The sequence below is a fragment of the Arvicanthis niloticus genome, chromosome 16, assembly GCF_011762505.2.
Source record: "Arvicanthis niloticus isolate mArvNil1 chromosome 16, mArvNil1.pat.X, whole genome shotgun sequence".
NCBI classification, from domain to species: Eukaryota; Metazoa; Chordata; class Mammalia; order Rodentia; family Muridae; genus Arvicanthis; species Arvicanthis niloticus.
Window position 1 is genome coordinate 62180959 of NC_047673.1, and position 61014 is coordinate 62241972.

The 61014-nt window shown below is 40.7% G+C and overlaps 1 protein-coding gene across 2 annotated transcripts; it reads left to right on the top strand.

Moving 5' to 3' along the window:
- The first annotated feature begins 18135 nt into the window (after positions 1-18135).
- LOC117721954 (SLAM family member 5-like) lies at positions 18136-45817 on the top strand. Of its 2 annotated transcripts, none has more exons than XM_076914489.1 (6): positions 18136-18254; positions 28428-28763; positions 36843-37094; positions 37461-37577; positions 42119-42201; positions 43501-45817. In XM_076914489.1, exons 1-6 carry the CDS (start codon positions 18209-18211, stop codon positions 43528-43530), a joined length of 864 nt encoding a protein of 287 aa, XP_076770604.1. In that variant the 5' UTR covers positions 18136-18208; the 3' UTR covers positions 43531-45817. The 2 variants fall into 2 exon arrangements, with proteins under 2 accessions (XP_076770604.1, XP_076770603.1); XM_076914488.1 differs by having other exon boundaries at positions 43708-45817.
- Positions 45818-61014: the final 15197 nt, after the last annotated feature.

A 61014-nucleotide genomic window follows, 5' to 3' on the forward strand; every position in this document is an offset into this window, starting at 1 on the left:
CTCTGGATTTTGAATGCACTAGACTATCTAATTGGGCAATGGTTCCTCTGGAGCTGTTTTCACATGAGAGGTGTGGATCCAGGCCAATATTCTATCAACTTTCACAGCAGTGGAAGTGGTCAACAACACCAGGAATGGTCCCTTTCAGCTGGACATAGACTACACCTCCAACCTGGAAACTATGGGATGTTTCCAGGGTCCCTGATTCATAGGCCTGGGCCAACAGGGTCCACACTTTTTTGTGCACCACCTGAAGTCCTTTTAACCTGGCACACAAATCACTGTTACTATGACAAGTAGGTTCAATAACCTCTCCTAAGGTGGTCAAAGGAGCAAATGCTCTATACAGAATTAAGTTAAATCTGAAAGGGCATTTCTAACTCTAAAAAGAGCCAGAGAAAGGAACACCACCCAGTCTGTACCACCAGTCTCCATGGACAATTTTGTCAAGGTCTCTTTTAGGCTTCTATTTATTTTTTCTATCTGACCTGAGCTTTTGGGGGTCTATAAATGTAATGAAGTTTCTAATCAAACCCCAGGTACTTGGCCAATCTCTGACTTACCTGGGCAACAAAGACAGGCTCATTATTCAAGCCAATTACCTTAGGCACCCCGAACCGTGGAAAGATTTCTTCTAGGATCTTTTTCGCCACCACCATTGCCGTCTTTTTTCCTTTGTTGGAAAAGCCTCTACTGAGCTGGAGAAGATGTTCACAAATACTATACCTGGCAGGCTTGATCTCTGTGAAATCTACCTCTCAATAGACTCTCTGTCTGTCACCTCGGAGGCGTTTGCTAGGTTCAGCCATGGTTCAGCAGGCATTTGTCTTTTGACAGGATATACATGTATGTATGATATCTTCAACCATCAATGTGAGTCCAAGTATGTGGAACTTGGTGCTCAACATGGTGGCCACAAGTTTCTTGACTCCTAGGTGGGTCTACTGGTGCATTTGTTCCACCATCTCCTCTGCCTCTTTCTGGGGCAGAATTAGATAATTCTAGCTGGGGTTTCTCACACCTTCAAGTCTTTATCAAACTCCTTTTTGACTTGAATCATTAAGGCCAGATCCTGGGCTGTATATAGGAATGGAGTGTGGGTTCCACCAACCGACAAAACCCTGCTGTCTCCAGGAATTCCCTTACTTGTTTGGCATTGGAGGGAGGGGGAATGTGAAACACGGTCTCTTTTCTAGCCTCTGATAGCCATTGCTTTCCATCTCTGAGCAGATACCCCAAGTAACTGACCTGTTTTCTGCAGATCTGGGCCTTCTTAGCAGAGGTCCTGTAACCTAGTTTTTCCAGTTCAGCTAGTAACCGGTGGGTTCCATCTAGGCATGTGTCTCTGTTAAGGCCAACCAGGAGAATTTCATCTACGAATTGAAGAAGGGTTACCTGGGAGTTTTCTGCTCTGAACGGGGCAAGATCCTGGTGTAGAGCTTCATCAAAGATGGTAGGGGAGTTCTTGAACTCCTGTGGAAGTCAAGTCCATGTTAGTTGTCTAGATATTTCTGATCCCGGGTTCTTCCATTCAAAAGCAAAGATTGGTTGGCTTCTCGGGCTCCATCAGAGGCAGAAGGCATAAGATTGAGTACAGTATACCAAGTCCTTTCTGGGGGAAGAGAGCTCAACAAATTACCTGCTTGCTTACCTCACATAGGTCTTTCACTGGTCAGTAGTCGTTGGTACCTGGCTTCTGTACTGGGAGCAGGGGTGTGTTCCATTCTGTGTGAAACCTTTTAAGTATTCCTAGATCTAGCAATCTGAGGATATAAGGTCTAATTTCATCTCGGGCTTCTTTACTCATTGGATACTGATGGACTGTTACTGGGGTGGCTGAGGCTTTCAGTTCTACATGGACCGCCAGTTGGTTCTTAGCCTCACACAAGCCTGCAGTTTCCGCCCATGCCTGAGGGAACTGGTTCAGCCACCAGTTCATATCTCCGGGGTTTTCTTTTGGGTGGTCAAAGAGGCGATATTTATCCTCAAGTTTTACAGTCAACACATGTAATGCATTTCCTTTTCTGTCTTTTACTTGTGGGCCCTCTGGAAGAAAGTGAATCTGGGCTCCAATTGTAAGGCCCCCAGGAATGGAGGACCTCACCCAAACCTCGGGAATTCTAGGCCACCCCAATAACTGCGAGACACCGAACTTGATGTAATCAGCAAGAGGCATATTTTAATCAGTATACTGAGGTCAAGACCCATGACCCATGCAGGGGCAGTGGGGTCTGACCCCCCCCCCCAGGCTTTGGAGACAGAGAGAATTTAAAGCCCAAAACCACAACTGGGGGCGGGGGATCACAACCCAGGGGGAGTAAGGGAGGGCTATTGGAGAGCACCTGTGGAAAGTCCCAGCCCATTATTCAGTTTGTGACAGGGTACAAGGAACAGGCTATTCTCTAAGAGCCTATACATAATCAGCCAAGTTCCTGGTATCCAAGGTGTATGGGCATGAGACCCTATCTGTTCCTGGTCTCCAGGGTGCACGGGCATGCTAACTTGAACTCTCAGTTCAAACCCTATTCAATCTATCTTATGGTCAGTTTTTAGTTCCTGGTACCCATAGTGCTTGGTCACGCTGTCCTGAACTCCCAGCTCTGAACTCTATTCAATCTATCATCTATTTTGTCTTGTGGATAGCTAGTTTCCTAGGACCCAGAGTGCAGAATAAGCTGATCTATACTCTTGACTCCATCTGGGGAAGGTTTAAAAATTTTTTAACTCTTTCACAATCTTTGCAAGCAGGTTCCTGCCTAGGAGAGGGTAGGGGCATTCTGGAATGACTAAGAATGAGTGGAACACCTGGCCCACCCTGAGGTCCACTGTCCTTCGGGTGGTCCATGAATATTGTTTATTACCAATAGCTCTCTGGACCCACAACCTCTTGCCAGACAATGGGCCCATGGTTTGTCAAAGAACTGAATGTTGGGCCCCAGGATCCACCAGGAGCTGGGTGGGCTTCCCCTCTGTTCTCAGGGTTACCCTGGACTCGGAAAGGGTGCCCAAGCCCTGTCCTCTCTAGTCACTGTCTTTACCCAGGGCCAGCATTTTGTGGCCTGGGGCTTCCTCTCAGGCTCAGCAGGGTCCCTCCCCCCTTTTCTTCAGGCATTCTCATGTCCAGTGTCCTTTTTTTGTAATAGGTGCACTGATCTTTATCTAAAGACCTCCTTCGGTTGCCCGGTACTCTCTTGCCTGGCCCTCAACTCTAACTACTGTGGCCAAGATTCTAGTCAAGTTTTCCTGTCTTTTTTTTCTTCAGTTCCTTAGCTTCCTGCTCTTTCTGCTTTCTCTCTTCTTTTTCTTTCTCAGTCTCTCTGTTATAGAACACCTTTTCAGCTACCTGCACCAGATCTCTTAAAGGCTTGTCCTGTAATCTATTTAACTTCTGCAGCTTTTTCTTAATATCACTGGCAGATTGGTCAATAAAGGCTATCATCACTGTTGCTTTATGCTTATCAGACATAGGGTCATAGGGCATGAACCAGCGAAATGCCTCCATCAGCCATTCTAGGAAGGCTGAAGGGGATTTGGTAGGCCCTTGGACCGTTTCTCTTACCTTAGCCAAATTAATGGGGCACCATGTAGCGTTCCGGAGACTTGCCATTAGAGTCTAGTGGTAGACCTTCAGGTGCTCCCTATTGTCAGGCGTGTTGAAGTCCCAATCGGGTCTGGTCTGTGGGAACCCAGTGTCTACTTCAATGGTGAGGTTAGAAACAGGGGGAGGCCTGCCCTGCCACGTGGTGGCTGGGTGTTCCAGCAGAGATGCCCCCTGTATTCTCTGTTTCTTCTTCTTCTTCTTCTTCTTCTTCTTCTTCTTTTTCTTCTTCTCCTTCTTATTATTCTTCTTCTTCTTCTTATTCTTCTTCTTCTTCTTCTTCTTCTTCTCATCTCCTCCTCCTGGTCCTCCTCCTCCTCCTCCTCCTCCTCCTCCTCCTCCTCCTCCTCCTTCTTTTTGCCAGTAAATCTTAAATGTAGAGAAGGAGAGGAAAGGCCAACTTAGAAGAAAAGCTTAGAGGAAGAAACATAGAGGCTTGATAGGAGAGTCAGAGTCAGAAGGAGTGAGATTTTGAGTCATGAGATAGAGACACAGACACATGGAGGCTGGCTTGGAGCCCGGCAGCTCTAGGGAGCAGTTTTTCCAGGCCCAGCTTGGAGTTCTCAGCCATGAGAAAGAAAACTGTCTAAGGAACACAGGGGCGACAGTAGCAAACAGGGTCTGAGACCCACTGCTTCAAGCAAGTGGCTGGGCTGTAGCCGGCCTAAATGACTAAGGAGGCAAAGGGGGAAGGGAGCAAGCAGGGTGCTTCAGGCAAGATGGCTGGGCTGTAGCTGGCAGCAAATGACCAAGGAGGAGAGGAAGAAGCCTATGCTAGCAGGCAGCACTCGAAAGACTGACCCCTGGGGGAGATACACTAGAACACAGTAGATTCAGTCTAAAATAACGTCAAAGTCCAAGAACACAAAGAACAACCAACACAAACAGTTTGCCAAGAAAACAGAGAAAAACAACACAAACAGCTCACCCCTGTCACGGGTTCATAAGCCAGGTTATACAGACAATCAAGACAGAAAAAAATGCCAGTGGAAGAATCTAGTAACCAGAGGACTTGGCCAGCCTACATTGGACCAAATCTAACAGATTCAGACGACTTGGACAGCCTATGCTGGACCAAATCTAACAGATTTTTAACACCACCAGCAATGAACAACACATGGACATCCGACACAGGAGACTGCCACAAGAGAGCAACAGACACCACCTCAGGCGGCTGTGGCTGCGAAACCACCTTAAGACAGAGAAGGGGTCGTTTCCAACTCTATCTCCTAGACAGACTCTGGGGGCATCCCCCAAAGTCTTGTGGCCTTCGACATGCCGGTGGGTACATCTACCCATCCCGGTCACTTCCACTCCCACGAATTCCCTTCCAGAACTCGTAACCTGACCCTATCCCAGGGTCACAAACTGCCCTCCGAGGCTTGCTGGGTTCTTGCCCCTGCTATGAGCACAGACGCCAGGCTACACAGACAGTTGCCCCTGCTACGGGAGCAGACACTTCACAGACAGTTGCCCTTGCCACGGGCACAGACACTCCACAGACACAAAAACAAAGAACAGACAGACAGCACACAGACTTGCTCGAGCGAGTATGGACCTCTGATCCCTGGAGCCGTGGGGTTCTGGAAGAGCGTATCTTGGTGGGACCTCCAAAATGTTGGACTGTAAAATCCAAAACCAAGGGACGCACTTCCCCAGAAACTCACATGGAGGGAATTCGCTGCAATAACATGAGGTTTAATGATAACATTAATAATCCAGTGCACTGGGATTCTCCTGCATGCAAGCAATAAGAATCTGCTTTCAAGATTCTTATGTTTCAAGATCTTACAGATCAGCAAACTGAGATCTCAATATTACTCAATGTTATTTCAAGCCCAAAGTTACAAAGACCTTCCATAATCCTCCTCCAAAACATGGTCAGGTCTGTCACAGAAATATCCCACTATCTTGGTATCAATTTCTGTCCTCATTAGGGTTTCTATTGCTGTGACAAAACATTATGACCAAAAGCAAGTTGGAGAGGAAAGAGTTTATTTGACTTACACTTCCACACTGTAGTCTGTCACTGAAGTAAATTAAGACAGTATCTCTAACAGAGCAGGAACTTGGAGGCAGGAGCTAACCCAGAGGCCATGGAATGGTGCTACTTACTAGCTTGCTCATCATGGCTTGCTCAGCCTGCTTTCTTATAGAACCTAGAACAACCAGCCCATTAGTGGCCTCACCTACAATGGGCTGAAAATGCCTTACAGATGTGTCTTCTTCTAGAGACATTTCCTCAGTTATAGTACCCTCCTTTCAGATAACACTAGCTTGCATCAAGTTGACATGAAAACTAGCCAGCACACAATGTTTATTGGCTGTGTGAATGAAAATTTTTAAAAAGAACAAAAATTCCTGGATGGTTTTGACACCTTCAACAAAGATCAAGTGAGCTGTGTGGACTTAGCTCTGAGTCCTTTTCCACCTTCCACCAGTCTTCCTGTCAGGACCTTAGTCTTTGTTACCATAACAATGTAATAGTTTGAGGTCAGGTAATGTGATAATTCAGGCTCTCTTCTTTCTGTTTCAATTATGTTGACTGATATTTTATGTTTCCAAGTTTCATCCAACTGTTGCCTTTGCTATATACAAAGTTTTTAATTTCATGAAGTCCCATTTGCCAATTGTTGGTCATTTTTCCTGAGCAACAGGTTCTATCCAGAAAGCCCTGGCCTACACCTATTTCTCGTAGTTTTTTTCCTACCTTCTTTTCTGCCAGGACCAGAGTTTAAGGTCCCACATGTAAACTTCAACTCATATAGAGCTGATCTCTGCACAGGGTGAGCTGCAGGTATGCTTTCATCCTTCTCTGTGTAGGTGAAGGGTTTTCCCAGCTCTCTTAGTAGGAGGCTGTTTTTTCTCCAATAATTTTTGGCATCTTTATCAAAAATAGGGTGAGCCTAATTGTGAGGGCATGATCTTAAGTTTAATCCCATAGATCTGTGTCAGTGTTTGTCTACAGGTTTTACTACTATGACTCTGCAGTGTGACTTGAAATTAGATATGATGAGACCTCCAATATTATTCTTCTTTTAAAATTTATTCTTTGAAAATGTTCTACATGTATATAATATATAATGATTATATCTACCCACTCCATTTCTCCCTTCCAACTCTCTGAACCACTGTCCCAAAAACCTCAACACACTATCTTACCTATAAATTTCATGTGTATGTAATGTATATGTATGTAATGTATATGTATGTACATATACATTATATACATACTCATATATACACACACCATATAATACACATACATAATGATTATGTGCAGTATCTATTGAATTCACTTAGTGCTGCCCAAATAAGCATGAATATAAGGCCAGATATGCACGAATATGGGACTATCTGGAGCACTGACAACTTACCAGTGGCCACATCCCCAAAGAAACAGAGCTGTCCCTCCTGTAGCAGTCAGAAACTGTCAATGGCTCCTCAGAAGTGAGGGCTCAAGAGCCCCTCCCCCATCTACCTTCCATCCATTATTTTTTTATCCAAATGTTGCTTCACCTGTCTAGAGTCTTCTGTGTTTCTGTGTAAATTTTAAGATTGCTTTTTCTGTTACTGTGAAAAACGGTAGTGGGGTTTTGATGGGGATTGCACTGAAAATCTATTGATCGATTTAAGGGAAATGGCTGTTTTCACAAGATTAACTCTTTCAATTTAAGAATATGAGAGCTTTTGCTTTCTCCTGGTGTCTTCCTCGATTTCTTCAGTGCACTGCAGGCTTCAATACACCTTCTTCAGTATGTATTCAGTGTTTTAACTGGGATATAACATGGAGGAGACATTTTTTCTATTCATGACTATTTGGTGTTCTATGGACCTTTTTACATAGATAAATCACTATTTTCCTAAATATGGAAATATTTTTACTATGATTATGTGGAAAATATATTCTGCACCTTTGTCATTCAATTCAACTTCTTCTACACCATAATTCATAAATTTGGTCTTTTCATGGTGTCCTAAGTCTATCACACATTTTACACACTTATTTATTAAACCAGTCATTACCTTTGACCTAATAGTCCTTCCTATGTCTTCAATCATTGTCCCTTTCTCTTCCCCATAACACATGTAGCTGCAGACAGTTTATGCTGCATATTGATTTTACTCAAGCATTTCACTTTTAGCAACAATTCAGGTGCATTTTTCCTTTATATTTCCTTTTTTTGCATTTTCTTTTTTTATTAGATATTTTATTTACACTTCAGATGCCATCCCCTTTCCCCATTCTCCCCCCTTAGAAAACTCCTATCCCATGTCCCCTTTTCTTTTTGCATTTATACATTTTTTTAAAAAATGTTAATCATAGGCTTTATAAGTTTGGTATTGTTCAATCAGAGGTGTAACCCACTACCCAACCTAGATATATCAACTATCTTTGAGTGGTGGAGATACATGAACATCTGCCTCCCTGTCTCCCCCCTCTTTCTCTCTTTCATCACCTAGCTTCTCCTCTCCTTCTCCTCCTCTTCTTACTCCTTCTCTTCCTCTCAGTACTCCTCCCACCTTAGCTCCTCCTACATATCACCCTTCCTGTTAAAATGAAACTTTTCTCGCAAAATACAATTAGAGCATAATTATGCCGATTTGTACCAGTGAGGTACAGGATAGTCCTAATACCCAGTCCATCATTTTGTTGACTAACCAGCACCTCTGTCGTCTATCCTAACTAAAACATTTAGTTCTGAACCTGGCTTTAGGATGAATGTCAGCTGACGACCATCCATTCAAATCTTTTCTCTCAAGGTAAATAGCCAGGATTGTCTATGAGGCTATAAGTTTTCAACCCCTTCAGAAATCCAGAATGACTGAGTTAACTATAATTGTGGGAAGCACAAAGCATAGCTTCTAAAACTTAGCCAATTTATAGAGACCTCTGAACACCTGGACACTCGCTCTACTTCAAGACGTTGGAGCATCTGTTCTGCCTTCTGGCCCAGGGTCATCTGACAGACCTCAGTGCTGCAGAATTATTAAGGGCTGATTACTCTGTCTAGGCAGATATAATCAGTTGACTATTCTGCAAGTGTGTCCTTTTCTGGGCAGTAATTTTTCTGTAGAAGGAAAGAGGCAATTCTTGCCTCGTGGCTTTCTCACCACAATTGGAGTAACTCCAAAGATGCTCAATTTCTTCTTAGAATTCAATATACGAAGCTGTCCGGAGCAGACAGGTCTCTAATCAAAATGAACATTAATACAGAAATGTTTGTCATGTCAATTCTATGGATTTCTGATGTTTTGAAAACCAATTATCTATGTAAGGTAATCTGGACTGTTGCCTGTTAACTCCACTCAGCTATTTCTAAATAAAACATAGAAAACACCCTAACAATAAGCTCCAAGCCATGAATTTGCTATAGTCCCTTAACTCACAGGCTGACCATCTCAAATCAGTTAAAAAAGTTAAAGAAGGACTGGGTCTAAGCCTTGTATTCCTAAATGTGTTATACTGGTACAATGCCCATGAGAGTAACAATATTCATCTCACTTTTATATCAATAAGAAGCTTGTACCAATGAAAACCTTAAAATTTGTAATCAAAGTAAATTGGTGCCATTTAAGAATTTATATCTTCATCTTGATAATAATTATACAGATTTCTACTAATAGGTCATGGCTATGCAATAAACCCTAGCTAATCCTCTCTATTCCCACAAAACCACTACTTTTCCCTAGAAAAGACAGCCCAACATTTACCACCTTAGTCCCCAAGCCCAGGGAATAGGGGTGCTGACTCTTTATTAGCTTCTTCAAGCTGATTATGGGCATTGAGATATTAGAAGAGGAGTGGGGGGAAGAGCACATTGACAAGCCTCTGATGCTGTGTCTTCACTGCCTCCAGATGGAATTCCCGGACCTCAGAGATTTGAGCAGGTCTGCCCAGCTTGCTTGTTGAGTAGATACACCAAGGCTGATCATTATGCAATATACAAGTCTCAAAACAAATTTTAGTATCAAGATGGTTTTTTTTTTAAAGAGGGCTGACATTTTATTAAGGATGTTGGTTCTAACCGCTTTTCTTTTTTTCCCTCTTTTATTGAATATAATATTTACATTTCAAATTTTATCCCCTTACCGCATTCCCCCCACCACCCAAGAACCCCTTATCCCATCCCCCCTCCTCCTGCTTTTATGAGGGTGTGCACCCACCTACCCCCCAGTCCCCCTCCCCACTCACCCCCCCCACTCAGTGCTCAGCCTTCAAGGTACCAATGACCTTGTCTCCCACCTATGCCCAACAAGGCCATTCTCACCTACATATATAGCTGGAGTCATGTGTCTCTTCACATGTGCTCCTAGGCTGGTGGTTTAGACCCTGGGGAGCTCTGGCTGGTTGGTATTGTTGCTCTCTTCGTGGGGCCACCAACCCTTAAGGCTCCTTCAGTTTACTCTCTAACTTCTCCATTGGGAACCTTTGATCAGATTAATGGTTAGCTGTGAGTATCTGTTTCTGGGTATGTCAGACTCTGGGGGACCTCTAAGGAGACAGCCTTATCAGGCTGCTGTCAGCTTTCCCTTCCTGACATCCATATCAGAGTCTATTTTTGGTGACTGCACATGGAATGAATACCCGGGTGGAATGGTCTCCATACCACCTCCCCTTCAGTTTTTGACCCACACTTTGTCTCCATATTTGCTCCCTTGGGTATTTAGTTACTCCTTCTAAGAAAGACCTAGGCATCTTCACTTATTCTTTCTTCTTCATGAACTTCATGTCGCCTGGTAGTTGAATCTTTGTTGTTTCAAATTTTTGGGCTAATCTCCGCTTATCAGTGAGTAAATACCATGTGTGTTCTTTTATGATTGGGTTACCTCACTCAGGATGATATTTTCTAGTTCCATCCATTTACCCAAGAATTTCTCGAATTCATTATTTTTAATAGCTGAGTAATGTTCCATTGTCTAAATGTACCACATTTTTTGTATCCATTCCTCTGTTGAAGGGCATCTGGGTTCTTTCCAGCTTTTGGCTATTATAAATAAGGCTGCTATGAACATAGTGGAGCATGTCTTTGTTATATGTTGGGGCATTTTCTGGGTATATGCCCAGGGGTGGTATAGCTGGGTCCTCAGGTAGTGCTATATCCAATTTTCTGAGGAACCGCCAGACTGACTTCCAGAGTGGTTGTACCAGCTTGCAACCCCACCAACAATGAAGGAGTGTTCCTCTTTCTTCACATCCTCGACAGCATCTACTATCACCTGAGTTTTTGATCTTAGCCATTCTGACTGGTGTGAGGTGGTATCTCAGTGTTGTTTTGATTTGCATTTCCCTGATGACTACGGATGCTGAGCATTTCTTAAGGTGCTTCTCCGCCATTCGTGTTTCCTCAGTTGAGAGTTCTTTGTTTAGCTCTGTACCCCATTTTAAATGGGGTTATTTTGTTGTTTGGCGTCTAATTTCTTGAGTTCTTTGTATATACTCGATATTAGCCTTCTATTGATGTAGGATTGGTAATGATCTTTTCCCAATCTGTTGGTTGCAGTTTTATTTTGTTGACAGTGTCCTTTGCCTTACAGAAGCTTTGCAATTGGATGAGGTCCCATTTGTCGATTCTTGATCTTAGAGCATAAGCCATTGGTGTTCTGTTCAGGAACTTTCCCCCTGTGCCTAGGTATTCGAGGGTCTTCCCCAACTTTTCTTCTATTAGTTTCAGTGTATCTGGCTTTATGTGAAGGTCCTTTATCCACTTGGAGTTGAGCTTTGTACAAGGAGATAAGAATGGATTAATTTGCATTCTTCTACATGTTGACCTCCAGTTGAGCCAGCACCACTTGTTGAAAATGCTGTCCTTTTTCCACTGGATGGTTTTAGCTCCCTTGTCAAAGATCAAGTGACCATAGATATGTGGGTTCATTTCTGGGTCTTCAATTCTATTCCATTGATCATCCTGTCTGTCTCTGTACCAGTACCATGCAGTTTTTATCACTACTGCTCTGTAGTACAGTATGAGGTCTGGGATGGTGATTCCCCCAGAAGTTCTTTTATTGTTGAGAATAGTTCTCGCTATCCTAGGTTTTTTGTTATTCCAAATGAATTTGTAAATTGCTTTTTCTATTTATATAAAGAATTGATTTGGAATTTTGATGGGGATTGCATTGAATCTGTAGATTGCTTTTGGCAGGATGGCCATTTTTACTAAGTTAATCCTGCCAATCCAGGAGCATAGGAGATCTTTCCATCTTCTGAGGTCTTCTTCAATTTCTTTCTTCAGAGACTTGAAGTTCTTGTCATATAGATCTTTCACTTGCTTGGTTAGATTCACCCCAAGATATTTTATTTTATCTGTGGCTATTGTGAAGGGTGTCATTTCCCTAATTTCTTTCTTAGCCTGTTTATCCTTTGAATAGAGGAAAGCTACTAATTTGTTTGAGTTGATTTTATATCTAGCCATGTTGCTAAAGTTGTTTATCAGGTTTAGGAGTTCTCTTGAGGAAGTTTTAGGGTCACTTAAGTATACTATCATATCATCTGCAAATAGTGAAATTTTGACTTCTTCCTTTCCTATCTGTATCCCTTTGACTTCCTTTTGTTGTCTAATTGCTCTAGCTAGGACTTCTAGTACTATATTGAGTAGGTAAGGTGAGAGTGGGCAGCCTTGTCTAGTCCCTGATCTTAGTGGGATTGCTTCAAGTTTCTCTCCATTTAGTTTGATGTTGGCTACTGGCTTGCTGTATATTGCTTTTACTATGTTTAGGTATGGGCCTTGAATTCCTGATATTTCCAAGACTTTTAACATGAAGGGATGTTGAATTTTGTCAAATGCTTTCTCAGCGTCTAGTGAGATGACCATGTGGTTTTTTTCCTTTGAGTTTATTTATGTAGTGGATTACATTGATGGATTTCCGAATATTGAACCATCCCTGCATTCCTGGGATAAATCCTAATTGATCTTGATGGATAATTGTTTTGATGTGTTGTTGGATTCAGTTTGCGAGAAATTTCTTGAGTATTTTTGCATCAATATTCATAAGAGAGTTTGGTCTGTAGTTCTCTTTCTTTGTTGGGTCTTTCTGTGGTTTAGGTATGAGTGTAATGGTAGCTTCATAGAACGAATTGGGTAGTGTTCCTTCTGTTTCTATTCGATGGAATAGCTTGAAGAGGATTGGTATTAGGTCTTCCTTGAAGGTCTGAAAGAATTCTGCACTCAAGCCATCTGGCCCCAGACATTTTTTGGAGGGAAGATTTTTAATGACTGTTTCTATTTCTTTAGGGGTTATGCGACTGTTTAGATAGTTTATCTGTTCCTCGTTTAACTTTGGTACCTGGTATCTGTCTAGAAAACTGTCCATTTCATCCAGATTTTCCAATTTTGTTGAGTATAGGCCTTTGTAGTAGGATCTGATGATTTTTTTAATTTCCTCTGTTTCTGTTGTTATGTCTCCCTTTTCAGTACTGATTTTATTAATTTGAATACTCTCTCTGCACCCTTTGGTTAGTCTGGCTAAGGGTTTGTCTATCTTGTTGATTTTCTCAAAGAACCAGCTCCTGGTTTTGTTGATATTTTGTACAGTTCTTTTTGTTTCAACTTGGTTGATTTCAGCCCTGAGTTTGATTATTTCCTGCCATCTACTCCTCTTGGGTATATTAGCTTTTTTTTGTTCTAACGCTTTCAGGTTTGCTGTCAAGTTGTTAATGTATGCTCTTTCCAATTTCTTTTTGTGAGCACTTAGAGCTATGATTTTTCCTCTTAGTACTGCTTTCAGTGAGTCCCACAAGTTTTGATACAATGTGTCCTCATTTTCATTTAATTCTAAAAAGACTTTAATTTCTTTCTTTATTTCTTCCTTGACCATGTTATCATTGAGTAGAGCATTGTTCAGTTTCCAAGTGTATGTGGGCTTTCTGTTGTTTTTGTCCATGTCAAAGACAAGTCTTAGTCCATGATGGTCTGATAAGGTACTAGGGATTATTTCAATCTTTTTGTATCTGTTGAGGCCCATTTTGTGACCAATTATATGGTCTATTTTGGAGAAGGTACCATGAGGTGCTGAGAAGAAGGTATATTCTTTTGTTTTAGGATGAAATGTTCTATAGATGTCAGTTAAGTCCAATTGGTTCATAACTGCTGTTAGTTTCATTGTGTCTCGGTTTAGTTTCTGTTTCCATGATCTGTCCATAGCTGAGAGTGGGGTGTTGAAATCTCCCACTATTATTGTGTAGGGTGCAATGTATGCTTTAAGCTTTAGTAAAGTTTCTTTTATGTATGTGGGTGCTCTTGCATTTGGGGCATAGATGTTGAGAATTGCGAGTTCCTCTTGCTACATTTTTCCTTTGATGAGTATGAAGTGTCCTTCTTTATCTTTTTTGATTACTTCTGGTTGAAAATTGATTTTATTTGATATTAGAATCGCTATTCCCACTTGTTTCTTGGGACCATTTGCTTGGAAGATTGTTTTCCAACCTTTTACTCTGAGGTGGTGTCTGTCTTTTCCACAAAGGTGCGTTTCCTGAATGCAGCAAAATGTTGGGTCCTGTTTACATATCCAGTCTGATAGTCTATGTCTTTTTATTGGAGAATTGAGTCCATTGATATTAAGAGATATTAAGGAAAAATGAGTGTTGTTTCCTGTTATTTTTGTTATTGTCAGTGGAGATATGTTTGTGTAGCTACCTTCTTTTATGGGTTTTGGAAGATTACTTTCTTGCTTTTTCTAGGTTGTAGTTTCCCTCCTTGTGTTGGAGTTTTTCACCAATTATTCTTTGAAGTGCTGGATTTGTGTTGAGATACTGTGTAAATTTGGATTTGTCATGGAATATTTTGGTTTCTCCATCAATAATGATTGACAGTTTTGCTGGGTATAGTAGTCTGGGCTGGCATTTGTGTTCTCTTAGGGTCTGTATGATATCGGTCCAGGATCTTCTGGCTTTTATGGTCTCTGGTGAGAAGTCTGGTGTAATTCTTTTTTTTTTTTTTTTTTTTTTTTTTTTTTTTTTTTGAGACAGAGTTTCTCTGTGTAGCCCTGGCTGTCCTGGAACTCACTCTGTAGACCAGGCTGGCCTTGAACTCAGAAATCCACCTGCCTCTGCCTCCCAAGCGCTGGGATTAAAGGCGTGCGCCACCACTGCCCGGCGTCTGGTGTAATTCTTATAGGTCTGCCTTTATATGTTACTTTACCTTTTTCCCTTACTGCTTTTAGTATTTTTTATTTGTTTTGTACATTTGATGTTTTGACTATTATATGGCAGGAAGTATTTCTTTTCTGGTCTAAACTATTTGGAGTTCTGTAGGCTTCTTGTATATTTATGGACATCTCTTTCTTTAGGTTAGGGAAGTTTTCCTCTATAATTTCATTGAGGATATTTACTGGTCCTTTAAGTTGGGAGTCTTTCCCCTCATCTATACCTATTATCCTTAGGTTTGGCCTTCTCATTGTTTCTTGGATTTCTCGTATATTTTGGGTTAGTAGCTTTTTGTATTTTGCATTTTCTTTGACAGTTGTGTCAACGTTTTCCATGGTATCTTCTGCATATGAGATTCTCTCTTCCATCTCTTGTATTCTGTTGGTGATACTTGTGTCTATGACTCCTGATCTTTTTTTTAGGTTTTCTATCTCCAGGGTATTGTCCCTTTGTGATTTCTTTATTGTTTCTACTTCCATTTTTAGATCCTGCATGGTTTTGTTTAATTCCTTCTCCCGTTTGGTTGCATTTTCTTGCAATTCCTTAAGGGATTTTTGTGTTTCCTCTTTAAGGGTTTCTATCTTTCTACCAGTGCTCTCCTTAAGTTATTTGAGAGTGTTATTTATGTCTTTTTTAAAGTCCTCTATCATCATCATGAGAAGTGATTTTAATTCTGAATCCTGCTTTTCTGGTGTGATGGGGTGTTCAGGGCTTGCTCTGATGGGGGAGCTGGGTTCTGATGATGCCATGTAACTATGGATTCTGTTGCTTACGTTCTTGCGCTTGCCTTTTGCCATCTGGTTAACTCTAGTGCTGCTTGTACTTGCTGTCTCTGACTGAAGCTTGCCTTTCCAGTTATCTTGCTTGTGTCTGATCTCCTAGGGGTCCAGATGTCTCTGTGATCTTTTCCAGCTGCACTGATTACAGTGGTACCTCTAGGATGCCTCAGGATATGGTGCCTCAAAGGTAGCAGTCCAGCTATGTGTCTGCTGTTCTGGGTGCAGTGTCTCTTCTAGAATATCTCAGGATATGTTGTCTGATGCTCTGAGTTCAGTTGTTCCTCTGTGGCTCTGGGTTGAGTGGACCTTCCAGTATGTCTCAGGCAGAATTTGAGGTCCACACAACAGCAGACCTGGCAGAGGACTGATCCAGGCCTCAGATCCGGGAGAGGGGTGGAAGGGGAGTGCCAGCCCACAGGGGCAGGGAGGGGGGTATCTGCTGGAGTCTGAGTGCTCACAGCACCCAGCTATGGGCTCAGGGCAGTATGTGGTTCTTCCTACCTAATGCTGGCTGTGGGATCCGTGGAGCCTTCAGAATGTCTTGGGCGGGATCCAGGGTCCACACACCAGCAGACCAGAGGTCTGGTCCAGGCCTCAGATCCGAGAACTAGGTTCTAAGACACTGCCCAAGTTAGAGCGCCTGGGATCCCCGCTTCCTCTGGGTTCTTGGAGGTTGGGGGCAGAGCTGCCACCCAAGATCTGCTCAGTGCTCTGGCCCAGACTGGAAGGAACCAGTGTTCCGGGCTGGGAGTGACTTCCTGGGTCCTTGTGGGTCCCAGTTACTCCCTGTTTAGGGCGGGCCTTGCTGTCTGCTTACCTAAGATACTGCCTGAGTTAGAGCGCCTGGGTTCCCTGCTTCCTCTGGGTTCTTGGAGGTTGGGGGCAGAGCTGCCACCCAGGATTTGCTCAGTGCTCTGGCCCAGACCAGAAGGCTTTCCTTTATATTTCCATCTCTTTATTTAATTTCACTTTCATATCTAACAATCTCCTATCTCATTAAGCTATTTATTCTTGTCTACCTTCATTTCTTTAAGTGAGCCTTTGTTTCTTTGAACATGTCAAGAACATGAGAATATACTCATAATCACTCTACTGAAATTTATTTCTAAGTCACTTCAATTAAGGTTCACTACTTTGGGGTGTGTATTTTAAGAAAGAGACAGGTTTTGTTTATTTCTATTTTGTAGGTATGATTGTTTGCATGTATGTCTGCGCACCACATGTGTGCAGTGCCTTCTGAGGTCAGAAGACAGTGTTTGATCCCTGAAAATGGGAGTTGCAGACAGATGTGGGTGCTGGGAATCCAGTTCCTCTGGATGAGCAGACAGTGCTAACCACTGAGCCATCTCACCAACACAAGAAAAGTAAGTTTAATTTTTGTGCATATGTGTTATATGTGATTTCACAGTGGAGCTCTAAGCTCAGGTGTCAAGCTTAATTTCTCTCAGGTCAATTTTCTTGTTTCAGTGAGTATTTGCAATGTTGCAGAGAGACTAGGTTATATGTAGTACAGTTGAGGTGTCATTTCCCTCTGGGCTTAGGGTACTAAGCTCTGTCTCTCTAATCCTCCTCTGAGAGTAGGGTACCATCTTCAGTAACAGTCACTACCAGGAATAGGCTCATTTATCTCTGGATGTTATGTGGCATCTCTCATGTTCCTTTTCTGGTTCCTCCAAACCTGCCTTGAGTTCCTCTGTGACTGGCCAGTCTTTCCTGTTCTCTCTAATGGTGAACACCTTCCTGGACCAGCTCTGGGTTTGAATCTGATTTATACTCTGGCAAGGTCTTCTACTCTGGATCTAGTTTGGCTCTGGCTCTGACTTCAGATTCATCTTTGGCTTGCCATTTTTGGCTTGCTATCTGGGAATGTGTGTCTGCCTTTTGGAATTTGACACACCTGCACTGAGAGTTCAGAGTGGGTCTTGGTGTTCTCTGAGCTTAGCTCATCCTGTCTCAGTAAGGGCTACTATGCAGTCCAGTTGTTGAGACAATTGGTGCTGATTCATGAGCGGGGAGCAGTTAAATTAAGTAGGTGATGGTGGGTCAGTGGGAGGGATATAGCAAGCTCTGGCATCACAGGTGCTGACTTTATGGGGCCAGTGGGAAGGAGACAATAGATGCAGACATGGAGACACTGAACTCAAAGAATATGGCTTATTCTTGTGATTCAAAATACAATTGATACTTTGCCTAAAAATGCTAATGCATTCTGTATATTTGTCTCAGCTAAACTGTCAATTCCTTTCAGAAATCTCCCCAACTTACCCCAGCCTATAGTAGATGCCTCTACCCTCAGAGGTCCCTGCATTTCTTCCTGCTGCTACATATTACTATTTCCTGAAATTTCCTCTTTTTATCAATTTATATATCAATATATATATATAAATTTATATAGAGGAATTTATCAATTCCTCTATAGAGGATATTAACTCCACAAAGGGAACTCAGCCCCTTACTTTATAGCTACTGATATTATCAACATCCATGATATGTCTGCCACACAGTAAGCACTTAATAAATGTTTGTTGGAGAATTAATTATTATTGTATAATGGAAAACACTAGTAAGGAGGCTAAGAAGTAACGCCTCTTAATCAGCTCACACTTCCTCTCTCCAGTCTCCGGAAACACCAAACTGAAGTGAAAGCAGCTACCAGATTTTCCCCTGAAGACTGGAGTCTGACTGGAGATGGATCAGCACCCTCTGTGGATCTGGTTCCTTTGCCTGCAAATCTGTGAGTTCTGACCGTTGCTAGGATTCAACTCCTACTATTTCATAACTTTTTAGAAATTATGCTCTGGAGAACAGGGACATCTGCCTTTGATCTAGTGTCAGCAGAACTTCCTGGGCTTCTGTTCATATTATACTCAAACTACTGAACTAGAGGAAGAACTTGAGACCCAAGCAATGTGCCTTACTGCATTAAACCAGTCTTCTTTCACTTGTCCCAGTTCCTGGCTATGCCTTCAACTCCTGTTCTCTCCTCTTCCTAAAGGCCTTTGAGCTGCTGCACTATTTCTTTGGGTTAAGTTTTTCATTTCCAGCATCATTTCAGCTTGATTTTTCCTCTTGTATTTTCATCTGTTTATTTAATTCTCTCGTCTTAACTGGTGACTGGTGTTATCTGCATAGGTCTGGGACATAGTAGGCACTTAATAAAAATTTGTTGGGTAGTTAATTAATTACTTAATTAATGCTCGTCACTGGAGTCACATAATGGAAAACACTAGCAAGTAGGCTAAGAACCCATGGGTTTTTTTTTTTTCTTTTCTTTTTTCCCCATTTGTTGAAAATAGAAACTTTTTCATACTATATGTCCTGGTTACAGCCCCCTCCCAACTCCTCCCAGTTCCTCTCCACCTTCCCTCCCCTCTAGATCAACTTCCTTTCTGTCCCTCATTAGAAAAGAACAGGCTTCTAAATAACAAACATGTAAAAACAAAATATAATATGATGAAACAAAAACCATCACACTGAGGCTGGACAATACAGTTCAATTAGAAGAAAAAGAGCCCAAGGGCAGACACAAGACCCATTCATTCACACACTCAGGAATTTCACAAAAATACTGCCCTAAAACATGGTACAGAGCCATGTCGGTGCTGTTTGCTGTTTCAGCCTGAGGTCATATGAGCCCTGATTATTTGACTCAGAGGGCCTTGTTACCTTGGTGTCCTCCACCATTCTGGCTCTTATACTCTTTCTGCCTCCTATTCCATGGGGCTCCCTAAGCTCTGAGAGGAACGATTTGATGGAGACATCTCATTTAGAGCTCTGTGTTCCTGGGACTCTCTCTCCACATAATGTCTGGCTGTGGATTTCTGTGTCTGTTCCCATCTGCTGCAGGAGAAAGCATCTCTGAGTATAGCGGAATATCATTAGGAGTCAGTTTGTTAATACTTTTTTTTTAAAGACCAGTAGTGTTGGGTTTTACCCCGGGTCTATGGACTATCTATTTAGTTGCTGGATCACCCCAGCAGTGTCAGGTATAGTCTCCATCTCATAAAGCAGGCCTTAAGTCAAGTGAGACATTGGTTGGTTACAGCCACAAGTTCTGTGCCACTGTTGCCCTGGCATATCTTGCATGCAGGACAGATTACAGATCAAAGGTTTTGTGGCCGGATTGGTGTTTACTTTCTCTTTTGGTAGTTTACAGAGTAAGCGTCCCACACCAGAGACACGAGAACATGTGGGTAAAGGCTCCATGAAGACACCAGCTCACCCTCTCTTTGGTTAATGAGTTGTGTGGGCGCTGTCCTTGGCAGTGGGGTCCCACTGTCCGTTTGCTGAGAGCAGCCCATTGTCTTAGCAACAGCCTGTGTCATTGGTGGATTTCCATGAGACTTTCTTGGCCAACAATTCAATGAAGTGCTACCCAGCCTTGCTACTGGAAACTTCTTTTAGTGACAAGAGATGGACAGTTGGGGCTCTATCTCCCCAATTATTAAGGGACCTCATTAGAATTTTCTTCATGTATTTTAGGAAATTTTCCACTGCATGGGCTTCCCTGTCATCCACACATGCCCCTCAATCCCAGGTTTCTCTCCCTACATTCTCTCCTTCAGCCCTATCTCCCCGCCTGTCCTTTCCCTCATGTTCCTGCTTCTTCCTGCCCTCAGTCCACCCATAAAATTTATTCTATCACCCCTTCCAGGGAGATCCAAGTGTCTCCCTTTTCCCTTCCTCTATACCTAACCTCTCTGGGTCTATGGAATGTAGGTTGGGAAACCTTTATTTAATGGCTAATGTCCACATACAAGTGAATACGTATCATATTTACCTTTCTGGGTTTGTGTTATTTCGGTCGGGATGATTACATTTTCTAGTTCCATCCATGTGCCTGAAAGTTTCATTCTTGGATATTGTGAGCTTTTGGGCTAATATCCACTTAACAGTGAGTGCATACCATGTGTGTTCTTCTGTGATTCGGCTACCTCACTCAGGATGATATTTTCTAGTTCCATCCATTTGCCTACGAATTTCATGAATTCATTGTTTTTAATAGGTGAGTAATACTCTACTGTGTAAATGTGCCACATTTTCTGTATCCATTCCTCTGTTGAAGGACATCTGGGTTCTTTCCAGCTTATGGCTATGATGAATAAGGTTGCTATGAACATAGTGGAGCATGTGTCCTTGTTCTATGTTGGAGTACCTTCTGGATATGTGCCCAGAAGTGGTATAGCTGAGTCCTCGGGTAATGCTATACACAATTTTCTGAGGAACAGCCAGATTGATTTCCAGTGTGGTTGTGTCAGTTCGCTCTCAAAACGCTCTTGCCTTATTTTGACTAATTATAAGTCTTCTTTCAGTGTTGCATACTCAAGCTATCTCTGTTAATCTTCCTGGGATCCCAGATATGGAGGGAGCTTCTAGCCACACTGTTAACTGTTGGATGGAGAACCAGAAAAAAAGATCGTTTGGCTGCTGTCCCACTCCCTCAAGAAAAAAAAACAAGAATAAGAAATACTTATTTAAAGACTCATGAAAAACAAAGTGTAGCAGTGATTGTTAAGCAACAATTCAACCCTCCTTGCTTCCTCTCTCTGTTACATCCTCCCCGGCCACTGCCCCTGACCACACCCCCAACCCCTCCCTCCTCACTCCAATGTCCCAATCATTTTTTTTTTCCTTCAGAGTGGTCTATGGTACTCCTTTAGTCCCTTCAACAATGTTTGTTTTTTGGGGGGTATTTATAAGTAAGTGTGTGCCATGCATAAGAGAGGTTGTGTGCATTGGGGGAGGGGTATATGCCTATGTGCATGCAGGTGCATATGCGTGCCTCTGCATTACGAGGTCAGAGGTCCATATACACTATCTTCCTTAATTGCTCTCCATCTTATTTTTTAAGACAGGTTCTCTAATTGAACCTGGAGTACACTCATTCAGCTAGGTTGGCTGGCCAATGAGCTTTCAGGAATCTGCCTGTCTCTTTGTCATCCCAAGCCTCTCATGATGCTGGAGATACTGATGTGTGCTAGAGATCTGAATTCAGGTCATCATGCTTACAAAGCAATTACTTGGCAGACTGGGTCATCCTGCAGCCTGTTACTCACTTTGTATTTAAGAAACAATACAGTGGTCAGGAAATGCCAGCCCACAGATGCTGGCTTAGTTATGAGGTCAGCGTAATCACCAGAGTTATTATAAAGCTGAGGGACCTGAGGCATGAAGGGGTTGCTAACTTCTCCCAGGACTGACAGCTAGTGTCCCATAAAAGCAGGAGTCACAGCCAGGAAGTCATGTTCTTTTTCTTTTCTTTTCTTTTCTTTTCTTTTCTTTTCTTTTCTTTTCTTTTCTTTTCTTTTCCTTTCTTTCTTTCTTTCTTTCTTCTTCTTTCTTTCTTTTTTTCTTTTTTTTTTTTTTTGAGACAGGGTTTCTCTGTGTAGCCGTGACTGTCCTGGAACTCACTTTGTAGACCAGGCTGGCCTCGAACTCAGAAATCCACCTGCCTCTGCCTCCCAAGTGCTGGGATTAAAGGCATGCACCACCACCACCTGGCCGGGAAGTCATGTTCTTAATCAAAAGGTCATGGTGACTTACAAAAAGACAGGCCAAGGATGACCTTCAATGCAAGACATCTTGAGGGTCTCTAATTTCTTTCCATTTAGTACATAAACTATGGAGATCTGTCACCTCATTTAATCCTCACAGTCTCTCAAAATGACAGGTCTGCTTAGTTTCCTTTGCTAGCTGGGACTGTGAGTCTTAGCTGGTTCAGGACATTCTTAGACACTTAACTAGAAGGCAATAGAGCCTTGCATGGAATGTTTCTTGGTCTGCAGTTTGAGGCACTGTTGCTAAATGAGAGTCCTATATGGATTTTCTTTTCAAACAGAGCAGATACTATGGTAGAATGAAGGTATAATTTGCTGACTGCTCCTTCTTATTAATCAATTTAAACTCTGAGCAAGACCCAGAGACCAATGAAAGGTTCTCTTCGGCCCCTCATTCTTAGTTTTGCAATTGGATTTTCTACCTTGTTTGTTCTGTTTCATTTTTCTATTTATAGAGTTGTTGTACCCATAGCAAGAGAAAATATTTGTGTTTATTCTATGGCCTAGCCCTAAGAAACACTTAAAAAAACCATCCGTGGGTTGTAGGAGAAACATCAGTGATAGAAACAAAGACTGCATTAAGTGGGGTGCATTCAGGGAGGGAGTCATGATAATAAATTAATATACATACTTAGAACTTTAGTAGTTGTGTCTGGCACAGAAAAGAAAAAGTAATGAGTGGGCTTCTTAGCACTGGTAGTCAGGTGTCAGAACACAGTCTGTGGATGAAGCTGTGTGAGGAGAGTTCTTAGTATTTGTGAGAAAACACCAAGAAAAAAGAGTCTTGTGACCTCAGCCCTCCAAAGCACAGGATTGTTCTTAGGATGTGCTTGTGTGCACCTCACAGGTGTTTGTACTCACAGTAGGTCTACTTCAGGTGTCCCATTGCCTTTGCTGTAGCCATTCAGCCATGCACAGGCATGAAGTTAGCTATTGTGTGAGACTTTAGTCTGCCTCATTTTTAGGCTCTGTTCTCCCGGGGCCCACTGGCTCTAGAGTAGTGACAGTCAGGATAACTCTTTTGATGGGACGATGTTGGTGACTATACCAACATAAGGTAAAGGAGTGTGGAGAATCTGGTGAGGAAAGAAAAGAGAGCACACAGATGCTCTGAGGTGAAGTGCCCATGGTCTATATAACCATCAGAGGAAGAGAAATAATGGGAAGAGAGTGACTGAGGTCTAATCTGGCAGGGCATGGATGATGGTGGTATGTGTGACAGGAGACTGTAGCTTCACAAGCCCCACGGAAATGGTATATGTTCTTCATAGACTCTAAGAAGATCCACAAGACATTTTCTTCTATCCAGTTAGAGACCTCCTAGCCCATCAAGTTCTCAAACTCAGATGATTTCCTGACACTTTTTTATTTGTTTATCCTTTTAAATTCTCTTTTCTAACCATCTCTGTCATCTGCTTCCAATAGCAGCTTTTGGAAACTACTTATTCATGGAATGTGTGTTTGTAAAGTCTACTTATAGACATGAAATATATCATCCAATGAAACACAGGTCACCATCTGATACATGGAATGACCTGTTGCTCCACAAGTACTCCAGCCTAAAGAAAAAAAGTTGGAAGGCTGCCTCTTACAGAGACTCTCTCCACTGTGCTCCGTCCATACTGATGTCATCCTGTGATCTCTGCTTCAGATTCCCTCTTCCTCAGAGCTTCCAAAAGATCACTGCAAACAGACACTTACCACATGTTGTAGTTTTAATGTGGCATATCTGACCAACCCATGAATTTCATATGATAAAGGCTTAGTTTTGACCTAATTGGCTTTGGGAAGTGATCCATTACAAGGGTTCTAACTTCACCAGTGGGTTAATCCTCTGATATATACAAAACCGGATGACCATATTAGGAAGTGATGGAAACTAGGAGATGTGGGTATAATCAGGAGACACAGATTAGTGACAGTTATGTCACAGAAAGGGAGACCTTGTTCCCAGACTTTGCTGTTCTTTCTCTGGTTACTGGGTACCATGAGGAGAAAAGCTAGCCTCTGTCACATGCTCCTTGCCATGGTGTTCCACCTTGCCACAGGCTTACAGCTGTGAAGCCAAGTGGCTATGAACAAAACTGGTCCTCCTTTGATTTGTGCTATAGCTTCTGCCACAGCAATGGAATCTAAACACACATCATTCAAACCTGCATCAGTGGTAGCCTTTTCTAGACTTTGTTTCTCCTTTAGAAGCATGGCCTGGTCTTCCTCTTCCCACTTATGGTCTGCTATATGGAAGTTGGGAAATAATGCTAGTCAGCTGATATAGTAGCTGTGAGACACTTCTCCTTACTTGCATCCTCAGGTTTCTGCAACTATTTTATCTGCTTTATCAATTACTTGTTAGTTTATAAGTCCGTGCCTCAATATTTTTTACATCAAAACGACTGAAACCACCATTTATATGTACCTCCACACATTGATAAGTGCTATTTTATCACACATTACTTGTTATCTATGTTTACAAATGAGGAATTAAGGATAATGAGATTTCAATAACTTTTTTCAAGACTATGCTGGTAGGTTCAAATACACTTGAATCTAACATATATACACATCATTGGGTTACATTCTATCAAGTTTGATCCTGGGCTTCTTATTCTTCAAAGATAGTCTCACCTTCTACATGACTGAAGTTATGAAGGCCATCAAGAATGATTATCTTTCACTTTATGTTTCCCTACACAACTTGTTTACTATGTTTTATGCACCTTCTATGTGCTCTGATAACAGTTCTATTGAACAGATATTTTCATGCTCCATATTGTAGGAAACTTAAAGGCTCATTAAATGAAATTAAAGTTAATTAATTAATTTAATTAAATCCAACTGGCTCAAATCCATTTCCCTTGCCCTGCCCCATTCAGAATAATCTGGATTCTGGTAGGATTGTCTCACAACTTCTCCAATCTCAAATATCATCAATATCATTCCCAAACACATATACGTTAGAGCTATTTCCAGCCTTTGACTCACTTGAGACTTCTGAATCATTATATCACAGATATTTTCTTCTTGAGACCATAGTAGGTTCCCTGTTGATAATGCTTATGACACTTGGTATTTGACACTTTGCTTTGTATGTTGTTTTGCTCATTCTTTTATTACCATGGACACTGCTCACAGGCTCAGCTCTGGACCTAAGCCTTACAGTTTCTGACTTGAATCTTTCTACATCACCAACCTCTCAGTACTTGGATTTCTCATCATAATTCCTAACACAGGAATTATAGCTAGCAGGTTCTGTTGCCACTCTCTACCATGTGACAATACCCCTAGACCATACTTTCTCCTTGGAAGGAAGGATGCTTACTTAGGTGGACCAATGTCATCTCAGATTCAATAGTTCTAGTACTAATCTTGTCTTTTCCCTTTGACATCTTTCTTGCATATCTATTTTGTACTATAATTTTCTACAGATACAGAGCGGAAACTAAAATCAAATAGCAACATGAATGAAGGTTATTAGGTGCCTATTTCCTCACTGTCCCTCCTTGCACTAGCTCTCAAACTAAGCCTTTCTTTCCTATTCCTATCATATCCTGCTTGGCTCATACCCTGATGACAACATTAGAGTCTTTAAGTTCTCTCTTTCTTCTTTACGACATATCTACTTTCTCTATTACCAAAGCTTCTTTTTCTTTCTATACAGGATTACTATATTAAAATTACCACCAACACATTGTTTTAATCTTAATCCATATAACTTTAGAAGATCCACCACATATAGATAGGATAAACTCAAATTTAAGACTGCCCCAAATCTGAGCCTAATTTATGTTTCTAGATCTTTCTCTGTCCATCTCTCTGTCTCTCTGTCTCTGTGTGTGTCTGTCTCTCTCTGTCTGTCTCTCACTGTCTCTCTGTCTCTCTGTCTCTCTGTCTCTGTCTCTCTGTCTTTCTCTCTCTCTCTCACACACACACACACACACCCTTCCCCCATAATGAAAATCTAGACTCATTTGACATCAAAGCTTGTAAAATTTGAATTCAGAACCCGAGGAATAAATTTCTTATCTCTCATTTCATATCACAAAGGAAAGTTTTATACATGTTTCTTATTTCCCCAACTTGGTATTAATTCCCCTGAGGCTCAAACGTGAGGCCTCATGCATGACATGCAAATCTTAGCCACCTTTCAAGATGTATTTGTGTCACACCCTATGTCCAGAATTGGATTTTGCTGAAGTTCCCTCCAGTGATAATATAACATTTGAGTCTCTGTAGCATGTAGAAAAATAAATATTGGAGTTGATTGATATAGAGATTTTCCTTCAAAACCAAACTGCTTTCAAAAGTAGATTAAAATCCACTAAGTAGAGGACTTAAAAGCATCTGGCTGAGCTGTATTTGAATTATCCCATAGAGAGACTCTAAGTGGGTCCAACATGGCCTCAGCATCAGTGATTGGTCATAGGGAAGGGCCATGCAATTTTGATCAATTGGTCATGATCAACACCAGGAATAATTTGCATTAATTTCACTTTGCCAGTTAACAAAGCACCTCTGCTCATGTTGTGTTCCATTATTTGCTGCTCAAGGAGTCCATGGGGCCAATGTTACAGCTGGCGTAGACTGAGGGAGGCTTTGTAACTCCAGTGAGTTTGCCCGGTGTGTGAGTAGATGTCCAGTCTGGAGTCTGTCTCGTGTGCTTTTCAGCTACATGCTGTAGTCTCTCAGCTACCTCTCTAGAACTTTCATGCCTTTAAACACAGCAGAGAATCCAGTTCACACCTACATCCGGCTCTGCTTTTTCTCAGAGAGGTCAGGGTTCTTGCAACGATATCAGCAGTGCAAAGAGCTGCGTGCAATACTTCCCCTGCAGCAACCTCGCCCACTCATAACCACTCTGCTCGATTGCTTTCTGATAGTCCAGCATTTCCTGAATGACTTTGCAGTGGGGAGTGGCATATAGCTGTGACACTGACACCACATTCAACCACTTGTGGCTGCACCACTGCTTCCATACCGAGAAGCTCTCATCCTTAGCAAATGGCCTCCACATTTGAGAAGTCAGTGACACAATATATGCGGGGATGATTAGTTCATGCGTGGTTGCCGGCATGGGATCCTGTTGGGCTGTGTTGCCGGTCCCGCGTGTCTTCTTCCCTGGGCAGCTCAGGGAGATGTGCCTCTGGAGAGAAGTAGATGTACGGGATTTTTGTACTGAGTTCACTCTTTGCGGCACTTGGCACTTTGGGGCCCCATCTGGCGTGGGGAGTTCTTACTCTGTCTGAAGTTCTGCGGGTGGCAGAGCTCCTGGATGGGGACCCCCGGACAAGAAGGCTTGGGGGGATCAACTGGTTTCAGACTCCTGGTCTCCCAGCTGCCGCTGGAATCCTCAGAAGAGTGTCCAACAGCTGAGAGGGGCGAGAGAGAAAGAGAGAGAGAGAGAGAGAGAGAGAGAGAGAGAGAGAGAGAGAGAGAGAGAGAGAGAGAGCTCTGTCAGCGCCCTGCATGGTGAGACTCTTGGTTCATCACTCATTTGGCTGGACTAAGGCTGTGGGATGATGAAGTATTGGGATGCTACTTTTTTGGTTTTGGTTTTTCCTGTGGTCTTCAAAAACTATGTTACACTTTTGCTTTCATCCTTGGGAGATAATGTCAAAAATCCTTTCAGGCTCTGGTGAAATTGTCCCCTAAATTGATGGGTTTGGGGCTCTTTCCTGATCACTTCTCTCTTTACAGCCTACATAGAGTGTTCGGCACACAATGGGTGTTTAACCATTTATTGAGTGAGTTAAGTACTAGAATTTACTCTGTAATATAAGGACTCTCTTGTAGCAACTTACAAAACGGGCTAAGTTCACACATTTATGAATGAACATATGTATTTATCCAGGAACAGTATTGTTTCAGAGAACAAAGCAGATTTACAACTAAATTTTGGTTGTCATAGCAGATTAAACATATTTAGAGTAAGCCAGGTGGTGGGACATGCATTTGATCCCACCACTTGGGAGCAAAGGCAGAAGGATCTCTGTGAATTCAAGGCTATCCTGGTCTTCAGAGCAAGTTCCAGAACAGCCAGGACTACACAAACAAACCCTGTCTCAAACCAACCCCCTACATAACCCCAGCCCCCCAAAAATACTTAGAATGAAAGAAAAAAATCCCAAGACACAGGATGAGTAGTGTCTGAGGAAGTTCCTCAATGATACTCAAAAAGAGAAGGGACACAGAACAGATCAACAATGTGATGGTTACTGTTTATATTTATATGGTTACTATTTATATTTATTTATATTTATATTTATTTATATTTATATTTTATTTATTTATATTTATATTATTTATATTTATATTACTGTTTATATTTATATGTTTTCTATTTATATCCTCAGGGTCTGAAGCAGCAGAAGGAGATTCAGACTCGATGGTGGTGAATGGGATTCTTGGGGAGTCAGTTACTTTCCCCTTAAAGATTCAAGAACCACAGAAAATTATTAACATTGCCTGGACTTCTCAATCATCTGTTGCTTTTGTAAAACCAGGACTCCAAGAACCTGAAATTACCATAACCCAGGTCATTTATAAAGGACGAATAGAAGTCAGAAGTCAGAACTATGACTTGGTCATTAGAGACCTGAGGATGGAAGATGCAGGAACTTACAAAGCAGACATCAATGAAGAGAACTATGAGAAATGCATCACCAAGACCTACCACCTTCATATCTATCGTAAGTTATGGGGGGACAGGGGGCTTGGATTTTCTTTTGCTTTGGAGATTTGTGATCTAAACCACACCCATATTTCTGCAAACAGTTTCCTAACTCTTTTTATCCTTGCAATTACATAGCACATCAGTACTTATAAAGATCTAACTTTAGATATGGCCTTCACTGACTTTAGCTGTATTTTGTTTTGTGGTCGAATTTGTCCTTTGTTCTTTATTTTATTTTTTTATTAAATTTAAACAATCAATTTGCAAGCATTATCCAGACAATCTAGTAAGATACCATATGCAAAGTGGTTTTTACAAAGCTTCTGGTTTTAAAATAATTACAGAATGCATGAGAAAATGCGAAGAACTATGAAAGCATGTGTTGTGTGCCCTTCATTCCCCTCTCCTCTGTTACACTAGATCCAAACACTGAGTCTCATTCCCAGTGCTATACTGAGTTTCTGGGGTGACCTTCACTCAGGATCTGCTGTCATGGCATTTAACTCTCACTCTATAGCTCAGATATTCCTTTCTAGCTTTTATGGAAAATTATTTCTCAAAAAATAAATTTTCCCATCTTGCCTATGATGAGTGTATCCAATAGTTGCTTTATTTCTGACAGGCCCATCTCACAGACTGCCTCTGGCTTCACAGATGCCTCTAAAAACAGTTTTGGTTACATCATATAGAACTCTAAGATCTTTCCATCTTCAGAGATATGCTTCAATTTCTTCCTTCAGAGACTTGAAGTTCTTGTCATACAGATCTTTCACTTACTTGGTTAGATTCACACCAAGGTATTTTATATTATTTGTGACTATTGTGAAGGGTTTCGTTTCCCTAATTTTTTTCTTAGCCTATTTATCCTTTGAGTAGAGGAAGACTACTGATTTGTTTGAATTAATTTTATATTCATCCACTTTGCAGAAGTTGTTTATCAGGTTTAGGAGTTCTCTGGTGGAAGTTTTGGGGTCACTTATGTATACTATCATATCATCTGCAAATAGTGATATTTTGACTTCTTCCTTTCCTATTTGTATCCCTTTGACTTCCTTTTGTTGTCTAATTGCTCTGGCTAGGACTTCCAGTACTATATTGAATAGGTAGGGAGAGAGGAGGCAGCCTTTTCTAGTCCCTGATTTTAGTGGGATTGCCTCAAGTTTCTCTTCATTTAATTTGATATTGGCTACCAGCTTTTTGTATATTTCTTTTACTATGTTTAGGTATGGGTCTTTAATATCTTATCTTTCCAGGACTTTTACCATGAAGAGATGTTGAATTTTGTCAAATGCTTTCTGAGCTTCTAGTGAGATGATCATGTGGTTTTTTCTTTGAGTTTGTTTATATAGTGGATTACATTGATGGATTTCTACATATTGAACCATTCCTGCATTCCTGGAATAAAGCCTACTTGATCATGATAGATGATTGGTTTGATGTGTTCTTGGCTTCGGTTTTTGAGAATTTTATTGAGTATTTTTGTATCAATATTCATAAGGAAGATTGGTCTGAAGTTCTCTTTCTTTGTTGGGTCTTTGTGTGGTTTAGGTATGAGCATAATTGTGGCTTCATAGAACGAATTGGGTAGTTTTCTTTCTGTTTCTATTTTGTGGAATAGTTTGAAGAGAATTGGTATTAGGTCTTCCTTGAAGGTCTGATAGAATTCTTCACTAAAACCATCTGGTCCTGGGCTTTTTTTGGTTAGGCGATTTTAATGACTACTGTTATTTCTTTATGGGTTATGGGACTGTTTAGATGCTTTATCTGATCCCAAGTTAACTTTGGTACCTGGTATCTGTCTAGAAAATTGTCCATTTCCATGTATATTTTTCAGTTTTGTTGAGTATAGGCTTTTTAGTAGGATTTGATGATTTATTAAATTTCCTCAGTTTCTCTTGTCATGTCTCCCTTTTCAGTTCAATTTTTATTAATTTGGATACAATACTTCAACAGTTCAGTTAAATTAGGTGACTTGCTGGCCATTTTGACCAAGAAGTGGATCGTCTGGATTCTACCTTCTTGTTATCCCCCTTAGAACAAGCTTGACCCTTCCACTCATGCCTCCATGATTCTGCCCACTTGTTATATAGACTTTCCCTTAATCGTACCCCAGCCTCATGCAAACATTTAGTGCCTGCCTGCTCAGCCCAGGCCTGCTTCTTCCTTTGGGACCATTCATAATGGGAAATGGATGTCACTCACATCACTAAGTTTGGGTACTTAAAATATGTTCATGTCTGCATAGATGCCTTTTTTATGTTTTTGCTGTAGCACAACCCAAAGAAAACCCCAAGATGTTTATTGCAACTATGAGAAAGGCTATGCTAGTCATGGGTGTCTGTTATGCCCTAAAACTGTCAATTGGCCAGCATAAGTTAGTTGCAAGGACCAAGGTATCTCTCACTGGAATGGAATTCCCCATAGCACTCAAAGCTATCATTAAGCATTCTTCTCTTAAGGAATAATTAGAGAGGGACATATAGGGAACTTGTCCCCAGGATAAGTTAATAAAATTATTAATTATAAATTTAAAAAATTTTGACAAATAGGGTCTCTCCCCATAATATAAACACTGAAAGGGGTCTATGCTGTAAAGAATAACTCCTTTCACTTGGTCTATTGGAGAAACCCTATAGATAACATCTGAAAGAGTCCAGCCCCTCTGCTAACCATGGGAAGAAGGTTTGTTTGTGTTTTTCCAGAAAGAGCAGATAAGCCCATTTTGGTTCCTGTCAAATCTATCAGACCCTAAAACAATGATGGTCCAGATGGAGCTGATGGAAGGAGCCACTGAAGGCAGCCTTGCAGAACCTCTAACTGAGTGAGTGAGTCAGATGAGGAAGAGGAGAGATGACTGCCAAACTCTACAGTGTCAACACCCTAATGGTCAAGACACCTCCAGCCAGTGACCTTCTATGAGCTTTAAGACTCCTATAAACTAGGTATCTCCAGAAGAACCAGAGACAGGACCATCTACCCTTTTTCTACTGATGTGTGTTATCATAACAGCTAATTCTGGGGTGCATGCTCAATGATTCCTTTGGGCTGCCATTAGGAATCTGCCCATTTTCTCCTTGTTAGTTGGGATTCCCAGTTGCCTATAATGGACAATGACAATCCAGCAATGGGAGAGAATCAATTCCCAATCAACTCTAAAGTAGCACTTCTGTTTAATGGGCCATTCAACCTGGCTCCAGGGATGGTGGGCTTTTATCTAACAGAAAATATATGCCCAAAGGATTTCATACTACTGATTCAAGTAGTAACCACGGACTTCTCCAATTGGGTCAAGGCCCATCAGGCAGGTGGTCTTTAATATGTTTTGCCTCCACTGTCCTCCAGTAGGGAACCTCAACAGACACTTAGCAATGGGTCTATGTCAGGAATAAATGGAACATTCACTGTCCCTCAAAATATCAAGGATCAACAGTTACCTGCCAAGTTGCTTCTCTTAGAAGTCTTTATTTTAGCATTCAAATAAAAACAGAAGGGAGACTGGGAGACCTGTGAGAGATGTGGAAGTCAACTTTGTGAAGGAAAGAGTAGAATAGAGAGCTAGGCACCACAGGCTCCTTCCTCGGAGTCTAATCTGCTGTATGAGACATTTGATCTAAGATGGCTCCTGGAACACCAGTGAGACAGCAAAAAAAGAACAGACCAGGGAAATGACTGTCTCTACCCTCAGTCTTCATGGAAGTCCTAACAGGTGATGATGCCCACGCACTCCTTCCAAATTACCTTATCAGGCAGGGTTTTTATTGGGGCAGGCTTTTCATTGGGGCAGAGTTTTCGTTGGGGATGGTGATGGTGTGGTGGGATATGATTGGCTAAAGATTCAGGGGCTCAGGATTCGTTCAAACACCACGTATAAACTTAGGCACTGAGCAGTAAATTCAGATCTGCACTCTGATGCTGATCTCTGGAGTCTGATTCCTGGGATTTGTTACATGACTCCATCGACTCTCATCCCCATCCTCAGTCCTGTTCCCACACTGTAGGATGAACATAGTAAATATTGATCATCCTACCAAAAGTAAATACAATCAATACAATACAAATCAAAATACAACAAAATACAAAATCAATACAATCCCTACCAAAACCAAACACAATTCTTTACAGATCTTGAAAGGATCTCGACTTCATGTGAAAAAAACAAAAACCCCAGGATAACTAGAACAATCCTAAATGATAAAAGAACTGTTGAAGGTCTCAGCATTCCTGATATCATGTTGTACCACAGAGTAAAACACCATAGTATTAGCATAAAAAACAAGTGCATTGATCAGTGGAATCAAAGTGAAGACCCACACATAAATCCACAGAGCTATGGATAAAGAAGCTAGAAATGCACACTGGAAAAAGACAGCAAAATTACTGGTCAAATTGATGTCTGCATGTAGAAGCATACAGATAGATCCATACTTATCACCCTGCACAAAACTCAAGCCCAAGTAGATCAAATCATAAATCATAAAATCAGATGCACTGAACTGATAGAAAAGAAAAGGGGGGCTAGCCTTGCATTCAGTAGCACAGGAGAAGACTTCTTGAACAGAACACCAACAGTATATACACTAAGATCAACAATTAATAAATGGGACCTCATGAAACTGAAAAGTTTCTGTAAAGCAAAGGACACTATCATTGAGACAGAGTGGGAGCCTACAGAATGGAAAAAGTTTTTTTTTAACTAACTCTACATCCAACAGAAGACTAATATCTAAAGTATGTAAAGAACTCAAAAAATTAGATATCAAAATCCTAAATAATCCAATTAAAAAATGGGGCACAGATCTAAACAGAATTTTCAATAGAAGAAACACAAATGGCTAAAAAACACTTAAACAAATGTTCACCATTCTTAGCATCAGGGAAATACAAACCAAAATTATTTTTAAAATTCTCCTTACACCTGTCAGAATGGCTGAAATCAATAACACAAGTGACAGTTCATGTTGGCAAGAATTTGGAATAAGGGAAACTCCCCTCCACTGTTGATTGGAGTATAAACTTATACAGCCACTATGATAATCAGTATGGTGGTTCCTCAGAAAATTGGGCATATACTCAAAGAGTGCTTTATATATGACAGAGACACTTGCACAACCATGTTCATTGCTACTCTATTATAGTAGCCAGAAACTAGAAACAACTTAGATGTTCCACAATAGTAGAATGAATGAAGAAAGTGTGGTGCATTTTTACAGTAAAGTATTACTCACCTGTTTAAAATATTACATCATGAAATTTAGAAGTAAATGGATTAAACTAGAACAAATCAATCTGAGTGATATTTACCCCCCCAAAAAACAAATATAGTATGTATTTGCTTATATAAAAATGATAACCAAGCTACAATCTGAAGAGCTAGAGAAGTTAGGTATGAAGAAAAGGACTAGAGAGGACACATAGATCTCCCTAGAAGGAGGAACTAGTATAAATTTTGTGGGTGGACTGGGAGTTGAAGAGACTGAAATTGGATGTGGCAGAGGAGGGGAGATGTGGTTGGAAGAATTCTTGGAGAATCAGCTAGAATTGAAGGGCATTTGAGGAGTGGTATAGAAACCTACTGCAGTGGAATCTTAAGCTATGTGAAGATGATCCTATGGAAGTCTCCAAATAATGAACAAGGTGGAGCACATTCTTCAAGGCTGCAACCTGAGTTTTTACTGAACTTCAGCCTACCTTATAATGAGATCTTTGGTTCAATTTTCCACAAGTTGAGCTCTTTGGCTGCTGGAGAGAAGGTTCTCTTGCAAGGCACACTATCTATTTTTGGACTGTTCATGTGCATCTAGAGTTGATCAATTTTACTACTAAGCTCATTGTTGCCCTTCACTATATTCTGAGATGCTAGAAGTTGGTTAATATTATCACAGCACTCATTCCTTATCCTTTGTCAATTTATCCAGACATGCTAAGAGAAACCAACCAGTACCATCAGTTTTCTCATTTTTCCACAAACTGTCAAAAGTTTTATATAAAGAGTCACAAATTCCATTGCCAATCACAATTGGTGAATTAGAGTAATCAAATGTATTTGTCTCCTTACATTCATAGTTAATGCCATGGGCGTTTAGTACAGTCAGAGCTCCCAGACAAGGCTTCAATAACTGGAAAAGCTTAAGTAATTGTAGGTGTTACCTAATTAGAAAATTCCAGATACTTAAAAGATTGATTCTTATACTTTGGTTGCTCAAGAACCACATCTGGTACCAAACTCTGTATTAGTCAGGGTTCTCTGGACTCTAGAGTCTAGAATAAGAAAGGATGAATCTCTCTGTATAGCAAGAGGATTTATTAGAATAACTGTTGTCCAGTTAAACAAACAATGGCTAGCTATGAATCTAAGAGTCCCTCAGTCCACAAGGCTGACTGACTGTGTCAGCTGGTCTTCAGTAGACACTGGGATCCCAAAGAAGTAGGCTCTACTGCCAGTGAGGGAATGGACTGGCAGCAAGGTGAGAGAAAGCAGATAGAAAGCAAAAGCTTCCTTCTTCCATGTCCTTACATAGGCCTCCAGCAAAACGAATGGGCCAGATGAAAGGTGTGTCTTTCTGCCTGAAGATCAGGATTAGAAGTAGATCTTCCTCCTTCAAATTAAGCAAAAAAATCCCTCAATGGTGTGCCCTCCGTTTTTGGATTCTAGGTTATTCCATATGTAGTCAAGTTGACAAACAAGAATAGCAATTACAGAGTGGAATTCTGTCTGTCTTAGTACTGTATGGGTGTGAAGAGACATCATGAGCAAGCCAACTCTTGTAAAGGAAAGCATTTAATTTGGGGTTTGCTTACAGTTTCAGAAGTCTAGTTCATTACAATCATGGCACAGAGCTTGATAGCATGCACCCAGCTGGAACAACAGCTGAGAGCTACAACCTGCTCAGCAGGCCAAGAAGCAGAGAGAAATTCTGGGCCTGGTTTGGGCTTTTTGAAGCCCACCCTCAGTGGCACACTTCCTCCAGCACAGCCACAACTCCTAATCCTAATTGAGGCCAACAGTTCTACTTCCTGGTGACTAAACATTCAAATGTATGAGCCTGTAGGAGCCATTTTCATTCAAACCACCACACTTTTGATGCTTATGATTTATAGATTTAGTCCCTTTTGGTTTTTTTGAATGGTTTTAGTAGGTATCCCAGACTGGCCTTAAATTCATAATCTTTCTGCCTCACTCTCCTGAATGCATAGATTACTGGCATTCATTTTCATGCTTAAATGAAACTTTCCTACTGAGGCAAAGTGATTTTTTTTACAAATACTGGATTAGTATAAGATTTTGCTTTATATTCACAGTGTAATGGCTACAAAGATGATACACTTTAGAGTTTCATCTGTTTTAGAAACCTTCCCTCCATCGCTTGTGCAAGTGTAGAGAATCAGTGACCAAAAGAATAAATCAAGCCCAAAGTTACAGCATCTCCAAATGTATGCAATGTAAGAAGTTCTGCTATGATGAAATTCCCCTCTGTACTCCTTTCAGCTCCTCCCTTCCCCTCCCCTCCAATCCCCTCTCCTCCCAGTCAGATCCACTCCCTTTTTGTCTCAGGATATATTGTATGAGAAAATAATCTATTTTGAATAAATGGAAAATGAAAAAATAGATATGTGTATAAGTATGTGTATATATGTATGTGTAGCAACAATTAATGAAAACAAAGGCCATAAGTTTGAAAAAAGAAGCATGGGGGGGGGCGGGTTGGAGTGAAGAAAGGGAGAAATGATGAAATTATATTACAATCTCAGCAAAGAAAAAAGCCCTTGATTACTTAATATGAGTGACAGAAAAATAAATAAATATAGAAAAACCATTAAAAAAAACAATTTTCTGCTTTGGCTGATGTTAAGATCCATAGGGTTGAAAGTACACATCATTACAAAGCATTAATGCAATAGATATAACTCACCACCGGCACATGGACCATAATAAAATATCAAAAATAATTTTAATATAATTTATTTGTTTTCATGACTTATTTAATGCTGCATTTCACATCTATTATACAAATTTCTGAAAAGCTAACAATGAATTTTCACAAGCTTTTATATGCTGGTTTCAGCTCACTATAGGCTCATATGTTTTCCCTCATAGGTCGCCTTCAAAAGCCAAAAATTACACAGAGTTTGATACTATCTTTGAACAATACCTGTAATGGCACACTGACATGCTCTGTGGAGAAAGAAGAAAAGAATGTGACATACAGTTGGAGTCCCTCTGGAGAGAAAAGCAATGTCCTTCGGATCTTCCACTCCCCCATGGACCAAAATCTGACTTACACATGTACAGTCCAGAACCCTGTCAGCAACAATTCTGACTCTGTCACTGTCTTGCAGTCATGTACAGGTAACCAGCTTCTTCCCTCCCCTCTGGAAAGCCCCAGAAATCACTGAGAGATGCTCCAAGGCTTAGCTTTTGGCTAGTCTTCACATGTGCATGCCTCCTTTATGATGAGTCTAGCCCTGGGTGTATCTCAACCCAAGCAACCTCCTGGGAGAAAGACCAAAACCTTCTTCTATGAAGGGTTAAGCATTCCCAGGTATTTTTGAGGAACCCTTGTATGACTCTTTGATTCAAATAGTAAATTGAAAATTTTTGGCACTCTCCAAAAGGGCATCCCATTTTGCCAGTGGCCCTGAGTGTGGACAAATGTTCACAGAATCGTGGGCCTGTCTCCTGATAGCCAATACTCACTACAGTTTCTATTTCCAGACACTCCAAGCTTCCATTCTCACCAGGCTGCATTGCCAAGGGGACTGGCCATGTTCTCTCTGCTTATTTTTATTCCGGTGTTGGCACTTCTGTTCCATTTGTACAAGAGAAGACGAGGTAGGACTGTCTTGGAAGTTAAAATGTGAGAATATGCCTTCTTTCTTCTAAGAAGTGATGTTTTATTTACCCAGAGTAGAGTGGAGAGTATCATTTCAGGAACTATGGTGGCAAGCCAAAGGAGCCAGTATAAAAGAATTTACCAGTCTAGAATAAATGCAAAAATAATGATTAATAAAGAAAAATGCTACAAGATAAAGAGATATGCAGCAGGCAGTCTCAGTGAGAGAATGCCCCATGAAAAATAGTTCTTTTCTAACAATTAAAGGAAACTATTTGGTTTTATCTTCCATGACATTTGTATGTGGTCCATATCTGGACATTTCACTATTTTGTAAAGTAGTAAATTCAACAGTGTAAGCCATCTTTCTTGGTACTAGACATTTGAACTAATAATAAGATGTCATAACACACTGGGGTCAAGTCCCAAGTGGCCAGGTTCACATTGTTTAAGGGTAAGACTTTCTATATTTGAGGGAGGGAACCTTTTTGTCTCTGCATTTTTACAAATTAATGTTATTTTTCATAAAAAATATGCACATATGCACACCTACATGCCTGAAATGACCAGAAAAAAGGCATCAGATCCCCTGAAGCTAGAGTTTCAGGCAGTTGTGAGCCACCCAATGTGGGTACTGAGGACAAAACTTACGTCCTCTGGGAGATCAGGAGGATCTTGAACAGCTGAGCTGTCTCTCCAGCTCTGTGCTTACCCCTTACCGTATAAATCAACAAACTCAAATCATTAACAAGAGAAGAAATTCTCTCTGTGTGTCTCTGTGTCTCTGTCTCTCTGTCTGTCTCTCCTTCTCTCTCTCTCTCTCTCTCTCTCTTTCTCTCTCTCTCTCTCTCTCTCTCCCTTCCTCTGTCCCTCCCTCCCTTCCTCTCTTCCTCTTTCTCCTAGAGATTCTTTAGAGCTGATTCGGATAAGGGGCATTGGTTGGGATTTCTTACCAGTCATATGATCATAGAACCATATGTCATAAGGGAAAAAATGGGGTCTGATATGGCATTTTAGAGAAGAAAATGGCAAAAAGTTAAAGGACAGATTCATCACTCATTGGCTAAGAAGTTCTCATTGTGAAGTCAGGTAACCTTGATGGTAATGGTTGATACTCTTGAGAGGATACCTTAAGGAGTTTAATGGCTTCTAATCTGAAGGATATCAATTATACCAGGAAACTAAAAAACAAGGGCCAGAAAGAATGGGAGTTATGTTGGTGAGCTCTTCCAGGAAAGGTATTAGTTGGAAAAATCAGACCTATGTGTTCTACCAAAGAAATCATGTCTCAGAGCCTGGCTCACTCTGTTCATCTAATCTAAGAATATACATATGTATGTATGTATCTATGTATGTATCTATGTATGTAAATATATATCTATCTGTCATCTTTCTACTTATCTATGTATTTGTCTATCCATTTATTATCTACCTGGTTGTCTATCTGTGTATCAATACTGGTTATTAAGAACTTGGAGAGCTGTGTCTCATAAAGTGAGGAATCTCATAAAGTCTAGGATCTCTGCTCTACTTTTTTAATAATTTTGAGTAATATCTAGAGAGGTTTGATATACATGTGTATCCAAATGGTGCAAAGGTCTTTCTCCTAGCCACCTTGTGAAGGGGAAAGATGCTCTCTAAAAGAGGAAGAATGGCTTTTCATTGATCACTGAATTCCCTACATGAAGTTCTTAACACTGCTTGAGGGAGAGAACAGACCTGGATAAGAAAAGACTGTGGTTGGAGAGAGCTCCACATGTAGGAGGGAGGTAAAACTTAAAGTGGAGGAAGGAGCAGAATTGCTAGATGGGCTGACTGGGGAGCAAGGGCTTAAGTGCAGCAAAGGGAGGGTGATGATCAAAGATTGAGTGTTGGAACACAGTCCAAGAATGGGGTTGTGTGAGGAGAATTCTCAGTGCTTGTAAGAAAATTCCAAGAGAACAAGACAATTGTCTTGTTACTTCAGTTTCTTCAAAACATGGAATTGTCCTTGGAATATGCTTTTGTGCTCGTCCCAGATGTATCAGATGGGACTGAGTTTACTAGCTCATTCATTACAACTGGATATTGCTATTTGTTTATATGTCTCTATGAAAACATGTTTTGCCACATGTGGCTTGTCCTTGTCTCTGTGCACTTTACTCAAGTGACTCTACTTAATCCTCAGAGTATAAATTGTCTGATGCTCTAAATAAAGTTGGCTATTGCATGAGATTTCAGACTGCCTCATTATTAGGCTCCTTTCTCCCAAGTCCCACCACATCTAGAGTGGTAAATTGTTAAAATTAGAGGAGATGTGCTAGGTTGAGATAAACTAGTAAGGCACATACAACATTCCTGTTGTAGCTTGAGGCACTGCAATGTGGTTATAAAGATTTAAATATAAAAGATCAATGTCCTTACCTAAATTATGACAAAAGAGACCTAGTTTTAAGATCCAGTTTTATAGCTCAATGTGCAATGAGATGATTAATGTTCTTAATCTAGGAATAAATACAAGGGCCAAGTTTTACCACAAAGTAAAATGAGGGGCTATAATTATTTTGATCATTTGGGATTCAAATTTGTACCACTTCTTCAGAATACATGCCAGAGCTAAGTCAGAGGGAATAGTGGACATTTAACCCATCACATCCGTCCTATGAGAGGTGAAGTTTTTAACTAGAATGCATCAGTACTCTTGTGTCAAGACATGATCATACTGCACTGGCTGAATGAATATATACTTGTAAGAAAAGGTGTTGGTTGAGAATAGAGACTCTCAGGTTGAAGAGATGATGGCTCAGCCTTACAATGGCTAAGACTACAACCAAAAATATAAAGGCACAGAGACTCTCCAGATGCATGGCAGTTAAATCCAGTTTCACTCAAGAGACAAACCTATCCAGCTGGTGAAGCCAAACTAACATTGAAAGTAAATTTTACAATCCCAAACTTACTTTGGTTTTGTCCTGAAGAAAAGGAAGGGATTCTCCATCTAGGATAAAACTAGATAACCTATGGTTCTCTTGGATCAGAAAGTATTGCCAGGGGCCAAAAAAATCATAGGCAAAACCAACATTGACCACTCACTCTGCTGTCAGCTGCTCTGGAGAGCAGCAGCACCGATTGGATGAGGAACAAGAATGAGAGAGGAGAGGAAAGAGGATGACCTCACTATATTTGCAGATTTACCATGGACAAGGTGCTGTTGCCAACTGCACTATACTTTGAGATTGAGGCAGCCCTTCATTCTTACCAACTATAGCGTGGCCTGTTCTCTATCCACAATCCTCACATCCTACAAAACTATACCCTTTGTGTATTTATTACTTTTCTCATTGCTGTAGAACAACACATATAGAGATAAAATTACATCTTGACTGTTATTTGGCCAGTTAGTCTAGCACTGAAGGTTTCATTTTTCTCAGCTATAAGATACACATGATACTAAGGCTTAATGCATAAAGTTATTAAGTAGATTACACACATTCAGTAGTAAGCCTTAAACACAGCAGTAGGTAAATGTTAGCACATGTGTGTAAATTTGCAGGCCTGAGTATTGTATTGAGGGTGTCATTCTATGGGAAAGGGTTTGTGACATGCATCATAACTCAAGTGGACTCGCACATTGAAAATATCATAGTCCCTCAGGCATGTTCTCCAAGTTCATTCAAGAAAACATCTGTCTTCCTCTCATAAGCAAACGAGTAAGATGGAGAAACAGACAGAGTGAGATAGAGAGAGAGACAGAGACTGAGAGATGTAGACACACTAGTCTTTGCAACAACAAATGAAATTGAGAGCAATTTGGGTCCCTCACCAAATCTGGGGTAGAGACTTACACAAGACTAGCTCTGAAATGATGAAGTCTATGATAATCTTGGGTTAGATCCACTATTTGTAGGTTGTTTTGTGTTCTGTAAGAAGAAGGCACAAAATTCTGCCTGTTACTTTTGAACTTGACCTTAAAACATTATGTTAATACTAAAGAAAAAGAATGTGTTAAGATTAACACTTCATCTAGCCTAAAATAATTTTACAGCAAAAATCTATAAATTCTTTCTTTGTTTTTCGGGGAACTTCTGTGGAACCCGGCACACAATAGGAACTTAATAAATACTTAACTGTTTCATGAATGCTTGTGGTTATAGTCAGGTATGCACTACAATAGTAAAGCCCTAAGTATAATCAGAATCAATCAAATTAAAAAACTGAGACACTGACATAAGTCTACTAACCATGCAAAATCACCAATGCCAGAGCAAACTTTGCATTTCATACAGGGGCTAGAAAGATTCTCTTTAGGCTAAACTGGGCCTCAGGAATAAAAAAGAATCCCCAATGTGCTTTAGGTGAGACTTGAATAAGATGTGCCCTATCACATGTGTAATCCTTGGGATGGAAAGGGTATCTGAGTATACAAACATCCTTTTCCACAGGGTACGGGCCATTTAACCTGCAGATTTTATTTCTTTATCACAGAAAGACAAAATATGACTAGGCAATCTCTAAAAAACCATTTACCTTTCATAGACTATGGTTATTTGTTTATTTGTAGCAGATGGAGTCTCAAAGAAAACAGTATACTCTGAACTTTTAAGAAGAGAGTCCAGCATCTATAATGTAATCCTTCAGTCCAAGGTAAGCTGAGCCTATTCATAAATATACCCTACTACTAGGACCACTAAAACAGGAGTCTTGGGCAACAATTGCCCTCTGTTGGCCATTGTATAGAAAGAAGCTACAGAAGAGAATTTGGATAGACCAACAAAGAAACACCATGCTAAGGAAAGGACTCCCATGAAAACAAAAACAAAACATAGTGTACCGTCGTCTCCTTATGGCAGTGTCCATGGTATAAGGAGTTTCACATGCAGGTCTAGCTGTGGGTTAGAAGTGGTGTGTGTTGAAGAAGAGCTCCCTGGAGAGATCAAACAATGACAGAGTCCTTGTTGTGAGATGAGAAATGCCAAGTGGGCAAAACCATTGCTAAGGTTGTTCCAAGGACAGAAGGAAAGATGGACAGCCTTGAACTACACTAGCTGGTCTAGCAGCAGCTCGTTTTATCAGACTCTTAACCACTCTGTCCCACACCTTCTGCCTTTTGTCTGCTTTCCTCTGGTTCATGTGCATCAAAGACCATCTTGTGTCTACACAGCCTGCTTCCTTGGAGTCAGAAGGACTGAAAGGAGACACTTGGAGTTTTCCAGTTTTCTGACACTGTTTTGGAACTGATGGAGATGTTGTTAGAGATTAGTATAACTCACAAAACACTAAACTCACTTTAAGCAAGACTCAGTCTAAACTACACAGAACCCTTCTCTTAGCTCCTACAGTCCTTTTGCTACAAGGCTGTGTCTAACTACCACCCACTTGTCTTTATTGTTACCTTAACCTAATCCAGATTTGGATGGAACAAGAGCTGATTCCTGAAAAACAGGCAACACAGTAAAGTTGTATCAGGCATGGGTGATGGAGAGGATGGAATTAGGAAGAGTTAGAGTTGGTCTTCTGTAGTCTCACTGAGAAGAAACTCTTTTCCAGGTGCTGTCCTATAAGTATGAGCCCGTGACCACCATTTATTCCTCAGTACAGCTTTCTGAGAAAGTAAATCCTGTGTGGCCTTTTCATCTTTCTTTTTCCATTTGTTTTACCCACCTGCTATATCCCAGCCATCAGTATTTAATTGAAAGTCTAAGTATCCTTGAGTCAATGGGAAAGTTGCTCACAGCATCTTAAGTACTAGATTATGTGAAACGCTAGTAGTGACTAGTCCCCAGCAGTCATTTGACTCTATGAGGAGATGAGAATGGAATTATTGGGAAACAGAAAGAGCTCAGGTTGAACTAGAAATGAATACTGCATCCTGGATGTTGGTTGAAGTCTAACAGTCAAGACCAGTTTCAAACACCCTTACTCCTTTTTACTTATCTCTTCCAGGTTAAGAAGCACCCTAGGGCTCCCAAATGAGGTTGCTGAGCAGAAGTAAAGGATTCATCTAAAGAAATGACCTTTCTACCTCACATGTCCTCAAGCATAGGAGAAATCTAAGACATCACCCTGTGCCATTTTCCTGACTCCCCTGTACCAGCATTCCCAGCTGTTCCTTTCAGCTAATATGTCTTCATATTTCCTTCTCTTACACAGATGGGGAAAACCAACATGAAGGAGGAAAGACTGCCCAAGACTTTGGGTAATGAAATTGTTGTCTAGGTGAGCAGTCAGTGTTCTCCCTCTGGAAACTGAGCTACAACCACTGTGAGGGCAGGTGTCCTGAAGACCTAGGCCTTCTCTGGTTACCCATTTACTGGAACATTGCAAATCACCACATTCCATCTAAAAGCAGAGCAGGAAACCTTCTATTGTTGGGTATTCCTTGTATCCATGTGAGCTTATAAACACTCCCTAACTCATCAAATCATTTGAAAAAATTTTCACTAACAGGGCATATAAAAATTGATTTTTGACACAAAGGATGAAATCATGAAAGTTGTTCACCTCTATAGAAGGCTGAAGATGGATGGAAGATTCTTATGTCAATATGTAACATCACTGTCCAACAGCTGTGGGAAGTAACCAATCAATATTGTGAATACCTGTAACACACCATGGCATACCAGCTACATTCTCTGTGGAGATTCAGCATGTGTAAGGAACCCTGATGTGACGCCTACACCAGTTGTACCTTAAATAACTTAGGAATGGCCTCTTTAGGGTATATATTATCCTTTATTTGGATGCATGCCATGTCCAGCCAAGTGTAGGCTACAAGGAAACCCCTATTCATTCCTCAGCTAAAGAACCATCACACAGGACACAACTACCACTCTTAGCCCAAATACAGATGGCCATGCTTCTTGGAAAGATGTGGGTTGTGGCCCTAATCCAAGTAGACACATTCTCTTAGTGTGGCACTAAAATATGTTCTTTCTGTATAGACTAGAGTACTAGAGATCTTTGAGAAGCCTTACAGGCTTTCCTTTCTGGCCAAGCTTTCCTTCCTTATGTTTTACTTCAGTCAGCCTCAGCAGGAAGACACACCATGCCTAAGAGACTCACTCTTTAAAAAGAATTGGCCAGAACAGATTGATGCTATTTATCCTATTCAAATTACTGGAAGGAGCTTCAACATTTAAGGGTAAGGAGACAGCTTGAGTGTCATGCCAAGTACCATTAGATTCAGGTTAATTCTACAATTTACAGTGGTAGTCATTATAATTAGGAAGAAGTTTAATGACACATTAGGTGTATTTGGCATAATTCTATCACCTCTCAGGATATTTTAACGATACATAGGGAACTCATGAATTTCAAGAATGCTGCTCTATTGAGCATTGATGCAGTAGACACTGCAGATAAAATTACTCATGGCCTTGAGGTCAGTATTTCTATTTTCTCAAGCTTCAAAAATGGCATATATAGCTTGATCATGCTAGCCCTTTTTGGCCTGGTAATACTTTTATTCCTGACCATTATGTTAAAGCTTTTATTCAACAACATTAACATATTGGCAGCCAAGTACATGGCTTGAACCTGAAAATGGACCCCCCCCCCAGACAGTTATTAAGTTAACAGGCTGGCAAGCCAAGGAAGGGTAAGATTCTATACAGAGTCTTACCAGCCTAAGACAGAAGTGCACTGCTTTATATAATACATATTTCATGATGGGTAAGGAAGGCATTCTTCTCAGAATGACCTAAGACAGACTCAGCCGTGTTAATGAAATAAAAAAAAGGGAGGAGGCAGAGAGCTTTTGGGGCTGCTCGGCAAGAATCTGACATGGGCCAAGGACAAGGAAATGGGCTTCAGGCAGGAATCTGACATTAATCAAGAACAAAGCAGTAATTTCAGGTAGGAATCTAGATCTTGGGCTAAAAAAAAGTAATATCAGGCGGGCACCTAAATATTAGGCTAGAACAAAGAAGTAATTTCAGACAGGAATCTAAATTTTAGGTTAGAACAAGGAAGTAGGCTTTAGACATGAAAATGACCTTGGGCTAGGATAGGGAAGTAGGCTCAGATTTTTTGGTCATCCTGATAAGCCCTCAGAAACAGTGATCACAGGAGTGTTCAAGTAATTGGGTTTAATGCCTTGCTTTTTCTTTGACTATTTGTGTTTATTGTATTGCTTGTTCCTTGAATATTTGCATCTATTGTATTGCTAGACCTTCAACCTAGAACTGACCTTAATACATGCATGTAATCAAAATGGTACAAAAGCATAAAGGAGGAGGGGGGATAGGATAGGGGGCTCTAGGGAGGGGAAATGGGGAAAGGGGATGACATCTATATTGTAAATAAATAAAATATCCAATAAAAAAGAAAAAAGAATTGGCTAGCTCCATTTCTGATATTTTGAGGGAAGTGGGTAGAACCAAGACATCAAAACAAGAGATCTTGAAGAATGCAGAGTCATTTGCCTTCCTAACAGGGAACTTGAGCTCTGACAGGGAAGATAGTGAAACAGGATTCATTCCAGTTCCTGTGTTTCAGCTCAGAGGAGCATAGGGTTCAAGCTAGAGTTGAGTTCCTTCATGCCTGCATTTCCACAAAGCCAATATCAGTTGGCTAGCCATGAAGAACAGCATATGATCATTTGAGAACATGTTTGTCTTTTGTGTTAACAGTTCTTACCAGCAAAATCCTTAATGCCTGTAAACCTTACAGCCATGAACCAGGCTGTAATGCAGGAATGAGCCATATTTGGGTATAATTAAATTGCCTGTCCCATGAAGGTCTAACTGTTCTCTGAATAGGCTAAACTGACTTTTATTTCCAATAAATGTGCTAGTGTCTGCATAACCTTGCTCTGACTTTCTGACAGGTGCCATTTTCTCCTATTTTTAAACATCTCTAAGTGAAATGCAGCTCGTGCCCATGATTGTATTCATTCTGTTTTCAAAGTCTATTGATACTTGTCAGGTCCCAAAGAAACCCAGGATGAAGGGCTAACTGGGGTGCCTGTCAGCATATCCAGAGCACAGTCTCACTCAGCACCTGCAGCTCTCTACTCTCCTAACTCCAGCCCCCTCTCCTTGCCCTCTCATTCTGATTCCTATATAACCCAGCCATTTTATCCATGCCCTATCTTGGTTCTTCCCTCACAATGGGTCCTCTTAGCCCTCTCTTCTCTTCCTGTCTTGCTCAAAACTCATCTCCCATCTCCTCTCATGGCCTTTTCTATTCCGTTGACCATGTTCAATCTGCTACTTTCTCTCTCTACTTTGGACTCTTCCAGATGCATCTGGATATTCTCTCCCTCATGTTGACAATAAAAACCTTCTCCTCAACCATGCCTAAGAACAGTCATGTCCTCATTTTCATTCAATAACTTATGCTTCTTTTCCTATTGGTTTATTTACAAGACTTTCCTTTTAAGAATTCTCAGTATATGGAGGAGACAGCATACAGAGTGTTTGAAATTGTCCAAGAACAAATTTAATAAAAGCTTTAAAATGGGAGGAGGAGGAAAAGAAGGAGAGGCAGTGGGGGGAGGGAGGAAGAGGAGGAGGAGGAGAAGAAGGAGAAAGAGAAGAAGAAGGAGGAGTAGGAAGAAGAAGAAGAAGAAGAAGAAGAAGAAGAAGAAGAAGAAGAAGAAGAAGAAGAAGAAGAAGAAGAAGAAGAAGAAGAAGAAGAAGAAGAGGAAAGAGGGGGAGGCATAGGAAAAGGAGTAGGAGGAGGAGAAAATAAACTGTGTCCTAGTGAATGGATCCAGAGAACATTCTAACACCAATTACTGTTACTAAGGCTGCAAGGCCATAACATAAAAGATGAATATTATATCTTGCCCTTGTCTACATGAAGAGGCAATTCCAGCACTGACACTGTTAGCTTACAGGTGACTCCACTAGGCTCCTCCCAGGGACCTAGCAATGGCTTATGTCATCACCTGGCACCACAACCTGCCATCTCCAGGTACAAGTGGACTGGTGTGTAAAGACTGCTTTCCACTCCAGTTCTCTCTTTTTCTCTCTCTGTTTCCATGTTCCCAGCTGATATCTCTTTCTCTGTGTCTCTCTCTGTCTGTCTCTCTCTGTCTCTCTGTCTTTCTGTCTCTCTTTCTATCTCCCTCTCTCTCTTCTCTCTCCCTCTCTCTTCACATACACACACACACACACACACCCTTTCTATCCTTCTTTCTATCCTCCTCTATCTTTCTATCCTTCTCTGCCCTCCTGGCTCTGCTCCTATCAGACTGCCTCTACCCCATCTGCAGGACCTCAGATCTCCCTTCCCCTCAAATATCTCAAATATCTCCCTCATACCATATTTGTTTTGTCATGATTTCTCAGGTGGCACCTTGGCATGGGCCTGCAAGATACCCCCTGCCCCTGTGACCTATTATATTTCATAACAGACACTAACTACATCTAAATACTAAACTGTAACTTGAGCTAAGACAGAAAAGACCTAACAGGAGGGGAGAGGGTGTACCAGGCCAAGGCTGGACCTCAGTGCATAGAAGGGAATCTGAGAGAAAAGGCAGGAGACAGAGGACCTACAAGTGAAGGAAGCAGAAACTAGCTAAGGGTCTGCACTTGTATCTGGGCGGTTCCCAGATACACTGCACTGTTAGCACCTTGCTAACCCATTCATAACACATGCCTCAACCAGGATGTTTGCCCCACCCCTGTCCTGTCCATTCATATGTCCTCTTCCTTCAATGGTATCTATGGAGCTTTCCCTGGGCTAAACAGTTAAAACTTTGCACATTTTTCTCTCCATGTTTGTAGTGGTGAATTGTTAAAATGCTTTGGCTCCTGGCTGGTTGAGCATGCATGCACTACACCCATCCAAGAGCTCTGGATTCATGAATGAAACACACACACACACACACACACCAACTACTTTTGATATGCCTTAACTAGCTCAATGGCTGGGCACTTCCAAACCTCCTCGTTGCTAGCACACATCCTCCTCTGGTATTCCTGGCTTACCACCTTCTAAATCTATATTTACCTTTGCTGCCCTGTTGCCTTCTAGGCACTCCCCCCAACACCCGGTAGAGCTACTTTCCCTTTCCTCCTACATGCTGGATGATTTTTCTCCTGCAGCTCTTAAACCTGATCCCTCTCCCTCTGGTTCTCTTATTCCCCCCCCCCTCTGTCCCTTGCCTGACAAGTCCTGCCTCTGTCTCCCCACCCAGGCATTGGCTGTATGGCAATTCTTTATTACCAGTGGAAGCCAGCTAGGGGCAGGGACCCTCCGCATATGGAAGTGCAGCTTTTGGAAACCTAATTAAGACAAAGCATTAGAACCAATTCCCAACACATGTTGATCCTTCTTTCACTTTAACTCATTTCATTTTGACTTATGGAAAAAGCAATTATTTATTAACTTTCAGTTTCATTTGTAGCCACCCAACTTAATACATTGTAGCCTATGTGAGAGTAATAAGTGCTGTTGAATAGACCTCAAAGTGACCAGCCAGCTCAAAAGAAGGCACACATTGGAAGTAAAGAAAGAGAAACCAATAGACATAGGGAAACCAAGTTACAGTAATCATAAAGATGCAAACATTGGCTATAGACTTAGTATAAGGGTATTTGGAAAAGAAAGACTTTCCAACAGATCAACTAAGTGGCCAGCTCTAGCCAGGTATATATGCCTGCAATTGCAGCAGTGAACAGGCAAAGGCAAGAGGGTTCAAGGTCAGCTTCAGCTACACAACCAGTTCAAAGCTAGCCTTGGCTATGTGAGACTCCTATCTTTAAAACAAGCAAATGGGCGCTTTTCTGCTCCTTGGAACAAGGCCTGTACATGAGGTCAGCTGAAGTGGGGAGCTAAGCATGACAAGGCAGTGCCCTGGACAGGTACGTGTAGAAAAGAAGACAGACTTGGTCATAAAGGATGGAGACGAGTCAAAGTGACTCTGGACAGTCTCTCAGAATCATTCCTCATCCTGTATTGGAGTTGAGGAAACTTTCCTAGACAGACCTCATTCTCCAACTTGCCCTTTCCTTTTCCTGATGAGCTCCCCCAAATTCCCACCATCTTAAAGCTCTGGTACACAGTGCCAAGTGTAAAAGACCAGAGGCAATTGTTCTTTAATCAGTCTACAGAACCATCTTTGGGGTTTTTGTTTTGTTTTGTTTTTTCCTTTTTTTTAAATTTTTTTTATTAGATATTTTGTTTACACTTCAGATGCCATCCCCTTTCCCCATTCCCCACCTTAGAAAACTCCTATCCCATGCCCCCTTTTCTTTTTGCATTTATACATTTTTTAAAAAAATGTTAATCATAGGCTTTATAAGTTTGGTATTGCTCAATCAGAGGTGTAACCCACTACCCAACCATCTTTGTTTTTTTAAGCATAGGGATTCTTGAGTTGGCCTTTAGGCTTACAACCAGCCTACATTTTTTTCTGGGAACTTTATGGTTTATGAAGATAAAGCTATCCACTCCCTTCTTAGGACTCAGTTCTCAGATTCTTCTGGAAAAAAAAAAAAACTTATTCTATTTTCTATAAGTTACTCTCCACTGGTGAAACGCTCCAACTTAAGCCTAATTAAAGTATACAGAGGCAGGTTTGTTGGGAAGCTCCTCTCAAGTAGGTTCACTGATCCCAAGGAACCAGGACAGGAAAATTGCCATGGGGAGAGGGAAAAGAATGAGAGAAAGTGTGCTCACATGGAAGATTTGAGGGGAGAAAATTCAGAAGGGGAGAGAGCAAGAAAGAGAAACCAAAATGTCTGGATTATAAAGGGAAGAGCCTCTTGCGTGGGGGAAGCCCAGGCTCTAGGCTGGAAAGTTCAGGGCAGAGAGTGAAGTATGCTAGCCATGCCCTATAATGGAGGATCCTGGGAGAACTTGAAGGCCATGTAAAATATGCACCTCAGCCATTTGTCCTGGGTCTGAATCCCAACAATTTTGCCATTCAAGTCTTTCTAAATTAACTAAATTGGGACCAGTAGGTCCATAAAAATCAAAGTATTCTTTCAATAGAACAGTGCCCTCTAGTGGAAAGTGCTAGATACCTCTACAAATACAAGGCTTCATCAGAGACTCAAGTGAATGAAAAGTTGCAAATTATGCTCTCCAAAGAATGGGGAAATTAAACTTATTTAAGATATTTGTAACCTAAACGAAATTTCATAAACTAAACGGCCCACAAGAGAACAGAGTGGGTAGGCCTCCTTGGAAAATGGCTACCGACATGAAGACTGCCGTGTGGTCTGGGCTATGTCAACAGAAAGCAGTCTTATCTAAAACTGAGGAGAAATGATTGAGCTAGAGTTCCTTCCATATTCTATACCTAGTCTTCTCTTTCACTTTTTCCTGAATCTCTCTTAACTTATATAATTTTCTCAAGAATGGTGATAGTCTCTACTGGGTATAAATGAAGCTTTGAAAACAAAAACAAACAGAAGAAAGTATGAGTGATTAGAAATGTGGTCTGTGACACAGGAGTACCTAAGGCTAAAACCCAGTTTCTAGTGACCTTAGAAAGAGTAACCTCCTGTGCCTTGGGTTGCACATCTGTAAAATGGAAATAGTTAATAGTACTTATCTTAGCAGTGTTGTTGTGACCATTAAGTGAAGTGTTACTATAAGAACATGCCAGAAAACAGTAAAATCCTGGGTCCTTCTAACTCAGTCCTTGTAACTAAGGCTATTTTTTACGGGCCCCATCTATTCCTTCTGTGATCTGCATACACAGTCTACTTACCGGCTACTATACCTGTCTCTTCAAAGAGACAGGACAGGGGTTATCTCTAAATAATAAGTAAATTGGAGAGATCTTGCAAGGCAAGGATTTTGTAACAATTCACAAAGGGATTATTTGGTATGAATGTATATTGCTGTCAATACAACAGCTGTGTAAAAGTAGAAATTAATTCTACTTTTTATGTTGCCACATACTCTTGCTATGATTTCCCTACCATGACAAACTGTACCCTTTCAAACTGTGAGCCAAAATTAACTCTCTTCTCTCTTAAATTGTTTCTGTCTCAACCTGTTTCTTCCTCATATCTCCCTAACCCTACCCAGACATCCATTCACTTAACATCCATCCATCCCATCCTGTTATGAAGACTTGTGGCCCAAAGGTAATGGAAATAAAACCAAGCCTGTGAATATGAAACAAGACTTTAACTGGCAAGTTAGGCTTTATTTCCAAGAGAAGAGAGGCAAGCTGAGAGCGAAACCCGGCTGTACTTCCCTCAGAAAAGCAGAAGCAAGCCTACTATTCATGTGCATAGGTTGTAGGATTAGAGTCAAGTTGAAGCATTTTCCACTAACTGGGATCCAGTTTAGAAAGCATCCTCTTTTCTGCACCAACTTCACAACATGGGCAGTCAGAACATTGCAAAAGCTGCTCTACTTCTTCTCCCGATAGTATCTCTGTGCAAAAGCATCTCAAGCCTGTGATAAAGTTTAGCTGGATGGGGGAGGGAAGGGAGAGGGGGCGAAGGAGGAAGGGAGGGAAGGAGAGAGGGAGGGAGGGAAGGAGGAAGGAAGAAAGGGGAAGGGAAGGATGAAGAGAGGGAGGGAGGAGAGAGGAAGGGAGAGAGGGAGGGAGAGAGGGAGAGGGAGGTAGAGAGGAAGAAAGGGAGGGATGGAAAGAGGGAGGGATGGATGAAGGATACATGTGGAGTTGGAAGAAAATACACACCATGCTTTTAAGGTTAAAGGCCTGGAAACTTGCTTTATATTTGTCTTTTAGTGGTGTTCCCCAAGAATCATCCAATTTGTTCTTGGACACTATCATGGCACACAATTTCTTCTTGAGGTCAGTTAAAATTATTGAAAGACAGGCATCACACTTTCAGTGGATTACAGACCATGGAGGGAGTCACTGCAGTGCATCTGTCTTTTGCTCCCACAGTGAGAAACTCAGACCATGCTTTCAATGGGTAACAGATTGTAAGTTAAGGCCAGGGAGTGTGCCTACTCTTTCTTTCTATGGCCATCTTTGCATTCATTTTTTTGTGTCCTGTGACCATGGTAAAAGCATTATAAGAAAAGAAAGATTTAGTTTGGTGCAGTTTCAGAGGGTTTTAATCCATCATGGCAGGAAAGAAAGGTAAAATACCTCAGATCATGGTAGCAGGAGTATGTTGTGTGGACTGGTCACATAACAGTGAACCAGGAACCAAGAGTGAGGCAGGAGCTAAGGGTAGGATATAGTCTTCAAAGGCTAGTGACCATTTCCTCCAGGTTGGCCTCACTTCCTAAATTTCAGCAGCCTCCAAATATCATTACCATCTAAGAATCAAACATTAGAATGAACCTGTATGGGATGATCAGTAGGAAACCATTACAGTACCTGACTCTCGCATCATTTGTGCCCTTTGTTTTATGATGTATACATTCATTTATGTTTGTGTTTGCTAGTATATGTGCACATCCAAAATTACTTTAAAGTTATCTAAATAGCTATGTCATTCTGTTTCTCAGGTCTTTTGTCCATTATTCAATATGGTACTCTTTAGACATTTTCAAGTTGTATTTGTGGCTTTGGCTGCATTTAAAATAGAGTGTTATATTCTACGGATATGCCATATTTTGTAGTATATTTCATTCTAAATAATCAGGTTTCTCTAACTCCTGGTTGTTGTGAAAATATATTGTAGACAATTCCACACTTAACTTTTCATGTCTTTGTATCCATAGATGTGTTCTGAGTGGTCACCAAGGTGGAATTATTGTATGGAAATTACGTAAATATTCAATTCTTGAGTGTATGTAGTTCTTTTGCAAAATGTATATTCTCACTGTCAATACATAAAATTCCTCTTTTCCCACCTCCTCACCAGCACTTGGCACTACAGTATCTGGGGGGAGGGGGTATTTTAAGCTGATCAAATACGTGATACAGAGGAATACTTGCTTTCATTTTTGTGTTTCTGATCTCTGGTGGTGTAGAGGGAGATGGTGATGCTCTCAATACTTATGTGCATCTGGCTTACACTTCTATGAGTTACTGACACACACTGTTAGCTGATTCTCCTATCAGACAAGCCCTTCTGTTCTTGAGCAGATGCAAGCTTTTACTTTTTTCTGATAATCTTAGTCGGCTGCAACTCCCCTTTTAATGTCCTCTCTTTCATTAAGCATAAGCCAAATTTGATTAGACAATAATTTTTACATTATTATTTATGCTTTGCCTCTTTTTAAATTTTTCCTCATTACTGAGATTGTTAAGGTCTTCTTTTACATCATCATGTGATTCTCTATCTTTCTCATTGAGGAAGAGTGCCGTGAGTTGACTCCAGGGTCTCATGCATGCTAGACATCTGCTCTACCGCTCACCTGCTCTCCAAGCCCTTGCATGATCTCTTTCTCCTCTTGATGACCAATACCATTTTAAATGTCTTATTGGAATATATTAATAATACATACTAATGGGTTTCATTATGACGTATTTTGATCTTGTCTAGTCCTAGTTACTCTTTCATGTCTCACTTTCCCTTCCCAACTGAACCCCACTTCTGCTTTCCAATCTTTCTCTGTGTGTGTCCATAAGAGTTTAATTAAGATGTGCAGGAGCATGGGTGGGAATTTGTTTCTAGTAGTATGTGCACCATCCTGATGGTAACACCACTAGAGGAAAGCTCTCTCCTGCTACCCTCAGCTATTATCTGCATATAGGTCTTCAGGGAGAATTGGAGCCTTTGAAACCCTTCCTGCTTCTGTGATAGCGTATTGACAGGTTCTGAAATGGAAACTGGGATGCAAATAAGCATGGAGATCGTCACTATCACCTTCCTCAGGGATCAGAGATACAGTTGTGTTTTATAAAAATAGAGGAAGAAATATATTTGGTGGATGTGCAGTCAGATGTGGGGGAAGGGGGTGCCTCTGTAGGTCTATGCATATACATATGCATACATATGTATATGTGTATGTATATGTGTATATGTGTGTATACATGTGTATATATGTATACATGTATATATATATATATGTGTGTGTGTGTGTGTGTATATATGTGTGTGTGTGTGTGTGTGTGTGTATGTGGGTCCCTTGTTCTGGAGGGTGTCCCACGATGATCTCCCGACTGGGGACAGGGTGAGAGCAGGGAGGGCTCGCTACTGTCTCTGCGCTGCCTCCGGCCTGCGTCTCCACTGTCTGTAGGTCTCCTGCCCGGCCTGATGTGGGAGGTCGAGGCCAAAGGACACAGAGTGCAAGCAGGAGGGGAGATTGCCTGCCCCTGCCGCTACCTCTGGCGCCCTGTCGCTGACCTGTCTCTCCCAGGTGTTGTCCTGGTCTCTCCACGCTGAGCCGGTCCAGGCCGGTGCTGGGCAGATAAGGAGCCAACTAGCTGGCAAAGAGGCAGGCTGGTGTCCGAGGAAAGTTCCGGGAGAGCAAAGCTCTTCCCAGGTGTTACAGCTCTTGTGACAAAAACTCTCAGACACCAAGATGATTCTTGAGCACGCTTTACTTCCCCTAAATAGAGCCCTTATATACAGTTTTGGGGTGAGTTAGGGTCTGACAGCAGAAAATGTCTATTGTCTTGACCTGAGAGCTTGGAGATACCTATCTGCATGTGGGAGAGCCTGAGGGGCTGTTCCTCGTAACTGACAGTCATAAACCTCTCTGTGGGAGGAGTTGTTGGAGGACTGAAGCTAAGTGAAAAGAACCAGGGCCTGGGAGCAGAGCTGAACTCCTGCCATCTGATAAAGGTTCCGGGTTTGAAACTCAATGCTCAATCAAACACCCAGCTGCTTCTCACAGCCCACTGCCCTGCATGTGTGTGTGTGTGTGTGTGTATATATTATATGTATATATATATATATATATATATATATATATATATATATATATATATATATTTGATTGAATGCACTGTATATAGAGGAAGCCAAGGCTTCCAGTTGTGTATGTTCTATCAGATAACCTGCTTCCTTTTTCTATCAGGCAGATGTGGTAAGGCACTATTCACTTCAGTGTAGTTAGGGATTCAGCCTAGTCAGGTTGAGTTTCAATTTAAGTAAGACTTAGTAAACCTTTTTTTTAACCTACTTCCTTGGGTGTGGCCCTCCTTAGCCTTTGATCAACCTACTGGCAAATCTCTGTTTTTTCAGATCTTAGAGATAATGGCAGAGCCAACTCATCGTTTTCAATGTCCAATCTCACCACTTCAGTGTGGTGTTTCACACAATCTGGCAAATTAGGTAAGGGAGAAATAACCATGGGAGGCTCTTCCAGAAGTAGGAATGAGAAATGATTTCACAATATGGCACTGTTGTTTGGAATTAAGTTCCCAACCCCAGCCCCTGACAGACCAAACTAGGATTGAAAATTGGAGTTGCTTGTACAAAGCTCACTAACTGACTAACTTATTACCTGGTTTCAGAAATCAGAAGAGAGAGAAGTAACAGCAACATTTTCCAAATACAACAGTTTGGGTTGTTTCATGTGGTAATTCTTGTTCTGGATTGTTTGGTTTGGTGGTGCCAGAGATGAAACTCACATGTGCTAGGCAATCTTCACCACTGAGCCATGGCCCCAGCCCTGACAAGCTAGGTTCAGCTGGCATGGTAATAAAGTTGAGTTTTCTTTAATACATAGAAAAAGGAAAAATTAATATGTAAAGTAACCCAGTGCTCACTGTTATCTCACTGTTGCTCTGCCTCCCGTCCTTAGCTTTTAGGGAAGCAACTTTAGAACAAATCCCCTCCTTGTTCCTCACTTCTGCCTCTCTCAGAGATGCTCTGTCCATAAAGACAGATGCTTCCGCTCAGCTCGTTAGAACACTTACTCTGTTTTCTGGAATAAAAGGATTCCTGGATTCAGAACTACAAATAAAGCCAACTACAGCCGTTAAAACTGAATGTGTACCTGGCCTCTTAGTACTTATCACTCTAGCTCCCCCGCCTCCCACCTGTTCCTCTCCTATTGAGAAACAAAAATGTGTGTTGTGTTAAAGGCCATTTCGTATGTCCAACTTCCTCTCTACACGCTACAGCTTCAGTTATTCTTTTATAGCCCTCCCTTCCCTGCCAACCCACCGCCAGCTCAGTGTTCAGCCTGTGTGTAGACTCAGTCTTTTCTCTCCACAGTGGGGAAATGGCTGGTGGGTTTTGGCTCATGGAATTATAGATCATGGTGTACTGCTGTTTCCACAGCTCTGGTGACTTCAAAAATGAAGCTTCAAATTATCTCTCTCTTTTTTTTTTTCATTCATGTGAAGAACATAAAACACTGATATCCTATCAAGTGTTGTCATCTCTCTCAGAATTTAAGACTTAAGCTATTCTGTATCTTTTGATATCTGTGAAGAGTTTACAAGTCAAAATCTTGTATTCTGTAAGAATTAAATTAATAAAGCTTGCAATTTTGTGACATTGAAGTTTGTCAAGATTGCCCAAAAATGAAATTTAAGAACAATTTATTTGATAAATCTTTTATCATAAAAATGCCTTTTATAAGAAATGTATTTTGAGTGGAAATATTAATATAGAATCAGAAACTATGGTTTTCATGTTTTATATAGATTTTGAGGGTTCAAAAAGTTATGATCTGAATACTTATGCTTCCTTAAAATTGATGTGAACTCCTGACCTCCAAGATGATGATATTGTGTAAGGCCTTTGAAGGCAGTTAAATCATTAGAGGGAAGCAATTCACTTCTCTTCATTGAGATGTGTGCACCTGCTTAAGTGGTTAACTAACTGTCTAGTACTTTTTCAGAGGACTCAGGTTCCATTCCCAGCAAACAAACACCTGTATCTCTACTTTCTCTGAACCTGACACCATTTTTTCTTTTTTTCTTTTTTTTTAAGTGTAAAATAAAATTTTAACAAAGTTTATTTGAGCAAACCATACCAAATGACATTTTGCAAATAGGGCAGTTTCTAGAGCCAGAGCAGACTTGGAGAACTCCAATCCATGACACAATCAGACAACATTTACAAAGGAAATACTGAGAAACACAGACATGATGTGGTCAATCAACTAGTTCCCTAGTTACACTTCATCAAATTGTTTATAGCCCAGCCACTTAACAGACTGTAGGATGCTGTACAACCAGCAAAAGCTCAGTTAGCATAAGTAAACAGTACCTTGTTCTAGCCTGTTGGGCCTAATGCAGATGCTCATTTCAATTTGAAAGAGAGCAAGAAAGAGTAGATAAAAAGGGAGGAAAGGGAAGGGAAAAATTTGTAATTATATTACAATTTCAAAAAAGAAAAAGTGCTATTTAATTTAAAATGTATGAAAAAATTAGCTGCTTTCACAAAATCAATATAGCAGCTAATTAACTATGATGTTTTGAAGGAGATGTCCCTTGTTGTCTCGGACATTGTTCTTGGTCCCAATTGGTGGTATTGTTTCAGGAGGCTTAGCAAGTGTGACTGTATTGGAAGAAGTGTATTATTGGATTGGGTTTTGAGAGTTAGAAGATCTGCGCCAGCCTAGGGTCCAGTTCTAGTTTCTTTGCCTTGTGTTTATGATTCAAAATGTCAGCTTCAGTCTGCTTCAGCCGCCATGCCTGCACCTGCTGCCTCCACTCCACCTGCTTGAACTCTAATCCCCAGAAACCATAAGCTCAAATCACCCCCCCCCCCACACACACACACCTTCTATAAGTTGCCTGGCTCAATGTGTTTTATCAAAGCACTAGAAAAATTACCTACTATAATAGAAATTATTTTTTTTCTACAAGAATTTGATGAAGTGCAGCCAGGGAACTAGTTGACTGATTAGATTATGTCAGTGCCTCTCCTCAGTATTTATTTTTCTTTTAAATCTTCTCTTTTTTATTCAACATTTTATTTATTTATATTTCACATGCCATCCCCCTTCCCCATTCCCACCAACCATTAATCCCCTATCCCATCCCTCCTCCTCCTTTTTTGCCTTTATACTTTTTAAATTACATGCAAGTATTAAGGTCAATTTTAGGTTGAGGAACTAGCAATACAATAGATGCAAATAGTGGAGGAAAAAGGAAGACAATAAACCCAGATAATCAAAATCATGCACAACAATAAACAAAGTTGCATGATCACTCCTGTGATCACTATTTCTAAGGGTTTATCAGGATGATCAAAGTATCTGAGCCTAATTCTCTGTCCTAGCCCAAAGTGATTTTCATGCCTAAAGCCTATTTCTTTGTTCTAGCCTAAGATTTAGATTCCTTCCTGAAATTTCTTCTTTGTTCTAGTCAAGAATTTAGATTTCTGCCTGAAATTGCTTCTTTGTTCCAGCCTAATGTCAGAGTCCTACCTGTAATCCATTTTTACTATATTAATCCTTCCAATCTGTGAGTATGGGAGATCTTCTTCGATTTCTTTCCTCAGAGACTTGAGGTTCTTGTCATACAGATCTTTTACTTGCTTGGTTAGATTCACACTAAGGTATTTTATATTATTTGTGACTATTGTGAAGGGTGTCATTTCCCTAATTTCTTTCTCAGCCTGTTTATCCTTTGAGTAGAGGAAGGCTACTGATTTGTTTGAGTTGATTTTATATCCAGCCATTTTGCTGAAGTTGTTTATTAGGTTTAGGAGTTCTCTGGTGGAAGTTTTAGGGTCACTTAAGTATACTATCATATCACCTGCAAATAGTGAAATTTTGGCATCTTCCTTTCCAATTTGTATTCCTTTGACCTACTTTTGTTGCCTAATTGCTCTGGCTAGGACTTCCAGTACTATATTGAATAGGTAGGGAAAGAGTGGGCAGCCTTGTCTAGTCCCTGATTTTAGTGGGATTGCTTCAAGTTTCTCTCCATTTAGTTTGGTGTTGGCTACTGGTTTGCTGTATATTGCTTTTACTATGTTTAGCTATGAGCCTTGGATTCCTGATTTTTCCAAGACTTTTATCATGAAAGGGTGTTGGATTTTGTCAAATGCTTCTCAGCATCTAGTGAGATTATCATATGGGTTTTTTTTTCTTTGAGTTTGTTTATATAGTGGATTACATTGATGGGTTTCTGTATATTGAACCATCCCTGTATTCCTGGGATAAAGCCTACTTGATCATGGTGGATAATTGTTTTGATGTGTTCTTGGATTCGGTTTGTCTGAATCCAAGGGAGATTGGTCTGAAGTTCTCTTTCTTTGTTGGGTCTCTGTGTAGTTTATGTATGAGTGTAATTGTGGCTTCAAAGAATGAATTGGGTAGTATTCCTTCTGTTTCTAGTTTGTAGAACAGTTTATAGAGAGTTGGTATTAAGTTTTTTTTTTGAAGGTCTGGTGGAACTCTGCACTAAAACCATCTGGTCCCAGACTTTTTTTGGTGGGGAAATATATATATATATATATATATATATATATATATATATATATATATATAATTTTTAAAAACTGCCTAGGAGAAAGTAACAATTGTTATAATGTCAGTAGCCAATTTTCTCTTATAGAGGTATTTTGATGTTTATAGAAAGCATAAGAAACTATTAGTCATAATTCAACAATAAAACAACAAAATCCTGCCATAAGAACTAGATAAAACCTGAGGACATTACATTAAGTGGAATAACCCAAATATCATATAATAAAAAGGTTGAACTCATAAAAACAGAATAGGAAGATAAAGAGAGTCCTCAGTGTATATGGGGGGGGAGGAGCAGGTAGTAGTGAAGTTGTCAAAGAATACAAACTCTAAGCTACATAAGTTCTGGAAATGTAACAGACAATGTAGCAACTGCAGTTAGTAATACTGTATTATACACTTGAAATTTATGGAGAGATTTCTACATGTCTTTAATATACACACACAACGAAAACTAGGTTTTGTATCAATTTGAAGGTGATGATAGTTTTACTATGTGTACATATAAAATCACCACACTACACACCGTGAATATGTATTTTTTTCATCACAACAAATCTAGGGGGAAAAGAAAATGCAATCATGTAAGACTAGAGTTAAAGAGTCTTTCCAAGTAGAGTAGTAGAGACTTGCTGAAGAACATGAACAGTTTAGTGAGGAATAAAAAGCATGTGACAGATAAACTCAACCATTATCCTTACTGGTTAATACCAAAGAAATGACAGTTTGATATTATTTCAAGTTCAAAGTGGAGTTTCTGTTAAGATAGCCTACTGAGATCATAACATTTTAATTATATTTGAGCATTGGTGGGGAAACTTTTAATGAAAACTTCTACTTCTTTCAGGGTTATGGGACTGTTTAGATGGTTTATCTGGGCCTGATTTAATTTCAGTAACTGGTATTTGTCTAGAAAATTGTCCATTTCATCCAGATTTTTCAGTTTGGTTGAGTATACGCTTTTGTAGTAGGATCTGATGATTTTTTGAATTTCCTTGGTTTCTGTTGTTATGTCACCCTTTTCTGTTCTGATTTTATTAATTTGGATACTGTCTCTCTGCTCTCTGATTAGTCTGGCTAAGGGTTTATCTATCTTGTTAATTTTCTCAAAGAACCAGCTCCTTGTTTTATCGATTCTTTGTATAGGTGTGTGTGTGTGTGTGTGTGTGTGTGTGTCCAGAAGACTTGCCTTTTTCTTCTGACATGATTCTTCCACAGTGACAGGAACAT

Bases quoted from the DNA above. Each gene is read 5' to 3' on its own strand.
- LOC117721954 (XM_076914488.1), top strand. From the start codon at position 18,209: ATGGATCAGCACCCTCTGTGGATCTGGTTCCTTTGCCTGCAAATCT. The intron at 18,255-28,427 runs GTGAGTTCTGAC...TTATATCCTCAG, and splicing joins GTTCCTTTGCCTGCAAATCT to GGTCTGAAGCAGCAGAAGGA. The intron at 28,764-36,842 runs GTAAGTTATGGG...TTTCCCTCATAG, and splicing joins CTACCACCTTCATATCTATC to GTCGCCTTCAAAAGCCAAAA.